This window comes from Oncorhynchus masou, unplaced genomic scaffold, assembly GCF_036934945.1.
Source record: "Oncorhynchus masou masou isolate Uvic2021 unplaced genomic scaffold, UVic_Omas_1.1 unplaced_scaffold_2055, whole genome shotgun sequence".
Lineage (NCBI taxonomy): Eukaryota > Metazoa > Chordata > Actinopteri > Salmoniformes > Salmonidae > Oncorhynchus > Oncorhynchus masou.
The window spans coordinates 6,137-77,610 of record NW_027008542.1 but is presented as its reverse complement, the minus strand read 5'-3'; the positions used below and the strand labels follow the sequence as shown (position 1 = coordinate 77,610).

At 47.8% G+C, this 71,474-nt stretch overlaps 3 protein-coding genes and 1 long non-coding RNA gene across 4 annotated transcripts in view; 2 read left to right on the top strand and 2 right to left on the bottom strand.

Annotated features, from left to right (window-relative positions):
- Positions 1-4,482, bottom strand: part of LOC135532837 (Na(+)/H(+) exchange regulatory cofactor NHE-RF2-like) — a 7,533-nt gene extending 3,051 nt beyond the window's left edge. The window contains exons 1-2 of the mRNA XM_064960273.1: positions 3,487-4,482; positions 2,206-2,487 (exon numbers count right to left, since the gene is read on the bottom strand). Of these exons, the coding sequence (XP_064816345.1) occupies positions 2,206-2,487; positions 3,487-3,759 (555 nt within the window). The 5' untranslated portion in view covers positions 3,760-4,482. The remainder of the gene's footprint in view (positions 1-2,205; positions 2,488-3,486) is intronic.
- Positions 4,483-16,412: 11,930 nt separating this feature from the next.
- LOC135532838 (uncharacterized) lies at positions 16,413-18,454 on the bottom strand. The gene is made up of 3 exons (XR_010454407.1): positions 17,935-18,454; positions 16,808-17,090; positions 16,413-16,731 (listed from the first exon to the last, which is right to left on the bottom strand). It is a non-coding gene; the product is annotated as an uncharacterized LOC135532838 (long non-coding RNA).
- Positions 18,455-32,627: 14,173 nt separating this feature from the next.
- On the top strand, positions 32,628-34,940 carry LOC135532836 (myeloid-associated differentiation marker-like). The gene is made up of 2 exons (XM_064960272.1): positions 32,628-33,334; positions 34,343-34,940. The coding sequence occupies exons 1-2, from the start codon at positions 33,068-33,070 to the stop codon at positions 34,928-34,930; spliced, it is 855 nt and encodes a 284-aa protein (XP_064816344.1). The 5' UTR covers positions 32,628-33,067; the 3' UTR covers positions 34,931-34,940.
- A 3,188-nt stretch (positions 34,941-38,128) lies between these two features.
- LOC135532835 (myeloid-associated differentiation marker homolog) lies at positions 38,129-42,013 on the top strand. Its single transcript, XM_064960270.1, has 2 exons — positions 38,129-38,804; positions 39,032-42,013. Exons 1-2 carry the CDS (start codon positions 38,595-38,597, stop codon positions 39,674-39,676), a joined length of 855 nt encoding a protein of 284 aa, XP_064816342.1. The 5' UTR covers positions 38,129-38,594; the 3' UTR covers positions 39,677-42,013.
- Positions 42,014-71,474: the final 29,461 nt, after the last annotated feature.

Sequence of the window (71,474 nt, the reverse complement as noted above, 5' to 3'; positions counted from 1 at the left end):
ACACACACACACACACACACACACACACACACACACACACACACACACACACACACACACACACACACACACACACACACACACTATTACTACTACTGTGTGTTGACAGGTCTTGGACAGGGCTCCCTTCAAATAGAGGACAGGTCTAATCTAATCTAGGCCATCAGATCAGGTTGGAGCTCAGTCAGCCAGCTCAAAAAACAAGACCCAGGTAATCAGATCTCAGCGGGTATAGGATGGAGTCACCCTTAGACACGGATCTCAGGTCAATTTGTATGTCTCCCCCTAATAGTGTAGGTTATGATTTGGGGAAGATAGTCACAGATCTAGGGTCAGTCTAAAGGCAATCAGGTGTTATACATCGGCTTCTCTGGCTGCTACAGCGAGAGAATGCTGACCCACATTCAAATACCAGCACACGGTGACAGCATGGTACTGTGCAGATAGCAGATAGCAGTTTGGGTTTAGCTACCCTTGAGCTACCCTTGAACTCAATCTAACCTGGAACCCACAGGGTGAAAACAAGAGAGGAAGACCCAAGAACACCTTGAGTGGTGACACAGAACAAGACATGAAGAAGGTGGGGGTGACGTATCAACACCGTGAAGGTGCAGGACAGAAGGGTTTGGAAGAGATAGGAAGCGTGTCATTCCAGAAGGAATGGTGCAAGACAGAAGGGTTTGGAAGAGATAGGAAGCGTGTCATTCCAGAAGGAATGGTGCAGGACAGAAGGGTTTGGAAGAGATAGGAAGCGTGTCATTCCAGAAGGAATGGTGCAGGACAGAAGGGTTTGGAAGAGATAGGAAGCGTGTCATTCCAGAAGGAATGGTGCAAGACAGAAGGGTTTGGAAGAGATAGGAAGCATGTCATTCCAGAAGGAATGGTGCAGGACAGAAGGGTTTGGAAGAGATAGGAAGCGTGTCATTCCAGAAGGAATGGTGCAGGACAGAAGGGTTTGGAAGAGATAGGAAGCGTGTCATTCCAGAAGGAATGGTGCAGGACAGAAGGGTTTGGAAGAGATAGGAAGCGTGTCATACCAGAAGGAATGCTGCAGGACAGAAGGGTTTGGAAGAGATAGGAAGCGTGTCATTCCAGAAGGAATGCTGCAGGACAGAAGGGTTTGGAAGAGACAGGAAGCGTGTCATTCCAGAAGGAATGGTGCAGGACAGAAGGGTTTGGAAGAGATAGGAAGCGTGTCATTCCAGAAGGAATGGTGCAGGACAGAAGAGTTTGGAAGAGATAGGAAGCGTGTCATTCCAGAAGGAATTTGGAAGAGATAGGAAGCGTGTCATTCCAGAAGAATGCAGAAGGGTTTGGAAGAGATAGGAAGCGTGTCATTCAGGAAGGAATGTTGCAGGACAGAAGGGTTTGGAAGAGATAGGAAGTGTGTCATTCCGGAAGGAATGGTGCAGGACAGAAGGGTTTGGAAGAGATAGGAAGCGTGTCATTCAGGAAGGAATGCTGCAGGACAGAAGGGTTTGGAAGAGATAGGAAGCGTGTCATTCCGGAAGGAATGGTGCAGGACAGAAGGGTTTGGAAGAGATAGGAAGCGTGTCATTCCAGAAGGAATGTTGCAGGACAGAAGGGTTTGGAAGAGACAGGAAGCGTGTCATTCCAGAAGGAATGGTGCAGGACAGAAGGGTTTGGAAGAGATAGGAAGCGTGTCATTCCGGAAGGAATGCTGCAGGACAGAAGGGTTTGGAAGAGATAGGAAGCGTGTCATTCCGGAAGGAATGGTGCAGGACAGAAGGGTTTGGAAGAGATAGGAAGCGTGTCATTCCAGAAGGAATGTTGCAGGACAGAAGGGTTTGGAAGAGATAGGAAGCGTGTCATTCCAGAAGGAATGGTGCAGGACAGAAGGGTTTGGAAGAGATAGGAAGCGTGTCATTCCAGAAGGAATTCAAAGGCCTAAGTAAGTACTGTATGTTCTCTCGAACATCCCCTAACTTCAGCCATAATCCCCGAAATACCATCCCCTGATCCAGGAGCCTTCAGTCTCATATCTGATGTGCAGATATGAGTGCAGGATTTTGTTCCAGCCAAGAACACAAGAACACAGCCCTGTAAAAAGCATCTATGTCGGCTGGTGGCCTCTGGTGTGTGTTTGTGCATGTGGAAGCTTTTGTTCCAGTCCAGCACTCACCCACCACCACAACACCCCCACAAAGTAAACATCCATAGAGTCTCAACCGAGGGGGTACGCACCTTCTTGGCGGCCCGCGACGGAGACCTTCGCGTGGGCTTGGGTACCTCTCTGGTCAGGGTAGTGGGCAGCTTGGACACGGAGCCGTTCTCTCTCTTGGCGGTGGGCGAGGAGGCCGGGGGCGAGGAGGGGTGGTGAGGCAGGGGACACAGAGGTGGGTCCCCCAGACGGACAGCCATCTCCTCGGTGCAGACGAGGCGCAGGCTGCGGAGGTACTCGTCCGTCTCCCGGTCTACCACCAGCAGCCTGGTCTCATGCTCCACAGCCTTGATCCTCTGCACCACCTGTGGGGAGAGGGAGATCATTATTGCACATCATTATAACACTGTACATAGCCATAATATGACATTTGAAATGTGTATATTTGAAACTTGTGAGTGTTACTGTTCATTTTTTAAATTGTATATATTACTCGGTTGTTTATTATCTAGTTCACTTGCTTTGGCAATATAAACATATGTTTCCCATGCCAATAATGCCCTTTTAATGGAATGGAACAAAGGAGAGGATGAAAGCGTAAGATAGGGAGAGAAAGAGAATGAGAGTAATAACATGATAATTGACATGATAATGAAGTAGTGAACTACAGGGAATAGGGGGTGATGGGAGACAGAAACACCAACACTCTACAGTATCTGGACAATACATCATGTCAGCCTCTTTGTTGAAGTGTCTAAAGTGGGTCTCCCTTGTCCCAGTAGACGTCTGTCTCCGCCAGTGATGACTTACTGCTGAGCGGCACGGGGTAAGGGACTAGGGAGGAAGGGTTTGGGAACACATTCTCATTTACAGCAACGACCTGGGGAACAGTTACAGGGCAGAGGAGGGGGGGATGAACGAGACAATTGTAAACTGGGGATGGTTAGGTAGCCATGATGGTATGAGGGTCAGATTGGGAATGTAGCCAGGACACCAGGATTAACATCTCTACTCTGACAATAAGTGTCATGGGATCTTTAGTGACCACAGAGAGTCAGGACACCCGTTTAACGTCCCATCCAAAAGACAGCACCCTACACAGGGCAATGTCCCCAATGACTGCCCTGGGGCATTATTTTTAGACCAGAGGAAAGGGTGCCTCCTACTGGCCCTCCAACACCACTTCCAGCAGCATCTGGTCTCCCATCCAGGGACTGACCAGGACCAACACTGCTTAGATTCAGAAGCAAGCCAGCAGTGGCATGCAGGGTGGTGTGCTGCTGGCGCATATTAAACATGTCGATGTAGACCACTGACAGAGAAAACCGGATGGAGTTGGACAGTTCGTGATGTGCTATACTCACTTGATGGTGCGTATCTTTCTCCACATTTCCCCCGTTCACCTCAATGACACGGTCCCCCGGGCGCAGCCCCGAAGCTTCGGCTGACGACGCGGGCTCAACTTTGCGAATGAACTGGCCGTTCTTCCACTTCTCACCGTGCAAGTGAAACCCATACCCGTTCTCACTCTTTGTCATGATACAAAGCCGTGGTTTCAGTTCGCTGGCCATTTCTCCTGCAGTCCAGGACTTTAAACCTATTTTGTTCTTGAATATAGTTAGCAAAGCAGAAAACATACAAAAATGTAATACAATAATGACCCAACAGAGCGTAGAGCGAAACTTTCACTCTACATGTAACACACCATCCTCTGCGTATGCGTAATTTGTTCCAAAAGTTGCTCTGCAGGTTCTTCACACACAAAAACGCTCCAAACAAAAGAAAACACTCCGTATTAAAAATTATATTCCAGCATTGAACTTCACATGTAATAAAGGCAAACTCCTCCTAAAAATAGCGTAAATTATCGACCCAGGCGAACGTATTGCATGGTGTAACCAATATATCCGCTAGTCGTATCGTCTCTCTGAAAACGAGTGAATTATTCTTGTTGGCGGCGCAGCGTCCTCAATCCCTCCAACTTGCCCATCCTGAGGACTGATAAAGCGAGAGACCCCCCGTGCAACATGCTGCACCAGGAAAGAGCAACAGGCACTAACTAACCCCTCTCTCGACCTCCATCCATAACAACCGGTTGGGGAATAAGGATTCAATTACAACACATGCCGGGTTTCCAGATAATTGGATAGGACACTCGTTTGGTGCGTAATAGCACCTCCCTCGCTAGAACTCAACGAGTTTTTCTGGGGCTGTCATTATAAGAGCGCGGCTCTTGAAGAGTGGTCTAAGAAGGGGTCCTTTCTCACTGAGTAGCCTAATCAAGCGCATCCTGTGGAAATGCTGCCGTTAAGCACGGCATGGGGATCCAGGTATGAGGACTCCGCATGTAATCGACCAATCAGTGTGCTCGCTGGGTGTCTCAAGTGTCCAAAATGGCGACCTCACCAAAAATAGTTAGGTGGTTGTTTTGTTGTGTCGGAAAGGACTCAATTGTATAATGTTGACAACACAATGATTAATTGTCATTAAATTCAGGTAAATAACGATTTATTTGTAACATGACCCTCTAGCACCATTACGCATGGCATACAATACGCATACCGTTCATGTTACAATGGTGCCCCTATGTGGTCAAAACACGAAATACATACAAGTGATAGTAGTATCAATTTTTTGTGTGTGGTGGTGGTGGGGGGGATTTGTGGGAACTAGTGAACAAGTGTACACTTCAGGAGAAGGGAGATGTTATTGGAACGCACCCTATCCTACACTTAGTAGCACAAGCTGAACTGCAACAGAAGGGGAGCACGTCTGGCCTGCATGGTCACAGTCAAACTAGTGAGAGGAGCACTAATACATGAACACAGAGGGGGCAGCAGAGTCTTTACAGCTCTGGGGAAGTTTCCCCTAGACACTGATCTTGGGTCAGTTTTGCATTTTCCCCACTATGGTTAAGGTTAGGATTGGGGTAGGGTCAGCTGATACCCTACTCTGTCTTTTCTCAGGCCAAGGAGGTTGTATATATGGATTTAATATGCTGTTGCTGTCTATACATAGAAACAGCAGGTGGCAGCAGAGGAATGTATTTGCAGAGGCCACGAAGACTGTACATGTACCGACCACATGTTATTACTCTACAATACAGGTATGATACATAGAAATATAATTCCTGATTCTATGTCCAGTGCACCAGTATGTCTCATTGACTTGAATGGGGATGCCGGTTCTAGCAATTCTATTTATATTTAGCCTACTTTATTTTGTTTGTGTTTGATTTATTTATTTATTATTTATTTAACACAATACAACCACAAATGTGGATACAATGCATTTAACAACTGTCGAGAATAACACAAAATGTAAAAAAAAACACATTCTGATATAGTATATTCACATACTGTATTTACAGTATATGCTTACGTTATTGTCTCTCTGTAACTTGCAAATAAAGAGCGTTGCACACTCCATATATAAACTCCCAGTCATTTATTGGGTAAATCACCAACGTTTCGGCATCTCTGTGTCCTGAAGCCGAAACGTTGGTGATAGTCAGCTCCTCCACACAAAATAATTTTTCTGGGTGTGCGCCAGCTCATATTTAAAAATATTATTTGTAACTTGCAGACAGCACTATTTCTCATACTTTTCAAACTGTGGATTAAACACAACAACAGAGAGAAACTGAGGAGGAGCAGTCCTGTCTTTAGTGTCATCCCAGGATATTAGTGTCTCTTCTTGGAGGAGCAGTCCTGTCTTTAGTATCATCCCAGGATATTAGTGTCTCTTCTTGGAGGAGCAGTCCTTCTTGTCCTTTAGTGTCATCCCAGGATATTAGTGTCTCTTCTTGGAGGAGCAGTCCTGTCGTTAGTGTCATCCCAGGATATTAGTTCTCTTCTTGGAGGAGCAGTCCTGTCTTTAGTATCATCCCAGGATATTAGTGTCTCTTCTTGGAGGAGCAGTCCTGTCTTTAGTATCATCCCAGGATATTAGTGTCTCTTCTTGGAGGAGCAGTCTGTCTTCTCTTCTTGGAGGAGCAGTCCTGTCTTTAGTGTCATCCCAGGATATTAGTGTCTCTTCTTGGAGGAGCAGTCCTGTCTTTAGTGTCATCCCAGGATATTAGTGTCTCTTCTTGGAGGAGCAGTCCTGTCTTTAGTATCATCCCAGGATATTAGTGTCTCTTCTTGGAGGAGCAGTCCTGTCTTTAGTGTCATCCCAGGATATTAGTGTCTCTTCTTGGAGGAGCAGTCCTGTCGTTAGTGTCATCCCAGGATATTAGTGTCTCTTCTAGGAGGAGCAGTCCTGTCTTTAGTGTCATCCCAGGATATTAGTGTCTCTTCAAGGAGGAGCTGTACGTCAGTCAGGGAACCAATCACATTCTGCAAGACGCTACTCTGACAGAAAGAACACAATCCATCCATCCAGGCTCTACAGTCGTGGCCAAAAGTTTTGAGAATGACACAAATATTCATTTTCACCAAGTCTGCTGCCTCAGTTTGTATGATGGCAATTTGTATATACTCCAGAATGTTATGAAGAGTGATCAGATGAATTGCAATTAACTGCAAAGTCCCTCTTTGCCATGCAAATGAACTGAATCCCCCCAAAACATTTCCACTGCATTTCAGCCCTGCCACAAAAGGACCAGCTGACATCATGTCAGTGATTCTCTCATTAACCCAGGTGTGAGTGTTGATGAGGACAAGGCTGGAGATCACTCTGTCATGCTGATTGAGTTCGAACAACAGACTGGAAGCTTCAAAAGGAGGGTGGTGCTTGGAATCATTGTTCTTCCTCTGTCAACCATGGTTGCATGCAAGGAAACACGTGCCGTCATCATTGTTTTGCACAAAAAGGGCTTCACAGGCAAGGATATTGCTGCCAGTAAGATTGCACCTAAATCAACCATTTATCAGATCATCAAGAACTTCAAGGAGAGCGGTTCAATTGTTGTGAAGAAGGCTTCAGGTCGCCCAAGAAAGTCAAGCAAGTGCCAGGACCGTCTCCTAAAGTTGATTCAGCTGCGGGATTGGGGCACCACCAGTACAGAGCTTGCTCAGGAATGACAGCAGGCAGGTGTGAGTGCATCTGCACGCACAGTGAGGTGAAGACCTTTGGAGGATGGCCTGGTGTCAAGAAAGGCAGCAAAGAAGCCACTTCTCTCCAGGAAAAACATCAGGGTCAGACTGATATTCTGCAAAAGGTACAGGGATTGGACTGCTGAGGACTGGGGTTTTTTCTCTGATGAATCCCCTTTCCGATTGTTTGGGGCATCCTGAGACCACTCATGTGTGGGGTTGCTTCTCAGCCAAGGGAGTGGGCTCACTCACAATTTTTCCTAAGAACACAGCCATAAATAAAGCATGGTACAAACTCATCCTCCAAGAGCAACTTCTCCCAACCATCCAGGAACAGTTTGGTGACGAAAAATGCATTTTCCAGCATGATGGAGCACCTTGCCATAAGGCAAAAGTGATAACTAAGTGGCTCGGGTAACAAAACATCTATATTTTGGGTCCATGGCCAGGAAACTCCCCAGACCTGAACCTCATTGAGAACGTGTGGTTAATCCTCAAGAGGCGGGTGGACAAACAAAACCCCACAAATTCTGACAAACTCCAAGCATTGATTATGCAAGAATGGGCTGCCATCAGTCAGGATGTGGCCCAGAAGTTAATTGACAGCATGCCAGGGCGGATTGCAGAGGTCTTGAAAGAGAAGTGTCAACACTGCAAATATTGACTCTTTGCATCAGCTTCATGTAAATTTCAATAAAAGCCTTTGACACTTATGAAATGCTTGTAATTATACTTCAGTATTCCATAGTAACATCTGACAAAAATATCTGAAGACACTGAAGCAGCAAACTTTGTGGAAATTAATATTTGTGTCATTCTCAAAACCTTTGGCCACGACTGTACAGTATGAATGGCTCTATGTCACTGCTCCTCTGCTCTTCTCCTACTCCTCTCTCTCTCTCTCTCTCTCTCTGTCTCTCTCTCCCTCTCTCTCTCTCTCTCTCTCCCTCTGTATCTCTGTCTCTCTCTCCCTCTCTGTATCTGTCTGTCTCTCTTTCTCTCTATATATCTGTCTGTCTCTCTTTCTCTCTCTGTATCTGTCTCTCTCTTTCTCTCTCTGTATCTGTCTGTCTCTCTCTTTCTCTTTCTGTCTGTCTCTTTCTTTCTCTTTCTCTCTCTGTATCTGTCTCTCTCTTTCTCTCTCTGTATCTCTGTTTCTCTCTCTGTATCTGTCTGTCTCTCTCTTTCTCTCTCTATCTGTCTGTTTCCCTCTCTCTCTCTCTCTGTATCTGTTTCTCTCTCTTTTCTCTCTCTGTATCTGTCTGTCTGTCTCTGTCTTTCTCTGTATCTTTGTCTCTCTCTTTCTCTGTATCTGTCTGTCTCTTTTTCTCTCTCTGTATCTGTCTGTCTCTCAATTCAATTCAATTCAATTCAAGGGCTTTATTGGCATGGGAAACATGGGTTAAGTGAGGTAGATAATATATAAAGTGAATATATCAAGTTAAATAAACAATACAAATTAACAGTAAACATCACACATACAGAAGTTTCAAAACAATAAAGACATTACAAATGTAATATTATATATATATATATATATACAGTGTTTTAACAATGTACAAATGGTAAAGGACACAAGATAAAATAAACAAGCACTCTCTCTTTCTCTCTTTCTCTCTCTGTATTTGTCTGTTTCTCTCTTTCTCTCTGTATCTGTCTGTCTTTCTCTTTCTCTCTCGGTATCTTTCTGTCTCTCTCTGTATCTGTCTGTCTCTCTCTTTCTCTCTTGGTATCTGTCTCTCGCTCTCTGTATCTGTCTGTCTTTCTCTTTCTCTCTCGGTATCTTTCTGTGTCTCTCTTTATCTATCTGTCTTTCTCTCTCTCTCCATCAATCATTTAACATTTTAATCTAAACTCCATTTACTTTCTCTGAATTGTTCAGTTCCTCCTAAAAGAAAAGGGAAGTAAAAAAGAAAGGAAAGAGAGGAGAGAAACAGGCTTTTCGGCGATGCATTGAGTCGTATATCTCTCCCTCTTTCATTTTCTCACTCCTCTCATCTATCATTCTCTGCCGTTAGTTATTCTGCTTTAGTTGCAGTCCTGGGGGTGGATAAGGGAGAGAGAATGGAAGAAAGAGGAGAGGGGGAGTAAGAGGTGAATCAAAGTTTTAAGCTAACAAAACCTTTAATGAGTGCTGTCAGTGTTAAGTTGTAAGTAGCAGGAAGTTGTGAAGTGAAATGTAATGATGGTTGTTTCTGCATTCCTTTTGGATCTACTGGCTGCACATGAGATTATGATTCTAAAGGCCTGGTCCAAATCAAACCCTTTTCCCTGTGTACTGCACTAGTCCCTGTGTACTGCACTAGTCCATGTGTACTGCACTAGTCCCTGTGTACTGCACTAGTCCATGTGGACTTGAAGGTATATATACATACCATATACACTGTGTTTGTAGTTGGTATAAAGTTGATATAAATCAGTTATATCTAGCTAACTAAGTAACAAACTAAGCAACAAATGAACAAACTAACTAACTAACTAACTAACTGGTTTATCCACCTTTTCCTCAAATGGAATTATTCACTAAACAGGAAATGACCACTTCCTGTCCCAGTTTTCCACCTCATCCCTCTTCCTACATTAACCATAATGGATGTCCCAGTTTTCCACCTCATCCCTCTTCCTACATTAACCATAATGGATGTCCCAGTTTGCCACCTCAACCCTCTTCCTACATTAACCATAATGGATGTCCCAGTTTGCCACCTCATCCCTCTTCCTACATTAACCATAATGGATGTCCCAGTTTTCCACCTCATCCCTCTTCCTACATTTACCATAATGGATGTTCCAGTTTGCCACCTCATCCCTCTTCCTACATTAACCATAATGGATGTCCCAGTTTGCCACCTCATCCCTTTCCTACATCAACCATAATGGAGTCCCAGTTTGCCACCTCATCCCTCTTCCTACATTAACCATAATGGATGTCCCAGTTTTCCACCTCATCCCTCTTCCTACATTAACCATAATGGATGTTCCAGTTTGCCACCTCATCCCTCTTCCTACATTAACCATAATGGATGTCCCAGTTTGCCACCTCATCCCTCTTCCTACATTAACCATAATGGATGTCCCAGTTTGCCACCTCATCCCTCTTCCTACATTAACCATAATGGATGTCCCAGTTTGCCACCTCATCCCTCTTCCTACATTAACCATAATGGATGTTCCAGTCTAAAAAGGGCACATAAATCAAATCCACTTTATTTCAATCTGGCCATCGGAACAATAAACCATTACACCCAGAGAATTGTTCCGGCAGACCTTTCAAATAAAATAGCAATTTCCAGGCAATTGCCACTCAGTCCAGCGTGGTGGTGAGGGCGAAAATAGATACGTCTGCAATTCCACCATTGTTTTCATTTCTGTCTTATTCATGATTAAATTACTTTTTTCGTCTTCTCACAATGCAAACACACCTTTGGCGAGAATCCTTCTGTTCTGTTCCGTTTTACATTTTGTATCATCATTTCCTCTGAGCTGAGGTCATGCACATTGTGTGTAACAGGTAGAGAGTTCTATGCCTAATGCACTAGACAGCTGATGACTAAGACCCTATAAACGAAGTGCAGAGCTCAAGGGCTGCAGACAAGACCAAAACACATTAATGAATTCAGCTGGGAAACACTGAGGATCCGTAGACACTGCAGCTTTAGAGGACTGGAGGGAGGGAGGGAGGGAGAAAGGTGGGAGGGAGAAAGAAAGATGAGAGAGGGAGCCAAGGAGGATGAAAACGAGAGAAAGGTGAGATAGAGTGAGGAAAAAAAAGGGAGAGCAAGAGAGAAGGGAGTGATGAGTCGGCTCTAATCACCCTTTATTTATCTCTTAACCTTTTATCTCTCCCTTTCTCTTTTACTCTCTTGTCTGTTCCTCATACCTGACTTTCTGCTTTCTCTGTCTACAGTGCCTTGCGAAAGTATTTGGCCCCCTTGAACTTTGCGGCCTTTTGCCACATTTCAGGCTTCAAACATAAAGATATAAAACTGTATTTTTTTGTGAAGAATCAACAACAAGTGGGACACAATCATGAAGTGGAACGACATTTATTGGATATTTCAAACTTTTTTAACAAATCAAAAACTGAAAAATTGGGCGTGCAAAATTATTCAGCCCCTTTACTTTCAGTGCAGCAAACTCTCTCCAGAAGTTCAGTGAGGATCTCTGAATGATCCAATGTTGACCTAAATGACTAATGATGATAAATACAATCCACCTGTGTGTAATCAAGTCTCCGTATAAATGCACCTGCACTGTGATAGTCTCAGAGGTCGGTTAAAAGCGCAGAGAGCATCATGAAGAACAAGGAACACACCAGGCAGGTCCGAGATACTGTTGTGAAGAAGTTTAAAGCCGGATTTGGATACAAAAAGATTTCCCAAGCTTTAAACATCCCAAGGAGCACTGTGCAAGCGATAATATTGAAATGGAAGGAGTATCAGACCACTGCAAATCTACCAAGACCTGGCCGTCCCTCTAAACTTTCAGCTCATACAAGGAAAGACTGATCAGAGATGCAGCCAAGAGGCCCATGATCACTCTGGATGAACTGCAGAGATCTACAGCTGAGGTGAGAGACTCTGTCCATAGGACAACAATCAGTCGTATATTGCACAAATCTGGCCTTTATGGAAGAGTGGCAAGAAGAAAGCCATTTCTTAAAGATATCCATAAAAAGTGTCGTTTAAAGTTTGCCACAAGCCACCTGGGAGACACACCAAACATGTGGAAGAAGGTGCTCTGGTCAGATGAAACCAAAATGGAACATTTTGGCAACAATGCAAAACGTTATGTTTGGTGTAAAAGCAACACAGCTCATCACCCTGAACACACCATACCCACTGTCAAACATGGTGCTGGCAGCATCATGGTTTGGGCCTGCTTTTCTTCAGCAGGGACAGGGAAGATGGTTAAAATTGATGGGAAGATGGATGGAGCCAAATACAGGACCATTCTGGAAGAAAACCTGAAGGAGTCTGCAAAAGACTTGAGACTGGGACGGAGATTTGTCTTCCAACAAGACAATGATCCAAAACATAAAGCAAAATCTACAATGGAATGGTCCAAAAATAAACATATCCAGGTGTTAGAATGGCCAAGTCAAAGTCCAGACCTGAATCCAATCGAGAATCTGTGGAAAGAACTGAAAACTGCTGTTCACAAATGCTCTCCATCCAACCTCACTGAGCTCGAGCTGTTTTGCAAGGAGGAATGGGAAAAAAATTCAGTCTCTCGATGTGAAAAACTGATAGAGACATACCCCAAGCGACTTACAGCTGTAATCGCAGCAAAAGGTGGCTCTACAAAGTATTAACTTAAGGGGGCTGAATAATTTTGCACGCCCAATTTTTCAGTTTTTGATTTGTTAAAAAAGTTTCAAATATCCAATAAATGTCGTTCCACTTCATGATTGTGTCCCACTTGTTGATTCTTCACAAAAAATACAGTTTTATATCTTTATGTTTGAAGCCTGAAATGTGGCAAAAGGTCACAAAGTTCAAGGGGGCCGAATACTTTCGCAAGGCACTGTACATCTCCTCCACTCATCTCCTAATCTCTGTCTCTCTGTCTCTCTGTCTCTCTGTCACTCTCACTCACTCTTACTCTCGCTTTCTGCTTCTGTCTCAATTCAATTTCAATGTAAGGGCTTTATTGGCATGGGAAAAACATGTTAACATTGCCAATGTAAGTGAAGTAGATAATAAGCAAAAGTGAAATAAACAATACAAATGAACAGTAAACATTACACTCACAGAAGTTCCAAAAGAATAAAGACAATTCAAATGTCATATTATGTCTGAATAAAGTGTTGTAAAGATGTGCAAATGGTTAAAGTACAAAAAAATAAATAAACATAAATATGTATTTACAATTGTAACGGCGTTCTTCGTTTGTCGAAAGAGAGTCGGACCGAAATGCAGCGTGTTGGTTACTCATGTTTTTAATAGAACAAATGACGATACATGAAATAACAAAAACAACAAACGGAACATGAAAAACCTATACAGCCTGTCTGATGAACACTAACACAGAGACAGGAACAATCACCCACGAAATACAAAGTGAAAACCAGGCTACCTAAATACGGTTCCCAATCAGAGACAACGAGAATCACCTGACTCTGATTGAGAACCGCCTCAGGCAGCCAAACCTATGCAACACACACCCCTAATCAGCCACAACCCCAATAACTAAAAACCCCACTAAGAAATACAACAAACATAAACCCATGTCACACCCTGGCCTGACCAACTAATTAACTAAAACACAAAATACTAAGACCAAGGCGTGACAACAATGGTGTTTGTTCTTCACTGGTTGCCCTTTTCTTGTGGCAACAGGTGGGCACGTCCCCGTTCACATCGACGGGGCTGTAGCTTCAAGTTCCTCGGTGTCAATGTCACCAAGGACTTGAAAAGGTCCACACACGCACAGTTGTGAAGAAGGTGCGACAGCACCTCTTCCCTCTCAGGAGGCTGAAAAGTTCTTCAGCTGCACTATTTGAGAGCATCTTGACTGGCTACATCACTGCTTGTTATGGCAACAGCAGCGCCCTCGATCGCATGGCGCTACAGACAGTGGTGCGGACAGGCCAGTGCATCACTGGGGCAGAGCTCCCTGCCATCCAGGACCTCTATACCAGGCGGTGTGAAAGGAAGACTCCAGCCACCCAGGCCACAGACTGCTCTCTCTGCTTCCTCACGACAAGCGGTACCGATACATCAAGTCTGAGAAGCCGTAAACCCTCTCATGACAAATAAAGATTGAGAGAGCGAGCAACAGTAAACCTTACCTTTATTATTAGTGGATATGAAATGGAGCTTTCAGTTTTACCACACCATTGAAAATATGTTTTCCTGAAGACCTCTGCCTTTTTTAGTGACGTTGGTGGACTTTTCTAGAGGCAAGCAGGTCGATAGGGATGGTAGAAGAGAAGTGATGGTGGGAGTAAAGCAGTCTGGGAATTGTGCTCCTGGGAATTGACAGGATAGGAATTACCATGTGCTGTAAATCACTGTCAGTCACTTGGCTAGTGGAGGATCTACGCCCCTCGCCACAATGTAGCAATTCCATTGAGTTAAAACCAATAGCAGCTGATATCCATATACTGTACCATGATTTGGGCCATGACTTTATCCTGACCACACAAAAAAACCAGCTGTGGTTTGCTCTGTAAAATATGATCTGCATCTCTGTGAACACATGGTAATTCCCTCTGGCTATACAGAGCCAGCAGAGTATTCCTGCATCATGCATATTCACATGCTGGAAACACTGCCTTCTCACTCTCCAAATGGAAAAGTATAGGCCTAGTATAGCTCTACTGGGGATGGTGAGAACAGCTTGTTGGACACACACACACACACATTTATAGTGACTCTACACACAAGCACACACACTCATATTTACATATCTACCTCTTTCACTCCAGTATCTCTGCACAATGTAAATATGGGATTGGAACTGACCCTGTATATAACTTCTTACTATCTTGTGTTCTTATTTTCATTTCTTGTGTGTATTTGTTCTACCTTATGTTATTTGTAGTGTTAAATTGTTATTGATTACTGCATTGTTGGGTTTGGAGCTTGCAAGACAGGCATTTCCTTGTACTTGTGCACGTGATATTCAAAACTTGAAACTAGAAACATATGATAAGCAAAAGGTTTGTGAGAATCAATAATAACTATCATTTAGTCTCAGTTGTCTTTTACCAACCTACAAACAAGACAGCCTGTCTAAGATAACTCTTCTTGCTTATTGATACATTTTTTACATAATTCTGAAATAAATAAACACATTATTTGCAGTGGAGGCGGCAGGAACAGTCTATACACCTCTGCGTGACCAAGGAAAATCAGAGAGGCAGCTTGACATTTTGGAAAGCGGCCTGTAATTCTGAAAGCAGGGCATCGGAACAATAAATCTTTACACCCAGAGAATTTTTCCGGCAGACCTTTCAAATAAAATAGCAATTTCCAGGCAATTGCCACTCAGGCCAGTGTGGTGGTGAGGGCATAAATAGATACGTCTGCAATTCCACCATTGTTTTCATTTCTGTCTTATTCATGATTAAATTACTTTTTTCGTCTTCTCACAATGCATACACACCTTTGGCGAGAATCCTTCTGTTCTGTTCCATTTTACATTTTGTATCTTCATTTCCTCTGAGCTGAGGTCATGCAAATTGTGTGTAACAGGTAGAGAGTTCTATGCCTAATGCACTAGACAACAAGACAGCTTGTCTAAGATAAAATTATTTACTTTCTCCTTTTTTCAAAACTCTACACACAATTCCCAAATCTGCACACACAAAATGCAAAATGCCTCACATCTCCTTCAAAATGTAACACTGCATTCAAAATGCCATGACCACATGTCAGAATGAAGAATTTGCATCAAATAGCAAACACTGCTTTCATAATAGTACATTTCTGGATATACCATGTAAACACTGTTGTTCTAAATCTAAAGCTCTTTGGTCTTTCATAGGCTTATATCTACATTTCAATACAATGTTCTAGAGTGAAAGTAATCTGCTGAGAGGGGTAACAAGTACACTGTAAACACCAATGCAATGTAGAAACAGAACATATTTATTAGGCCAAACATTACTGTTGTATACAGTAGCATACAGCAAAACCATACTTTAGAATACAGTAAAGAACACAATTGTGTGTGTGGGGTCCCGGGGGGGCAGTCCAGGAATTCACCAGTGCTAAGCTACGCTTCATCTCTTCTCCGGCCTGGGTCTGTCCACAATACTTTGTCCACACCACAAGATACGTTTTTTCTTGCCAAACATGGAGGGAAGTATCTCCTAGCGTCCTGGCGTATCCAACCTTGGACAGAGGCAACCTCTATGTCCCCACATGGAGGGAAGTATCTCCTAGCATGGCGTATCCAACCTTAGACAGAGGCAACCTCTATGTCCCCACATGGAGGGAAGTATCTCCTAGCATGGTGTATCCAACCTTGGACAGAGGCAACCTCTATGTCCCCACATGGAGGAAGTATCTCCTAGCATGGCGTATCCAACCTTGGACAGAGGCAACCTCTATGTCCCCACATGTGTCCTCCATTGCCTGGAGAAGCGGCATGCGGGCATAGGGTTGGCGATCATACACTTTCCAGCGCCAGGCTAAGAAGAATTCCTCTATGGGATTTAGAAAATGTGAATATGGGGGTAGGTACAAAACTACAAATTGTGGATGGGTGGCAAACCAGTTTTGGACCAGAACAGCCCAGTGAAAACTAACATTGTCCCATAAAACCACAAATCTAGCAGGCTCCTGATCTGGATCAGGGACAAGCATTGTGTAAATTGCATCCAGAAAAGTGAGCATATGGCCGGTGTTGTACGGACCCAGTGTGGCATTGTGATGGAGGACCCCGTTTTGAGTGATGGCAGCACACATAGTTATATTACCCCCACGCTGTCCAGGGACATTGGTAATTGCCCTCTGTCCTATTACATTTCTTCCGCGGTGCCTGGTTGGTGAGGTTGAAGCCAACCTCATCCACATAAATAAATTAATGGTGAATTACATGGGCATCCGGCTCCAATACTCTCTGTAACAGACAAAAGGATATACAGATGAGTAAATATGGTATGTCTGAAGAACTGGAAGTAGTGTTGCATACATACCTCTACAAAGTCATGTCGCATATTCTTGACTCTGTCAGAGTTTCTCTCAAATGGCACCTTGTAAAGTTGTTTCATCGTTACTCGGTGCCGTTGGAGGATGCGTTGTGTGGTCGACAGGCTTACAGCATTGATGTTGTTAAATATGGTGTCATTATTCAAGATATGCTCTCTTATCTCTCGAATCCTAATTGCATTGTTGGCCAAAACCATATTTATAATTGCAGTCTCTTGTACATCTGTAAACAAGCGTCCTCGTCCTCCATGATGTCTTTGCTTTTCCACTCTGTACAGAATTCAAACACAGTATGTGTTCAGCATAGGAACTGTAAACAATGTACAAAACAATGTAGTACAGCATGATAACCAACCTCATTCATTCAATGTAGTACAGCATGATAACCAACCTCATTCATTCAATGTAGTACAGCATGATAACCAACCTCATTCATTCAATGTAGTACAGCATGATAACCAACCTCATTCATTCAATGTAGTACAGCATGATAACCAACCTCATTCATTCAATGTAGTACAGCATGATAACCAACCTCATTCATTCAATGTAGTACAGCATGATAACCAACCTCATTCATTCAATGTAGTACAGCATGATAACCAATTCATTCAATCATGATAACCAACATTCATTCAATGTAGTACAGCATGATAACCATCCTTATTCATTCAATGTAGTACAGCATGATAACCAACCTCATTCATTCAATGTAGTACAGCATGATAACCAACCTCATTCATTCAATGTAGTACAGCATGATAACCAACCTCATTCATTCAATGTAGTACAGCATAACCAACCTCATTCATTCAATGTAGTACAGCATGATAACCAACCTCATTCATTCAATGTAGTACAGCATGATAACCAACCTCATTCATTCAATGTAGTACATTCAATGTAGCATGATAACCAACCTCATTCATTCAATGTACTGTACAGCATGATAACTATTCATTCAATGTATAGCATGATAACCAACCTCATTCATTCAATGCAGTGTAGTCAATGGATGGCTTAGAGTTACAAATGTTTATGCAATACTATGAAGTCATACGTATTTTACAGTACATTACTGTAATGCTAAAATAGTCATTAGATAGTTGCATACCTGTTCTCATTTCTGAAGGTTCGAATTATGGACGCCACTGTAAATCGACTCAATTTGGGCTGGACTCTCAGTCCAGCCTCTCTCATGGTCAAATCGTGGTTGATCACATGATCAACAAGTGTTGCCCTAATCTCATCAGAGATGTCTCTCGTTCCTTCTCTTCTTTGCCCTCGTCCTCTTCTTCCTCTTCCTCTCCCTCCTACTCCTCTTGCTCTCTGTCCATTGTTGGCATCCATTGTTCAAAACAGGTAATCTGACCTTTGACCTATTTATAGGCCTATACTACAGTAAAGCAGTGGTTGGTTAGTGATCAGTTAAGCTATTAGTGTTTGCACATGTAAGGAGTGTGTTTGTGACCTGGTGAATAAGTGTAGCATTTTGATTGGTTGTGTTTGGAAAAGGAAAGCAAGTCACTTCCTGTTAGATTTTTGTGTTTTAGGTAGAGAATTATGTGTAGTGTTTTGAAAAAAGTGTTTTATGCAATTGACAACTGAGTCAAAGGCTGAGAAATAGCTTATGGTTTTGGATATTTGGTGTGTAGTTTTGCACTTTGAATGAAAGATTTTGTGTGCAAGCAGTTGGAAAAAACTGTAATAAGCATTTCTGAGTTTTTACATAATTCTGAAAGAAATATTATTTGCATTGGGTGCAGCAGGAACAGTCTATACACCTCTACGTGACCAAGGAAAATCAGAGAGGCAGCTTGACATTTTGGAAAGCAGCCTGTAATTCTGAAAGCAGGGCATCCATGAAATTTTCTTTTTGGTTTAAGATTCTGACTGGTGAGATGCTAGGTTTTTGGAAAGGACTCTATCAAATGATTATTCCATCCTGTCTCCTGTAATCTTCTGGTTGAAGAGAGATGAGTACATATTATTGTAGAGTCTAGTGAAACTCTGTAGGTATTGCATGTGGCTCAGTTACAGTATTTACACACACACACATGTCAAAACATGCATCCCGGTAGAAAGGTCTCTAGTTCGAATCCTGAGCTGAGAAGGTGAACAATCTGTTGATGTGCCCTTGAGAAAAGCACTTCACCTTCATTTCTCCAGATAATGGCAGACCTTGGCCGTGACCCCACTCTCCGAGGGTGTCTCAGAGAGAGTTGGGATATGCAAAGTAGCAGTGCGTGTGTCACGCCCTGACCATAGAGAGCCCTTGGATTCTCTATAGTGGTTTAGGTCAGGGTGTGTCTAGGGGGGTGTTCTAGAATGTGTATTTCTATGTTGGTGGTTTTATATGGTTCCCAATTAGAGGCAGCTGGTAATCGTTGCCTCTAATTGGGGATCATATTTAGGAAGCCTATTGTTCCCACCTGGGTTGTGAGATATTGTTTAGGTTAGTGCTTTGTTGTGCTCCGTGACTGCACGATTGTTAGTCTTTGTTGTTTTGTTGTAAGTTTCACTATTAAAGGTAATGTGGAACTCTACACACGCTACGCCTTGGTCCACTCATTTCAACAAACATGACAGAATATCCCACCAAACCAGGACCAAGCAGCATGCCCAAAAGGGAAAGGTGTTTTGGACATGGGAAGAAGTGATGGGTGGATGCGAAACCCTTCCTTCGCGGCTCAACATTCGACCAGAGGATCCGTTTAGCAGTCTGGTGAAACCTGTGCCGGCTCCACGCATCAGGCCTCCAGTGCGCCTCCCCAGCCCGGTACGTCATGTGCCTGCTTCCCTCACTCTCCCTGAAGTGCGTGTCACCAGTCCGGTACCACCTGTGCCGGCTCCACACCCAGGCCTCCAGTGCGCCTCCCCAGTCCCGCTCCATGGCAGGAGCCGTCTACTGTGCCGATGCCCAGTCCGGGTACGGTGTCCATCCCAGCTCCATGGCAGGAGCCGTCTACTGCGCCGATGCCCAGTCCGGGTACGGTGTCCATCCCAGCTCCATGGCAGGAGCCGTCTACTGTGCCGGTGCCCAGTCCGGGTACGGTGTCCATCCCAGCTCCATGGCAGGAGCCGTCTACTGCGCCGATGCCCAGTCCGGGTACGGTGTCCATCCCAGCTCCATGGCAGGAGCCGTCTACTGCGCCGATGCCCAGTCCGGGTACGGTGTCCATCCCAGCTCCATGGCAGGAGCCGTCTACTGCGCCGATGCCCAGTCCGGGTACGGTGTCCATCCCAGCTCCATGGCAGGAGCCTTCCTCTGCGCCGGTGCCCAGTCCGGGTACGTTGTCCATCCCAGCTCCATGGCAGGAGCCGTCTAGCGCCGATGCCCAGTCCATGTCCATCCCAGCTCCATGGCAGGAGCCGTCTACTGTGCCGATGCCCAGTCCGGGTACGGTGTCCATCCCAGCTCCATGGCAGGAGCCGTCTACTGCGCCTGTGCCCAGTCCGGGTACGGTGTCCATCCCAGCTCCATGGCAGGATCCGTCTACTGTGCCCAGTCCGGGTATGTCCATCCCAGCTCCATGGCAGGAGCCATCTACTGTGCCGATGCCCAGTCCAGGTCCCATCCCAGCTCCATGGCAGGAGCCGTCTACTGCGCCGATGCCCAGTCCGGGTACGGTGTCCATCCCAGCTCCATGGCAGGATCCGTCTACTGCGCCGATGCCCAGTCCGGGTACGGTGTCCATCCCAGCTCCATGGCCGGAGCCTTACTCTGTGCCGGTGCCCAGTCCGGCAGGAGCCGTACGGTGTCCAACCCCCAGCTCCATGGCCGGAGCCTTCCTCTGTGCCGGTGCCCAGTCCGGGTACGGTGTCCATCCCAGCTCCACGGCCGGTGCCTTCCTCTGTGCCGGTGCCCAGTCCGGGCACGGCATCCAACTCAGTTCCATAGCCGGAGGTCTCCTCTGTACCGGTGCCCAGTCCAGGTACGGTGTCCAACCCAGCTCCATGGCCGGAGCCTTACTCTGTGCCGGTGCCCAGTCCGGGTACGGTGTCCAACCCAGCTCCATGGCCGGATCCGTGGTCGGGGGCTACGACCTGCACCGGAGCCACCACCGAAACTATTCACCCCCCCCTATCCTCCCCATTTTGTTTCAGGTTTTGTGTCCGGAGTCCGCACCATTAGGGGGGGAGTACTGTCACGCCCTGACCATAGAGAGCCCTTGGATTCTCTATAGTGGTTTAGGTCAGGGTGTGACTAGGGGGGGTGTTCTAAAATGTGTATTTCTATGTTGGTGGTTTTGTATGGTTCCCAATTAGAGGCAGCTGGTAATTGTTGCCTCTAATTGGGGATCATATTTAGGAAACCCCATCTCCCACCTGCTTTGTGGGATATTGTTTGTGTTAGTGTGTTTGGGCACTACGTCTTCACGTTCTTTGTAAGTTTTGTGGTTTTGTTTCTAGTTTCACTCTGTATTAAAAAAATGTGGAACTTAATGCACGCTGCGCCTTGGTCCGCTCATTTTGAAGAATGTGACAGTGTGGGGAAAATCCCTGGGGAAGCCAAGCCCCCAAAACATGCCACGTTACAACATGTGTTGTGATTGCGTTGTTTGCTCTATAACCTGTGTCCTTGACACTGTGATCTAGAGGCCGAGACTATAAGAAGACACAGTGGCAGAAGAAATTTAACCACACATTTGTTTCATCACAAAACCGGAGAGCAACCTCTGTCCTCCACCTCCACAGCATCATCCCTCGTTCCCTCCCTTCACCTCCACAGTATCATCCCTCGTTCCCTCCCTTCACCTCCACAGCATCATCCCTCGTTCCCACCCTCCACCTCCACAGCATCATCCCTCGTTCCCTCCCACCCTCCACCATCCACAGCATCATCCCTCGTTCATCCTCCCTTCACCTCCACAGCATCCTCCCTCCTTCACCTCTACAGCATCATCCCTCTTCCCCCTTCACCTCCACAGCATCATCCCTCGTCCCTCCCTTCACCTCCACAGCATCATCCCTCGTTCCCTCCCTTCACCTCCACAGCATCATCCCTCGTCCCTCCCTTCACCTCCACAGCATCATCCCTCATCCCTCCCTTCCTTCACCTCCACAGTATCATCCCTCGTTCCCACCCTCCACCTCCACAGTATCATCACTCATCCCTCCCTTCACCTCCACGGTGTCATCCCTCGTTCCCTCCCTTCACCTCCACAGCATCATCCCTCCACAGTATCATCCTCCCCTCCCTTCACCTCCACAGTATCATCCCTCGTCCCTCCCTTCACCTCCACAGCATCATCCCTCGTCCCTCCCTTTCACCTCCACAGCATCATCCCTCATCCCTCCCTTCACCTCCACAGCATCATCCCTCGTCCCTCCCTTCACCTCCACAGCATCATCCCTCGTTCCCACCCTCCACCTCCACAGTATCATCCCTCGTCCCTCCCTTCACCTCCACAGCATCATCCCTCGTCCCTCCCTTCACCTCCACAGCATCATCCCTCGTCCCTCCCTTCACCTCCACAGCATCATCCCTCGTCCCTCCTTCACCTCCACAGCATCATCCCTCGTTCCCTCCCTTCACCACCTCCACAGTATCATCCCTCGTTCCCACCTCCACCTCCACAGTATCATCACTCATCCCTCCCTTCACCTCCACAGTATCATCCCTCGTCCCTCCCTTCACCTCCACAGCATCATCCCTCGTCACCTCCCTTCACCTCCACAGCATCATCCCTCGTCCTCCCTTCACCTCCACAGCATCATCCCTCGTCCCTCCCTTCACCTCCACAGCATCATCCCTCGTTCCCTCCCTTCACCTCCACAGCATCATCCCTCGTCCCTCCCTTCACCTCCACAGTATCATCCCTCGTCCCTCCCTTCACCTCCACAGCATCATCCCTCGTCCATCCCTTCACCTCCACAGTATCCACAGCCCTCCCTCACCTCCACAGTTCCCATCCCTCTCTTCACCTCCACAGCATCATCCCTCGTCCCACCCTTCACCTCCACAGCATCATCCCTCCCTTCACCTCCACAGTATCATCACTCATCCCTCCCTTCACCTCCACAGTATCATCCCTCATCCCTCCCTTCACCTCCACAGCATCATCCCTCGTCCCTCCCTCCACCTCCACAGCATCATCCCTCGTTCCCTCCCTTCACCTCCACAGCATCATCCCTCGTCCCTCCCTTCACCTCCACAGCATCATCCCTCGTCCCTCCCTTCACCTCCACAGCATCATCCCTCGTTCCCTCCCTTCACCTCCACAGCATCATCCCTCGTTCCCTCCCTTCACCTCCACAGCATCATCCCTCGTTCCTCCCTTCACCTCCACAGCATCATCCCTCGTTCCCTACCTCCACTTCCACAGCATCATCCCTCGTTCCCACCCTCTACCTCCACAGCATCATCCCTCGTTCCCACCCTCCACCTCCACAGCGTCATCCCTCGTTCCCACCCTCCACCTCCACAGTGTCATCCCTTGTTCCCTCCCTTCACCTCCACAGCATCATCCCTCGTTCCCACCCTCCACCTCCACAGTATCATCCCTGTTCCCCACCCATCCACCTCCACAGCATCATCCCTCGTTCCCACCCTCACCTCCACAGCATCATCCCTCGTTCCCACCCTCCACCTCCACAGTATCATCCCTCGTTCCCACCCTCCACCTCCACAGCATCATCCCTCGTTCCCACCCTCCACCTCCACAGTGTCATCCCTCGTTCCCTCCCTTCACCTCCACAGCATCATCCCTCGTTCCCACCCTCCACCTCCACAGTATCATCCCTCGTTCCCACCCTCCACCTCCACAGCATCATCCCTCGTTCCCACCATCCACCTCCACGGTGTCATCCCTCGTTCCCTCCCTTCACCTCCGCAGTATCATCCCATTACAGGAGGAAGAGAAGTGGAGATGTTTTGGCTTCCAGGGGTGGGAAAAAGGAGTGTTGAGAATGGAGATAATTCCTGATAATCCCGACGCTCCTTGGTTCTGGCTGGGTTCTTGTTATTGTAGGGGCAGACTGTAACAGAGGGTGACATTATCAGTGATTGGAACAAGGAGTGTAACAGCAATCTGATGTTATGAATACATGTATGATTATCCAGTATTTTTTGTGTTCATTCTTTGCTCCTCTATGGGAATGGTGACATTGGTCATTTGTCAACATGACAGCAGATTTCACATCAGATGTGAATAATTAAAACCCTCCACAACGTCCCCTTCTCAGCCCTACACTCTTCTGAGCATGTTCTCAAATTAACAGTACATCTGACCTTGATTGATGGAGAGAGAAAAAGCGGGGGGGGGGAGAAATGATGGAGAGAGAAAGAGAAAGAGAGAGAGAGAGAGGGGGAGAGACAGTGAGAGAGACAGTGATGGAGAGAGATGCTGTAACTGATTGATGGATAAATATAAATATCTAAGCAGCCTAATTGATGGTGATTTTACTTTAAGGTATACATGAGAGGGGGGAGACAGGGGGGGGGGGAGTGTGTGTGCTCTGTTTCCCTGACAGAGAGAAAGAATGACATGTTATCAGGTCACAGCAGACCAGCAGTGTGCTGTTCTATGACTCTCTTCCTCCCTCGTTCCCTACCTCCACCTCCACAGCATCATCCCACATTCCCTACCTTCACCTCCACTGCATCATCCCTCGTTCCCTACCTCCACCTCCACAGCATCATCCCTTGTTCCCTCATTCCCTACCTCCATCTCCACAGCATCATCCCTCGTTCCCTACCTCCACCTCCACAGCATCATCCCTCATTCCCTACCTCCACCTCCACAGCATCATCCCTCGTTCCCTACCTCCACCTCCACAGCATCATCCCTCATTCCCTACCTCCACCTCCACAGCATCATCCCTCATTCCCTACATCCACCTCCACAGCATCATCCCTCATTCCCTACCTCCACCTCCACAGCATCATCCCTCATTCCCTACCTCCACCTCCACAGCATCATCCACCTCCACCAGCACAGTCATCCCTCATTGCCTTCCACCCCACCTCCACAGCATCATCCCTCGTTCCCTACCTCCACCTCCACAGCATCATCCCTCGTTCCCTACCTCCACCTCCACAGTCTCATCCCTCGTTCCCACCCTCCACCTCCACATAATCATTCCTCATTCTCACCCTCCACCTCCAGTGTCATCCCTCGTTCCCTACCTCCACCTCCACAGCATCATCCCTCATTCCCACCCTCCACCTCCACAGATTCCTTCCTCATTAGCTCCCTCCACCTGCACATAGTCCTTTCTCGTTCCCTTCCTCCACCTCCACATAGTCCTTCCTCATTCCCTCCCTCCACCTCCACATAGTCCTTCCTCATTCCCTCCCTCCACCTCCACATAGTCCTTCCTCATTCCCTCCCTCCACCTCCACATGGTCCTTCCATGTTCCCTCCCTCCACGTCCGCAGAGTCCTTCCACGTTCCTTCCCTCCACCTTCACAGAGTCTTTCCTCGTTCCCTCCCTCCACCTCCACAGCCTCCTTGTCATCCCTCACCTTATCCTCCTCACAGTCTGTGGGAGACAAGTTTCCCTCCCCTTCCCTCCTCTCACAGTTGTTATCAAATCTGTCCATTTCTAAAATCTTTGATATCCAAGACCGTCAAGAAGGGAGGAGAAGCACTGTCAAAGTTTACAATGGAGGTGCCATCTCCCAACTGCAGTATGAAAAATATACATTTTAAAAGACAGAGAGAGAGAGAGAACTGGTAACAAGAAGAATGTGCTCCAATTATTTCACAAATACAGAGGTGTCTTGGAGTCAGGGGGCCAAAATAGAGAAACTGCTATGTTTAATGCAAAACCCCATTCAAACAGATAACCCACTAACATATTCTACAAACCCAGCCAGTGTGCCTGCATGACTCTATAACATAATCTACAAACCCAGCCAGTATGCCTGCATGACTCTATAACATAATCTACAAACCCAGCCAGTATGCCTGCATGACTCTATAACATAATCTACAAATCCAGCCAGTATGCCTGCATGACTCTATAACATAATCTACAAATCCAGCCAGTATGCCTGCATGACTCTATAACATAGCATACAAACCCAGCTAGTATGCCTGCAGAACTCTATAACATAGCATACAAACCCAGCCAGTATGCCTGCAGACTCTATAACATAGTATGCAAACCCAGCCAGTATGCCTGCAGGACTCTATAACTATAAACATATGCCTGCAGAACTCTATAACAAACAAACCCAGCCAGTATGCCTGCATGACTCTATAACATAATCTACAAATCCAGCCAGTATGCCTGCATGACTCTATAACATAGTCTACAAATCCAGCCAGTATGCCTGCAGGACTCTATAACATAGTCTACAAACCCAGCCAGTATGCCTGCAGGACTCTATAACATAGTATGCAAACCCAGCCAGTATGCCTGCAGGACTCTACAACATAGTATGCAAACCCAGCCAGTATGCCTGCAGGACTCTATAACATAGTATACAAACCCAGCCAGTATGCCTGCAGGTCTCTGTAACATAGTCTACAAACCAAGCCAGTATGCCTGCAGGACTCTATAACATAGCCTACAAACCCAGCCAGTATGCCTGTAGAACTCTTTAGAGGTGTGTGGGATGAATGGACGTCACTACAGTCAGTATTGAGGTCAGAACTACAGGAAACAAGCATATTTAATAGATGAGAGCTGTCATATACCTGATGAGTGCTGCTGACGTCATTCCTGACTGCTGCTGTGTGTGTCCTGTCTGGACACTGTATGTGGCTGTGTGGGACACAGTGTGTAGGAGATAGTGTGGGGTAAAGTGGAGAGTACTGCGTCACGTGTGTGTGTGTGTGTGTGTGTGTGTGTCTGTGTTAGCGCTTCAGTGACCAAATACATTTTCATGTGTGTATGTGAATGTTTATGTTGTGTATGTTGTTCAGTTTGTTTATCAGTTATGACTGTTTCAGTGTATGTATGTTGTGCAGTTTGTGCATCAGTATTGACTGTTTCAGTGTGTGTATGTTGTTCAGTTTGTTTATCAGTTATGACTGTTTCAGTGTATGTATGTTGTTCAGTTTGTTTATCAGTTATGACTGTTTCAGTGTATGTATGTTGTTCAGTTTGTTTATCAGTTATGACTGTTTCAGTGTATGTATGTTGTTCAGTTTGTTTATCAGTTATGACTGTTTCAGTGTATGTATGTTGTGCAGTTTGTGCATCAATTATGACTGTTTCAGTGTGTGTATGTTGTTCAGTTTGTTTATCAGTTATGACTGTTTCAGTGTATGTATGTTGTGCAGTTTGTGCATCAGTTATGACTGTTTCAGTGTGTGTATGTTGTTCAGTTTGTTTATCAGTTATGACTGTTTCAGTGTATGTATGTTGTGCAGTTTGTGCATCAGTTATGACTGTTTCAGTGTATGTATGTTGTGCAGTTTGTGCATCAGTTATGACTGTTTCAGTGTGTATGTTGTGCAGTTTGTGCATCAGTTATGACTGTTTCAGTGTATGTATGTTGTGCAGTTTGTGCATCAGTTATGACTGTTTCAGTGTGTATGTTGTGCAGTTTGTGCATCAGTTATGACTGTTTCAGTGTGTGTATGTTGTGCAGTTTGTGCATCAGTTATGACTGTTTCAGTGTATGTATGTTGTGCAGTTTGTGCATCAGTTATGACTGTTTCAGTGTGTGTATGTTGTGCAGTTTGTGCATCAGTTATGACTGTTTCAGTGTATGTATGTTGTGCAGTTTGTGCATCAGTTATGACTGTTTCAGTGTGTGTATGTTGTGCAGTTTGTGCATCAGTTATGACTGTTTCAGTGTATGTATGTTGTGCAGTTTGTGCATCAGTTATGACTGTTTCAGTGTGTGTATGTTGTGCAGTTTGTGCATCAGTTATGACTGTTTCAGTGTATGTATGTTGTGCAGTTTGTGCATCAGTTATGACTGTTTCAGTGTATGTATGTTGTGCAGTTTGTGCACAATGACTGTTTCAGTGTATGTATGTTTGTGTGTTTGTATCAGTTATGACTGTTTCAGTGTATGTATGTTGTGCAGTTTGTGCATCAGTTATGACTGTTTCAGTGTGTATATGTTGTGCAGTTTGTGCATCAGTTATGACTGTTTCAGTGTATGTATGTTGTGCAGTTTGTGCATCAGTTCTGACTGTTTCAGTGTATGTATGTTGTGCAGTTTGTGCATCAGTTATGACTGTTTCAGTGTGTGTATGTTGTGCGGTTTGTGCATCAGTTATGACTGTTTCAGTGTATGTATGTTGTGCAGTTTGTGCATCAGTTATGACTGTTTCAGTGTCATGTTGTGCAGTTTGTGCATCAGTTATGACTGTTTCAGTGTATGTATGTTGTGCAGTTTGTGCATCAGTTATGACTGTTTCAGTGTGTGTATGTTGTGCAGTTTGTGCATCAGTTATGACTGTTTCAGTGTGTGTATGTTGTGCGGTTTGTGCATCAGTTATGACTGTTTCAGTGTGTGTATGTTGTGCAGTTTGTGCATCAGTTATGACTTTCAGTGTATGTATGTTGTGCAGTTTGTGCATCAGTTATGACTGTTTCAGTGTATGTATGTTGTGCAGTTTGTGCATCAGTTATGACTTTCAGTGTATGTATGTTGTGCAGTTTGTGCATCAGTTATGACTCTTTCAGTGTATGTATGTTGTGCAGTTTGTGCATCAGTTATGACTTTCAGTGTATGTATGTTGTGCAGTTTGTGCATCAGTTATGACTTTCAGTGTGTGTATGTTGTGCAGTTTGTGCATCAGTTATGACTGTTTCAGTGTATGTATGTTGTGCAGTTTGTGCATCAGTTATGACTGTTTCAGTGTATGTATGTTGTGCAGTTTGTGCATCAGTTATGACTCTTTCAGTGTATGTATGTTGTGCAGTTTGTGCATCAGTTATGACTTTCAGTGTATGTATGTTGTGCAGTTTGTGCATCAGTTATGACTTTCAGTGTATGTATGTTGTGCAGTTTGTGCATCAGTTATGACTGTTTCAGTGTGTGTATGTTGTGCAGTTTGTGCATCAGTTATGACTGTTTCAGTGTATGTATGTTGTGCAGTTTGTGCATCAGTTATGACTTTCAGTGTATGTATATGTTGTGCAGTTTGTGCATCAGTTATGACTGTTTCAGTGTGTATGTGTTGTGCAGTTTGTGCATCAGTTATGACTGTTTCAGTGTATGTATGTTGTGCAGTTTGTGCATCAGTTATGACTGTTTCAGTGTATGTATGTTGTGCAGTTTGTGCATCAGTTATGACTGTTTCAGTGTGTATGTGTTGTGCAGTTTGTGCATCAGTTATGACTGTTTCAGTGTATGTATGTTGTGCAGTTTGTGCATCAGTTATGACTGTTTCAGTGTGTGTATGTTGTGCAGTTTGTGCATCAGTTCTGACTGTTTCAGTGTATATGTGTTGTGCAGTTTGTGCATCAGTTATGACTGTTTCAGTGTATGTATGTTGTGCAGTTTGTGCATCAGTTATGACTGTTTCAGTGTATGTATGTTGTGCAGTTTGTGCATCAGTTATGACTGTTTCAGTGTGTATGTGTTGTGCAGTTTGTGCATCAGTTATGACTGTTTCAGTGTATGTATGTTGTGCAGTTTGTGCATCAGTTATGACTGTTTCAGTGTGTGTATGTTGTGCAGTTTGTGCATCAGTTCTGACTGTTTCAGTGTATATGTGTTGTGCAGTTTGTGCATCAGTTATGACTTTCAGTGTGTGTATGTTGTGCAGTTTGTGCATCAGTTCTGACTGTTTCAGTGTATATGTGTTGTGCAGTTTGTGCATCAGTTATGGCTGTTTCAGTGTGTGTATGCAACAATGAGTGTCTGCAGAATATGTAAGTTTGTGTGTTTCTATCAATCATACATTATGCATTGAAGTTTATACCCATCTTTATAGCCATCTCTCCTTCCCTCATCCTCTCCCACTGCTCTCCCTCACCCACACACTCTTCTCTTTCCCTCTCTCTCTTCCAATCATCCTCTCCCTCCTGCTCTCCTCACCCACACACTCTTCTCTTTCCCTCTCTCTCTTCCAATCATCCTCTCCCTCCTGCTCTCCCTCACCCACACACTCTTCTCTTTCCCTCTCTCTCTTCCAATCATCCTCTCCCTCCTGCTCTCCTCACCCACACACTCTTCTCTTTCCCTCTCTCTTCCAATCATCCTCTCCCTCCTGCTCTCCCTCACCCACACACTCTTCTCTTTCCCTCTCTCTCTTCCAATCATCCTCTCCCTCCTGCTCTCCCTCACCCACACACTCTTCTCTTTCCCTCTCTCTTCCAATCATCCTCTCCCTCCTGCTCTCCCTCACCCACACACTCTTCTCTTTCCCTCTCTCTCTTCCAATCATCCTCTCCCTCCTGCTCTCCCTCACCCACACACTCTTCTCTTTCCCTCTCTCTCTTCCAATCATCCTCTCCCTCCTGCTCTCCCTCACCCACACACTCTTCTCTTTCCCTCTCTCTCTTCCAATCATCCTCTCCCTCCTGCTCTCCCTCACCCACACACTCTTCTCTTTCCTCTCTCTCTTCCAATCATCCTCTCCTCCTGCTCTCCCTCCCTCACCCACACACTCTTCTCTTTCCCTCTCTCTCTTCCAATCATCCTCTCCCTCCTGCTCTCCCTCCCTCACCCACACACTTCTCTTTCCCTCTCTCTCTTCCAATCATCCTCTCCCTCCTGCTCTCCCTCACCCACACACTCTTCTCTTTCCCTCTCTCTCTTCCAATCATCCTCTCCCTCCTGCTCTCCCTCACCCACACACTCTTCTCTTTCCCTCTCTCTCTTCCAATCATCCTCTCCCTCCTGCTCTCCCTCACCCACACACTCTTCTCTTTCCCTCTCTCTCTTCCAATCATCCTCTCCCTCCTGCTCTCCCTCACCCACACACTCTTCTCTTTCCCTCTCTCTCACTCTCTCACTCTTCTCTCTTCCTCCCCCATTCTTCCTCTCTCTCCCCTCATCTCTCCCTCTCTCCCTCTCTCGCTCTCTTTCACACACACACACACTTACACCATCCCCATCTCTATCCAAAATGTCCTAGCATAACTTACACCAACCCTATCCCCAATGTCATTGATTTCTGGTGGAAGGCAGACCCAGTGAGCCACCTAGTCCTGGGTGGTGAACAGGAAGAGAGAGTGGGGAGTTTGAAGTACCTGGGAATCATCAAGGACAACACACTATATTTTAATGCCAACACCCAGAACATGAATAAAAAACACCAACAACATCTGTCATGTAGAGAGAGGTATCCTCAGGAGTACTGCATAACTGGGGTCCAAGCTCTGTGGATTGCAGTGCAGGGGGCTTCAGGGCCTCTATGATAGACAAGCACATCATAAAAGACCCTACACACAACCCTACCCAATGTTCTGAGCTGCTGGCCTCTGGAAGGAGATTAGGGGTCCCACTGTTCAGCAAGAATAGGAACAGGACAAGTTTAATTCCATCAGCCATCAGGCTGCTGAACAGTGAGACATAGGACATATGTAGGATGCTGAACAGTGGGACATAGGACAGATGTAGAATGCTGAACAGTGAGACATAGGTCAGATGTAGGATGTTGAACAGTGAGACATAGGACAGAGGTAGGATGCTGAACAGTGAGACATAGGACAGATGTAGGATGTTGAACAGTGAGACATAGGACAGAGGTAGGATGCTGAACAGTGAGACATAGGACAGATGTAGAATGCTGAACAGTGAGACATAGGACAGATGTAGAATGCTGAACAGTGGGACATAGGACAGATGTAGAATGCTGAACAGTGAGACATAGGTCAGATGTAGGATGTTGAACAGTGAGACATAGGACAGAGGTAGGATGCTGAACAGTGAGACATAGGACAGATGTAGGATGTTGAACAGTGAGACATAGGACAGATGTAGGAGGTTGAACAGTGAGACATAGGACAGATGTAGGAGGTTGAACAGTGAGACATAGGACAGATGTAGGATGCTGAACAGTGAGACATAGGTCAGATGTAGGATGTTGAACAGTGAGACATAGGACAGAGGTAGGATGCTGAACAGTGAGACATAGGACAGATGTAGGAGGTTGAACAGTGAGACATAGGACAGATGTAGGATGCTGAACATAGGACAGATGTAGGCTGCTGAACAGTGAGACATAGGACATATGTAGGATGCTGCACAGTGAGGCATAGGACAGATGTAGGATGTTGAACAGTGAGACATAGGACAGATGTAGGATGCTGAACAGTGAGACATAGGACAGATGTAGGATGCTGAACAGTGAGACATAGGACAGACGTAGGCACAATACATGGTCGGACAGTTGACGGCAGAGACTGAATATGTGAAAATGTAAATGTGTGACTTGTGTGCTTTCCAGTCTTTCTGTACTGCATGTAATATATTGTGTTGTGTTAGTGTATTTGTATGCTGACGTCATGAAATGAATGTAACTGGACAATGAAGTATTTCGTATCGTATACATTATACAGTAGGCTATGGTATATAATACACAGCAAGATCAGCTCAGTATATGTACTACTTAAATAACTGAGGTATTATTCAATTTTACTGATAAGAAAAGGGTGACCAACTACACCCTATTTCATAATCACACAGCATTGACATCCGGGGCATGACACACACACACACACGCATGCACAAACACACGCATACACACACACACACACACACACACACACACACACACACACACACACACACACACACACACACACACACACACACACACACACACACACACACACACACACACACACACACACACACACACACACACACACACACACACACACACACACAACAAAGCCTATAATCAAACATTCACCTGAGTACCATTTGAGGAAGGCCTGATAAGGTAGCAGAGGAAGTGGCAAACAGTCTACACCCTTCTCTGCATTCCTACACTACCGTGGCCCTGTCAGAGCAGTCCAGACTTTACAGGGGATCACATACAGGAGTATCAGATACAGGAGGATCGCATACAGGAAGAGGAGAGGAAGAGAAGAAGACAGAGGCCTGAAGAGACTGACAGAGAGTGTCAGAGAGAGGTGTGACAAGTAGAGAAAAACTAGTTTTTGAGTCAAGTCAGGGAGAGGAGGCAGGGGGAGCTCAGAGAGAGAGAGCTGTCCAAAGAAGTGAAAGAGAGATTAAAGTGCAAAGAGATCAACAGTGAAAAAACTCGGTGAGAAAACAAAAATAGACATCTACAATCGGTTTGAGTAGGTTAAAAGGTACAACCGCCGTACAGTACTGTACTCGACAGCCGGATTTGACCAGAGCTAGCATCGCCATGGTGACCCTGGACACGCGGACCTTGACGGTGCCCGTGGGCATCGTGAGGATGCTGGAGGTGGTCCTCACCTGTATCTCCTTCAGCCTGGTGGCCTCGGTGGGTCACTTCGGCTCATCCTACTGGGCCTGGTGCATGTTCACCTGGGTCTTCTGTTGCTTCGTCACCCTCCTCATCCTCATCATGGAGTTCACCACCCTCCATGCCCGGGTGCCCATCTCCTGGGACGACTTCACCACCGCCTTTGCCATGCTGTCCACGCTCATGGTGGGTAACGTCCACGGCGTCTTTTGTCTTTGGGTTAGACTATAAGGGGTAGAATCCAGATAACATACCTACATATTAGTGTCAATGTGTGACAGTTACATTTGAGACAATATAAGCATTGAAAATTAGAGTAGAGATGGATGTGTGTAGTTTACTTTTGTGTAATTGTAAATCAATTAAAAGGCGATTTTTGGGAAATTACACATCAATCTTCCCTGCCATAGACTAGACTTCTGTTGGAGGAGGTGTACTTGTACATCACACTGCTTCATACTTCAGAAACAGGAATTAGGTTCCTGTTCTGGCCCAGATTACTTACTTTTTTATAAATATATTTTGCCCTTATATAGTGAGTATCAGCCCTGGACCTTGATCAGACAGTTGTTGTTATCATACGGTACATGAACAAAGTGGTTAAATGAAACATGCAATATTTTAGTACCACTTAGAGTTGTTGGTTGATCCAATAATGGCAACTATCGCTAGTCGTGTGCGTACATTTACTCTCACACTAATTGCGAATGAACTTATACTGAGACATAGACGCCAGCAGATACTGATTACTGTAGTAATAGTCATTTCTAATTGCTAGTTCCACTGAACTAGAACAAGTTATTGATCAAAGTGATGATCTCATCTTCAGTATGTCACAACAGCAAGGCAGCTAATCTATCTTTTTCTCTAGTGTAGTCCATATATCACCTCTAGTCAGATCAGTGAGAAAATTGGCTAAATGCAATTAAAGGAAAGGCTTTAACCATTAATAAGGTGTGCGTTGGACTTCCTGTAGCTTTGCCAATATTTTGGAATGGTTTATTGAGTAGGAGCTACATTGGTAGTAGATTAAGTAGAAGTATCAGGTGATACGCATAGAACTTTGACAACTTTAATGAGTCAATTAAGTCCACTGACATTCCATGTTATTGTCTTCAAACTCTGATGTTGTTTATTAAATTCCATTGCTGTTATTCATCCACCATCATCATCTATTGTCTTGCGCTTTAACAGGTGCTGGCTGCCTCCATCATCTACCCCACCTTCTTCACGTGTGTCTCCTGCGGGAAGCAGATTGCCGCCACCGTCATTTCCTGTCTGGCCTTCCTCTTGTACGGCACGGAGGTGGGCCTGATCCGGGCCAAACCCGGCGAGATCAGCGGCTTCCTCTCCACCATCCCGGGCCTCCTCAAGGTCCTCGAGGCCTTCGTGGCCTGCATCATCTTCATCTCTCTGGACCATGGCTCCTACTCGCGGTTCCCAGGGCTCCAGTGGTGCGTGGCGGTCTATTCGCTATGTTTCATCTTCGCCCTCATCATCATCCTCTTTACTATCTGCCGCCTGCTGTCGCTCTTCCCGTTCCCGTTCGACAAGGTGCTGACGGGCTACAACGTGCTGGCCGTGCTGATGTACATGACGTGCGTGGTGATATGGCCTCTTTATAGCTTCCAGAACAACCACAGCAGACCCAGCGGGTGTGGCCGCAACTGCTACTGGGATAACCAGGTTGTAGTGGCGTTCATGACCTGTTTCAACCTTGTGGTTTACATTGTGGACACGGTCTACTCTTTCAGGCTGGTGTTCTTCGTCACCCCGGCTTAGGACAAAGGTCAAAGGTGAACTGGCCCCGAAACACAGTGCCGGATCTTAAACAATAGACTGAACTTTGCTTTTGTATAAATACAGCAAACTGTAACCATGCTGTTTTTTTGGAACACTAATTCGTATTGGGAGAATGTCTCTGTATGGTGGATAATAATTCACAATTCACAAACCATGAGGTGGATAAGAATGTTCTGAATGCTTGGATCCGTACGTAGATTCAATGTATATTTTGTCTTCCCGTTTTTAAAATACAGAAGGAACTATGCAGTGCGCCCTACGCAGTCCACATGGGCTGTAATCAAAGTGAATAGAAAGATCAAAGAGCTGTTCTTGATATGTTCATTTTATTCTCATATTCTGTTCTCCATTTCATCTCTGTCTCTCTGGCCTTGATTCAATCAGTTCAGCGTTAACCCCCGATAACCCACAACTGCATAGCAGATCATTGGTTTTACTGATTTGACAGCTCCAACGATGTTACATCTTTGTCATGGCCCAAATAAAAACAGATCTGCTATGCAGTTGTCGGCTATCACATCTCTCTCTCTCTCTCTCTCTCTCTCTCTGTCTACTGTACCTACTCTAATCCTAACAAACATGCAATCCAGACAGATATGACAGAATTCAGCTCAAACATGAATCTGAATAAGTAAAACATAACTATTGACATTTAGCTGACGTGACCAAATTGTTTTAATAATGTTATATAACAATAAAATAAAGAAAACATTTGCTTAACACCTATTCTCTTTCTACAACACTGTTAAAGGACATTCAGCAACGCTCCCTCCCTCTCTATTTGCTAGGGTATGTCTGCTATGAGAGGCCTATTGGATGAAATGGCATGGGATGTCGAGGTCCAGCCCAGGGCTTTGCTTTCATGTCTCTTTCTGTGTTTGCTGAGTGCGGCGGGGAATCCGACAGCGAGACAAGTCTCAATCACACTCCGCTCCGTCCCACCTGGATGACATCACTCTCTTACACAGGCAGCATCTGAATCCCTCACGGACCGTGGCTTACCACAGATTCGATTTGATAGGGAACATATTGGGCCATTCTGAGGCTGCTAAACTAATTATAATTTCTAAAAAGACAGCAGAATAATTGTGGTTGGTGATCTGTTTATGGTAATGATGTCAAGGTCTCTCATGCCCACACTTTGCTTTGTGATACATATGGCAGGGGTTATTCCTTTCTTCATGAGAGAAATTAAGTTAAGTGACGAATGAAGAATCATTGTCCCAAAACAGAAGCCAACAGAATGATGGAGGTTCCTGATCTGATTATGGTAATGAAGTCAAGGTCTTTTATGGCCACATCTTTTCTTCTGTCTTGCAACCTTTGACAGGGATTATTGATTTGTTCAAAAGAGAAATGAAGTTATGTTGCTGCTGTCTCCTTGGCACAGATCAAGAGGGAGGTAAAAGTGAAAAATGGATGAGGCAGATATAGAGAGAGGGAGAAGTGAGAGTGGGAGAGAAAGAGAGAGAAATAGAGAAAGAGAAGAGGGAGAGTGAGATAGAAGGAGAAGTATATAGAGAGAGGAGAAGGAGGAAGAATATGAGGGTATATAACAGTGAGAGGGAGTTAGGCAATGCACTGACAATATTTAAAGGGATCCTTCAGCTGAGACAGCTGCTGCTGTTGACACAACCATGCATTCTCCATAGACAAACATTGGCAGTAGAGTCATTTTTCATTATTATGTTAAACTGCCCTAGTGGCACCAGTGAATCCAAATGCAATACATTTTGTAAATGATTCCAAAAATCTAGAGTGTTACATTCAAAGTTGGTATGGTACACTCTGAACTGGGTCAGTAGTATGCATATAAGTAAGTAAGCATTTCAGGTCTACACTTGTTGTATTCGGCTCATGTGACAAACAAAGTTTGATTTGATATCATATTATCTTTATCAACCAGAACATTATTCGATTTCCATTTTCAGTGGAAACAGAATAGTTCCTCTACAAATCCTTTGCCTACCACTCCCCCCCTTCCCCCCATCTCTTTCTCTCCCTTTCTCAAGAACATGGATGAGGATATTAGTCAATAGCCATCAAGTGTCAAAAAAGAGCTTAAGTCAAGTTAGGAACATTAAACTGAACAAATGTGAGATCACTTCAAAAGCCAAGGGTTCCCTGGTTGGGGGATGTGCACTTGGACCAGAGCTGGGTGCAAATAGTATCAGACATCTTTCAAATGCTGTAGTTGTGCTTGATTGAGCTTACCTGACACAATGGATCCAATAGAATAGTCTCAAAGGTGCAAACTCCACTGTCTTTCCAAGTAGACTCAATCAAATGCTCAAAGTATTTTAAAGATTTCAAATCTTACTTGAACCCAGGTCTGATATGGTCCCACTCCCAGGGATTGGGTCAGTGTTGAAGTTTACCTTTGACAGAGACCAGAGTCCATCATGTGTGGCGTGGGCGAGCCAGATAAGACTGGACCGGCTTCCAATGAGTGCCTTGAGTCTGGGTCGTAAAACGTGCAATTAAGCCAAAAGAAGGCAGGATACACGATAGAAATAGAATGAGCAGAACGGGCTTGGAACCTCTAAACTCATGGGTGCACTCGCAAAGGCTGCCTGGTATTGTGATGCAATTATTTCCAAGGTAATTATTTCCAAGAATGTTTATTGAAATGTTTTTTAATTTAACCTTTATTTAACTAGGCAAGTCAGTTAAGAACAAATTCACAATGACGGCCTAGGAACAGTGGGTTAACTGCCTTGTTCAGGGGCAGAACAACAGATTTTTACCTTGTCACCTCGGGAATTTGATCTACCAACCTATCGGTTATAGGATTAGCATTGAAAACATGACCAGCGGCTGTAGACAACTTTAAAAATGGTTAAATGAATAAAATGACAGTAAAACAGTTAATCTATTTGTTTGCTGAGTAATAGTCTGAAATTCACCTCCGTTTTATTTATTTTCCCCTTTGATGGTGAACTTTCTGTACTTCTACCATTCTCTCCCCAGTCATTTTCATTCAGGCGCTGGTGCAATGAATTTGTTTATTTTAGAATGCTTTTGCATTTAATTATTAAGCTATCCTAACCTCTGTTATCTTCAACCTAGCCTATGGGTACACTCGCAATGGCTGCAATCATTGACATGAAGGAGGAGGCCCGTTCTATTCACTCTATTTCTATGGGCTTACACACCATCATAAACACAGGAGGAGTTTGGCTCGACACAGGCATGCTCTGGTCTCCACAACATGGGGAAGGAGACTTGGATAAGGCAGGAATGAGAGAAGGTCTTACCTCCCTTGGAATTGTAGTGCTTTACTGGAAGGTCCTTAGTCGGCAGGGGGATGCACAGAGAGACAAAGACGGTAGGAGAGGGAGGAGGAGTGAAGATGTCAATGTGACACAGCGGAGAAAAGAAAGTGACAGCAGAAAATTACTGGGTGAGCTTCCATGAAGAGGAGAATGTAAGTCTTTAAGAGGCAACAGGAAATGAACACAGTTCATTGAATCAGTGATTCATTCAAATGTGAAATATGTGCATTTGGTAAAAGAGAGCAAAGGAGAGAGACAGAAAGAAGAACATTAGCCAGAAGAAAGAGAGAAAAAACAAAAAGTCAAGGAACCCTTGGTGAGTGAACAGTCACCCAGTCCCTAGATAGATCCTTCAACAGTATCTCAACATGGTGAACGTGGACCTGAGGTCTCTCACCCTGCCGGTGGGCATCATCCGTATGTTGGAGGTGGTCCTCACCTGTATCTCCTTCAGTCTGGTGGCCTCGGCAGGCCATGTGTTCTCCACACACTGGGACTGGTGCATGTTCACCTGGTGCTTCTGCTGCTTCTTCTCCCTCTTCATCCTCATCATGGAGTTCACCCGCTTCAGCGCCAAGGTGGGGGATGTTTACTGTCTGGATTTGATGGAATAGATTGGTGGGAGGGGAATTTGTGGCTCACGTGTATCGTAGCTTATGTGTATCTGTCTTATATATTTCAAATGTCTATTTCTATTGTAAAGCAGTAGTAGCAGTTGCATGTTTTTCAGGAAAACATATTTTTCAGGAAAACTCTTGGCCCTAGACATAACCTTTCCTCACATCTCCCTCCTCATCATCTCAAGGTGCCCATCTCCTGGGATGACTTCACCACGTCCTTCGCCGTGCTGGCCGCACTAATGTGTTTCACCTCCTCCATCATCTACCCTACCTTCTTCACCTGCCCCACCTGCTACCGCCAGATTGCCGCCACCGTCAGCTCCCTACTCTGTCTCGGAGTGTATGTCGGCGAGGTGGTGTTGGCCCGCCTCCGGCCCGGTGGTGAGATCAGTGGCTTCCTGTCCACTGTCCCGGGCCTCCTCAAGATCCTGGAGACTCTGCTGGCCTGTATTATCTTTACGTCGCTGGATCCGGCAAGGTTTTTGTTTCATCCGGGACTGCAGTGGTGCGTGGCGGTTTATTCCCTCTGCTTCATCTTCGCACTCGTCATCATCTTCCTCACCGTCGGTCAGCTGCTGTCGCTCTTCCCCTTCTCGTTTGACAAACTGCTCACGGTCTATAACATTCTGGCCACCATGATGTACATGACTGCCACGGTCATCTGGCCGCTGTATAGTTTCGAGAACAACCCCCGGCCCGTTCCGTGTTCCCCCTGTCCCTGGGACAATCTGGTTGTGGTGACGTTCATGACCGTGATCAACCTGGTGATCTATATTTTGGATACGATCTACTCGATAAAGGTGGTCTTCTTCACATTGGATGAGGAATAGGCCACATTCTCAGGAACCTTCACTCCCACTTTTCCAGAACCGGTCAATGACTGACACACTATCATATTGCATGGAGAAAATACTGTTTACTGAATAAGAAACTCCAGCACGTTGGTAATCTTGATTCTCCACATATGGTTGAAAAGATCCATTTCATTTCTAGAGAATGAAGAGTTTATTTTCAAATCAATGACTGAGAGCTTGGAAGAAGAACAATTGCAGAACGTTGGCAGAACATTTGCTGATGTCTTTTGCTTCAGACATGTGGAAGATATGTAGTTATTCCTATAACACTGTAAATCAACTCTTATTGCAGATGAGGATTCTACAGGCAAGGACACACAGTTTATCACTTGTAGCTATTAAAGTGTGCAGTGGGAAGCTGAGTTAATGATTGATCGTGTCGATTTCGTAGAAATAAAAAATACAGATTTTTGGATTCTGATGCAAATACAATATGAATGTCTAATCTGGCAACATGGTATGTATAACCATTCCTTTGGGCCAAAGGCACAATAGCAACAATATAGATTCTGCCAATTGCAAAGGATTTGTGATCTTATATTCATGTTGACCACTTCTTTCTTGGTTGTTCGACATGTTCTCTTGTTGTACTGCTAGTTGGCTCACTAACTGCCAGATGGTTGATGACCTGCTGAAGTGCTATGTGGACTGCACACTAAAAACAAACGGTTCTACAGTATATAGAGTCAAATAACAGTTGTTTGGCTCATAACGATAGTGTATCCTATTTTGGTACTATATAGATCCCTTTTTTGAAGGTTCTATAAAGAACCATGTTCACAAGGTTATAAATGGAACTATTATGGTGCTATAAAGAAACCTTTCCTAAGGTTCTAAAAATAACTTTTTTTAAAGTTCTACATAGCACCAAAAGGGATTCCGCTATCATTACAACATTTTTTGGTGCTATGAAGAACCCTTTTTAATGGTTATTTATAGAGCCTTTATGGAGAATGGTTATATTAAATTAAGAACCTTTCTCAATCTCAAAGGTTCTACAAAGAACCCTTTGAAGAACCAGAGAGAGATATTTATTCTGGTTAGACATCTACTGTTAAAATTCCATAGGTGTTGTTGAATCAGGTGTGGTAGCTCTGGAACAGCTGGGGTTCTCTGAGGAGAGAATTGAGAACTGCTGGTTTAGGTATTTTTTAAAAGACTGGAGTTGGAAGGGGACTCAACTCAAGAACTGATCTTTCATTATGATGTTGACCTTTTCTTAGAAGCCCATAGAATAGGGAGAGGTAATCAGAGAAAGTTTGTGTACAGGACAGGGGACCTTCTCCATTGAAGTGTACCATCTTTCAGGTGCAGACATAGGGTGCATTCAAAATGTCCAGTAGTGCACTATATAGGGAATAGGGTGCCATTTCGGAAGCATCCATAGACACTTCATTCTGTCTGCTTTTGAATGGGCTTGACGATTATATCCTCAAATTCATGAAAACACATTCATTTAAGATATATAAAAACTGATATTCGTGTTTGTGGATTAATTTACTTCTGTTAGATGCCTTTCATTAAAACCTCTATGGGATCGGTGACCCACCCTCAGGATGGTTGAGTTAACGTGCGCTAATGTGATTAGCATGACATTGTAAGTAACAAGAACATTTCCCAGGACATAGACATATCTTATATGGGCTGAAAGCTTAAATTATTGTTAATCTAACTGCAGTGTCCAATTTACAGTAGCTATTACAGTGAAATAATACCATGCTATTGTTTGAGTGCACAGTTATGTACTTAAAATGTATCAATAAACCAGTAAGGCACATTTGGGCAGACTTGACACAACATTTTGAACAGTAATGCAATGGTTCATTGGATCAGTCTAAAACTTTGCACATACACTGCTGCCGTCTAGTGGCCAAAATCTAAAGGGTGCCTGGACTCCTAAGTGATATGATGGCCTTTCTATTGCATTTCAAAGTTGATGGGACAAAAAATAATAATTGAAAACTCATGTTTTTCTTTGTATTATCTTTTACCAGATCTAATGTGTTATATTCTCCTAAATTAATTTCACATTTCTACAAACTTCAAAGTGTTTCCTTTCAAATATGCATATCCTTGCTTCAGGTCCTGAGCTACAGGCAGTTAGATTTGGGTATGGCCTTTGTATGCAAAAATGTAAAACAATTTGCCTACAACAAACTTGCATAGCGTATAGAAATGATTGACAACCAAAATCTACGGCAACATGCTAACAATAGAGATGTGTGAATGATTAATGACACACATGAACCTTTGTTCCCTCTCAGCTCACTGTATGATTGAACCAGAGAGTGTTGGACAAGGGCTGTGCAACTCAAACAAATGTTCAGAAAAGGGAATCGTGTCAGTTCTTGTCACTGTCTATCCGCAACAGTCCTACTGATTCCCGTCATTCGTTACACTCCTGGTGTGATCATATTGTCATTACCCAAAGGTTGTGCTGATGTGGGTTGCTAGGCTGTGTTGCCATTTGCAGTTTATGACTCAATAACAATAGACCTACTGATCAACGTAACCAACTTGAAAATAGCAGAAAGTGATACTGTATTTTGCTCAATAAAAGAAGTGACAGATTTCACAGTTGTAACTTCTGTCTGCTGAAGCGTGAGCTAAATAGTGACTCAATCACACGACTGAGAATAAAAAAATCAGACTCTCGTTGTACTTCTGAAAAGTTTCATTAAGTTTGATGTATAAACCAGTCTGGAGCGAAGATAGATTTGGAATATATGTCATTAGAGAGAAGGGCTTGTCCTTGCAGCATTGTCTATTGTCAAATAAAAAATGATTTGTCATATGCAGGATTCAGTGAAATGTAAACAGTACAGTGAAATGCTTGCAAGCTCTCCTGTCAGCTATTGTTTGTTCTTCTGAATCGACAAAGACTGAGTTTGTTTCTGTTGTTGCTCTGTTTGAGCGCTACAGTTAGTTTACATGCAAAATATTGGGGGAAGTGAGGTTTTGTGGTTTGTGCATAATGTGGCTGACCGGACTCTACCTTGGATAATTTCTACAGAAGGCTACTCCGAATGACAAGAGCAGGTAATAGTCCGAGGAAGTAAAAGAGTAGCAAAACTATGAGGTAATTAAGTTGGGACTAAAGACTTATGATTTATGGATACACTTCATTTCTCATAACTATGGACACACTTTCAAGGTGCATACTTGGACATCAGATGTGCAAACAAAGTTGAACGTTTTTCAAAGAAAATGTTCACAGAATCCTTCTGTCTGGCCGGAAAAAGTAATTTTTTCAGATCTATTTCTTTAGAAATGCGATCAAGTTCACAATACGTGACAGTCAAACAACTGTGCCTGCAGCCAAGGACCAAGGGTCAGTGGCAGCCAATAAATGATGATATCATATATAATCAGACCTGCCTGCAGGCTATTTCAAGAGAGAAATTGAAACTAAATGTGGTGCCATATTTCCTCTGGCCTCTCTTTCTCTCCTCTTTGGTCTGTCCTTTCTCTCCTCTTTGGTCTATCCTTTCTCTCCTCTTTGGTCTATCCTTTCTCTCCTCTTTGGTCTGTCCTTTCTCTCCTCTTTGGTCTGTCTTTCTCTCCTCTTTGGTCTGTCTTTCTCTCCTCTTTGGTCTGTCCTTTCTCTCCTCTTTGGTCTATCCTTTCTCTCTTCTTTGGTCTGTCCTTTCTCTCCTCTTTGGTCTGTCCTTTCTCTCCTCTTTGGTCTGTCCTTTCTCTCCTCTTTGGTCTGTCCTTTCTCTCCTCTTTGGTCTGTCCTTTCTCTCCTCTTTGGTCTGTCCTTTCTCTCCTATTTGGTCTATCCTTTCTCTCCTCTTTGGTCTGTCTTTCTCTCCTCTTTGGTCTATCCTTTCTCTCCTCTTTGGTCTGTGTTTTCTCTCCTCTTTGGCCTGTCCTTTCTCTCCTCTTTGGTCTGTCCTTTCTCTCCTCTTTGGTCTATCCTTTCTCTCCTCTTTGGTCTATCCTTTCTCTCCTCTTTGGTCTGTCCTTTCTCTCCTCTGGTCTGTCTGTTCTCTCCTCTTTGGTCTGTCCTTTCTCTCCTCTTTGGTCTGTCCTTTCTGTCCTCTTTGGTCTATCCTTTCTCTCCTCTTTGGTCTGTCCTTTCTCTCCTCTTTGGTCTGTCCTTTCTCTCCTCTTTGGTCTGTCCTTTCTCTCCTCTTTGGTCTGTCCTTTCTCTCCTCTTTGGTCTGTCCTTTCTCTCCTCTTTGGTCTGTCCTTTCTCTCCTCTTTGGTCTGTCCTTTCTCTCCTCTTTGGTCTGTCCTTTCTCTTCTCTTCGGTCTGTCCTTTCTCTCCTCTTTGGTCTGTCCTTTCTCTCCTCTTCGGTCTGTCCTTTCTCTCCTCTTTGGTCTGTCCTTTCTCTCCTCTTTGGTCTGTCCTTTCTCTTCCTTTGGTCTTTTTCTCTCCTCTTTGGTCTGTCCTTTCTCTCCTCTTCGGTCTGCCCTTCTCTCCTCTTTGGTCTGTCCTTTCTCTCCTCTTTGGTCTGTCCTTTCTCTCCTCTTTGGTCTATCCTTTCTCTCCATTACATTTAAGTCATTTAGCAGACGCTCTTATCCTTCTCTTCGGTCTGTCCTTTCTCTCCTCTTTGGTCTGTCCTTTCTCTCCTCTTTGGTCTATCCTTTCTCTTCTCTTTGGTCTATCCTTTCTCTCCTCTTTGGTCTGTCCTTTCTCTCCTCTTTGGTCTATCCTTTCTCTCCTCTTTGGTCTGTCCTTTCTCTCCTCTTTGGTCTATCCTTTCTCTTCTCTTTGGTCTATCCTTTCTCTCCTCTTTTGGTCTGTCCTTTCTCTCCTCTTTGGTCTGTCATTTCACTCCTCTTTGGTTCGTCATTTCGCTCCTCTTTGGTCCTAAGCAAACTTGTCAATGGAAACTTTGATTTGTGTATACATTACACTGTGAACAGCAGCTCTGATACCTCCATGGGACCAGGTTGATGCGAATAAATCAGCTTTGTGTCAGGAATTCTCTTTGCCTGTCTGGGACGTTGGGTGTGGGGGAGCAGGTGTGCAAAGAAAAAACCTAGTATCTCCAAAAGTCCATTTTTGCAGTTGTTTTCAGATCTAATACCATTGTGTCTTGGAAGTTGACACGGTGTTTCGGATGTTTTTAATTGATCCTTGAGCCATAAAACATTTACAACATATGCATGGCAATGACTACTTTCAATTTATGTAAAATGATCAAAATTGACAAAAATGTAGATAGAAGGGTTTTCAGGGCAGCCCTTGGTGTGTAGAGATAGACTTATGCTGGGGCATTTTACATTGCTAAGGGAGTTGCCTGAAACTTTGGACACAAAGGAGGTCATAGGTTGAGAGAAACTGACTGTCCCTTGCTGCCTGTGTGTTCTGAGTGAACCTGTCCAGCATAATCAAGGTTGGGGAGGAATGCATTACATGTAATCTGTTACATATAATCCATATGCACATACAGTGCAGGAAAGTATTCACTTTTCCACATTTTTTTGTTACGTTACAGCCTTATTCTAAAATTGATTCAATTGTTTCCCCCTCATCAATCTACACACAATACTCCATAATGACAAAGCAAAAACAGGTAAAATATTTTTTTGCAACATTATATATGTATAAAAAAACGTAAATATCACTGTTATCTTAAGTATTCAGACCTTTTACTCAGTACTTTGTTGAAGCACCTTTAACAGCGATTACAGCCTCAATGCTTTTTGGGTATGACACTACAAGCTTGGCACATCTGTATCTGGCAAGCTTCTCCCATTCTTCTCTGCAGATCCTCTTGGCTGTGTGGGTCATTGTCCTGTTGGAAGGGGAACCTTTGCCCCAGTCTGAGGTCCTGAGCTCTGGAGCAGGTTTTCATCCAAGGATCTCTCTGTACTTTGCTCCATTCATCTTTCCCTCGATCCTGACTATTTTCCCAGTCCCCACACCATGATGCTGCCACCACCATGCTTTACCGTAGGGATGGTGCCAGGTTTCTCCAAGCGTGACGCTTGACATTCAGGCCAAAGAGTTCAATCTTGGTTTCATCAGACCAGAGAATCTTGTTTCTCATCGTCTTAGAGTCCTTTAGGTGCCTTTTGGCAAACTTCAAGCGGGCTGACATTTGCCTTTTACTGAGGAGTGGCTTCCGTTTGGCCACTCTACCATTAAGGCCTCATTGGTGGAATGCTGCAGAGATGGTTGTCCTTCTGGAACGTTCTCCCATCACCACAGAGGAACTCTGGAGCTCTGTCAGAGAGACCATCGGGTTCTTGGTCACCTCCCTGACCAAGGCCCTTCTTCCCCGATTGCTCAGTTTGGCCGGGTGACCAGTTCTAGGAAGAGTTTTGGTGGTTCCAAACTTCTTCCATTTAAGAATGATGGAGGCCACAGTGTTCTTGGGGACCATCAATGCTGCATAAATGTTTTCATACCCTTCCCCAGATCTCGACACAATCCTGTCTCGGAGCTCTACGAATAATTCCTTTGGCCTCACGGCTTGTGTTTTGCTCTGACATGCACAGTCAACTGTGGGACCTTATACAGACAGTGTGCCTTTCTAAATCATGTCCAATCAATTGAATTTACCACAGGTGTACTCCAATCAAGTTGTAGAAACATCTCAAGAATGATCATTGGAAACAGGATGCACCTGAGCTCAATTTCAAGTCTCATAGCAAAGGGTCTGAATGATTATGTATATAAGGTATTTCTAAAAACCTGTTTTCGTTTGTCATTATGGGTTATTGTGTGTAGATTGATGAGGAAATGTTTTTATTTAATCTATTTTAGAAAAAGGCTATAATGTAACAAAATGTGGAAAAAGTCAAAGGGTCTGAATATTTTCGGAATGCACTGTATGCACATAAAGTGAGGCAAAAGTATTTAGTCAGCCACCAATTGTGAAGGTTCTCCCACTTAAAAAGATGAGAGGGCCTGTAATTTTCATCATATGTACACTTCAACTATGACAGACAAAATTAGAAAAAATCCAGAAAATCACATTGTAGGATTTTTAATGAATTTATTTGCAAATTATGGTGGAAAATAAGTATTTGGTCAATAACAAAAGTTTATCTCAATACTTTGTTAAATACCCTTTGTTGGCAATGAGGTCAAATGTTTTCACAAGGTTTTCACACACTGTTGCTGGTATTTCTCCATGCAGATCTCCTCTAGAGCAGTGATGTTTTGCGGCTGTTCCTGGGCAAACACGGACTTTCAACTCCCTCCAAGATTTTCTATGGGGTTGAGATCTGGAGACTGGCTAGGCCCTCCAGGACCTTGAAATGCTTCACGAAGCCACTCCTTCGTTGCCCGGGTGGTGTGTTTGGGATCATTGTCATGCTGAAAGACCCAGCCACGTTTCATCTTCAATGCCCTTGCTGATGGAAGGAGGTTTTTCACTCAATCTCACGATACATGGCCCTATTCATTCTTCCCTTTACACGGATCAGTCGTCCTGGTCCCTTGCAGAAAAACAGCCCCAAAGTATGTTGTTTCCACCCCCATGCTTCACAGTATGTATGGTGTTCTTTGGATGCGACTCAATATTCTTTGTCCTCCAAACACGACGAGTTGAGTTTTTACCAAAAAGTTATATTTTGGTTTCAGCTGACCATATGACATTCTCCCAATCTTCTTCTGGATCATCCAAATGCTCTCAGCAAACTTCAGATGGGCCTGGACATGTACTGGCTTAAGCAGGGGGACACGTCTGGCACTGCAGGATTTGAGTCCCTGGCAGCGTAGTGTGTTACTGATGGTAGGCTTTGTTACTTTGGTCCCAGCTCTCTGCAGGTCATTCACTAGCTCCCCCGTGTGGTTCTGGGATTTTTGCTCATTCTTCTTGTGATCATTTTGACCCCACGGGGTGAGATCTTCCGTGTAGCCCCAGATCGAGGGAGATTATCAGTGGTCTTGTATGTCTTCCATTTCCTAATTGCTCCCACAGTTGATTTATTCAAACCAAGCTGCTTACCTATTGCAGATTCAGTCTTCCCAGCCTGGTGCAGGTCTACAATTTGTTTCTGGTGTCTTTGGTCTTGGCCATAGTGGAGTTTAGAGTGTGACTGTTTGAGGCTGTGGACAGGTGTCTGTTATACTGATAACAAGTTCAAACAGGTGCCATTAATACAGGTAACGAGTGGAGGACAGAGGAGCCTCTTAAAGAAGAAGTTACAGGTCTGTGAAAGCCAGAAATCTTGCTTGTTTGTAGGTGACCAAATACTTATTTTCCACCATAATTTGCAAATAAATTCATAAAAAATCCTACAATGTGATTTTCTGGATTTTTTTTCTCATTTTGTCTGTCATAGTTGAAGTGTACCTATGATGAAAATTACAGGCCTCTCTCATCTTTTAAGTGGGAGAACTTGCACAATTGGTGGCTGACTAAATACTTTTTTGCCCCACTGTATTACATGTAACAGATTACAGAAAAACTGTAACTGTAATCTGTCACGTTATCAGCTAAATTATTGTAATCAGATTACAAATACTTTTGAAAAACTAGAAGATTTCTTCTAGGATTACTTTAAAATTCAGAAACGATGTCTCTGAAAACATACATTATGACACCTTTCTGTTTTCTCGATGATACTCAAATCAGCATTGAAAAAAGGTGCAAAATTAAGTTTGGTTCCGCCTGAGCGAGTCTGACCACAAGTCAGAGACCACTATGATGACTCACCAAATGCATTTTATAGATTGTGGGAAAAGAGCAGGAATAGGCTTTGTAGGCTACAGTCCAAGCTATGTCTTCTAATGGTGTGACTGTTGTTGTCATGCAAAGATTATACATCCAATTTGACTATAGCTCAGCTTTCAACACCATTGTGCCCACCATCACTATGCTAAGGACACTGGGATTAAAAACCTCCCTCTGCAACTGGATCCTGGACTTCCTGACCAGCTGCCCCCAGGTGGTGAGGGTAGGCAACAAAACATCCGCCATGCTGATTCTCAACACGGGGCTGATCGTGGTCTACAGGAAGGCCAGATCCACATCGATGGGGCTGTTGTGGAGCAGGTTGTGAGCTTCAAGTTCCTCGGTGTCCACAACACTAAGGAACTATCATGGTCCACACACTTCAACACAGTCGTGAAGAGGGCACGACCACGCCTCTTCCCCCTCATAAGGCTGAAAAGATTCAGCATGGGCCCTCAGATCCTCAAAAAGTTCTATAGCTGCGCCATTGACAGCATCTCGACTGGCTCCATCACCGCTTGGTATGGCAACTGCTTGGCATCCGATCGCAAGACACTACAGAGGGTAGTGCGTAGGGCCCAGTACATCACTGGGGCCGATATCCCTGCCACCCAGGACCGCTTACCAAGCGGTGTCAGATGAAGGTCCTAAAATTGTCAAAGACTCCTGCCACCGAAGTTATAGACTTTTCTCTCTGCTACTGCATGGCAAGCGGTACAATGCACCAGGTCTGGAACCAACAGGAATCCTCTGTATATAGCCAAGTTATCGTTACTCATTGTGTATTCATTCCTTGTGTTATTATTTGTACATTTTTCTACTATGTGTTTTTTCTTTCTCTCTGCATTGTTGGGAAGGACCCGTAAGTAAACATTTCACTGTTAGTCTATACCTGTGGTGTCACGTCCTGACCTTAGTTCCTTTTTTTATGTCTCTATTTTAGGTTGGTCAGGCCGTGAGTTGGGGTGGGCATTCTGTTTTATTCTATGTTTGTATTTCTATGTGTTTGGCCTAGTATGGTTCCCAATCAGAGGCAGCTGTCAATCGTTGTCTCTGATTGAGGAACCATACTTAGGCAGCCTGTTTCGCCCTTGAGTGGTGGGTAGTTGTTTTCTGTCTCTGTACCAGACAGGACTGTTTTGTTTGTGACGTTTTGTTATTTTTGTTCTAGTGTTCAGTGTAATTAAAAGATCATGAACACGTACCACGCTGCACCTTGGTCCTCTCCTTCTTCCACCTACGACAGCCGTTACATGTGGTTTACAAAGCATGTGACAAATAACATTTTATTTTATTCATTTAGCTATTTGTGCCTTAAAGATTTTGGTTGTTTTGTATGGCTGTTCACAAATGTACAGTATATGTGTATTTTAACCTAATAATGCTTGAATTGAAGCACATTAAGCTGCCTATCAATCATTGCTTTTGTGACCAGTGGACAGCCAGTGAAAACAGTGCAACAACTTCATAGTGCGGATCCCAGCCTATGGAATACAAGGTTGAGTCAATTCCTCCCTTCTAAACTCCTCCATATTATTGTGCTCCACATACTATCAGAAACAAGTTTCATTTACAAAGACCACAAGTGTGGCTTTTATTGCTCAATCTAATTAATGCTGATTCAAAAATAATGTCCCTAGGCCTAATGGACACATGCTCAAACTCACACATGCACTTTTGATAGATTTAAAGTGTCATCAACAAAAATGTAAACAACAGGCCGATAACAAATGTGGGATTCATTTTTCACAAGCAAATATAACTTTTTGGTAGTTCTCAAAGCATGCCATTCCATGAGAGTAGAATTTATTTTTCAACTCAAAGCAATTAGCCAAATCAGTCAATCAAGGGGTATTAAATAATTGTAATGACTGTAAATCTGACAGGCTTTATTTTCTATTGTAAAGATAAACCCTAATATACCCTACATAACCCGTAAGGAAAAATGCAACATCAATTTAAGTTCAGCTATGTAAACTCTAACATTGATTTATCCTGCAAAATGTTGTTCAATTCATAATATTCATGTTTCTCTTCTTCAAATATCTCTTAAGGGGAAAGTAATCTAAAAGTAACTGAAAGTAATCAGATTACATTACTGAGTTTGGGTAATCCAAAAGTTACGTTACTGATTACAATTTTGGACAGGTAACTAGTAACTGTAACGGATAACATTTATATAGTAACCTACCCAACCCTGAGCATAATCAAATAGGTGTTGACTTTACCTCCCTGGAATTATAGTGGAAGAGGCTGTGTTGGTGTTTGAGAACCAGCTATGCAGCAGAGAGGTGGTCTTGCTTTGCAAGAAGAATGATTTTAATCCTGTTTACATGGACACATCTGAAATCAGCCTACCTGATGGAACTTAAATAAATGCACAAAATGATTTCCAAGATGCATATTTTCAGTTTTTCTGAACTCACTTCACTCACCCATAAGAGTGGGGCTTGTGCTGCTGGAACACCACTTACGCTGTTTACATGTCCAACTAAATGGAATGACTGCTTAGAAAACCAGATATTTTAATCAGAGAATGCTTACTTTCATTTGACCTGACTATTGCCATACGCTTCCTATTGCCATAATCAGTTTCATTCAAATTGAATTATTATTGTGCCTGTAAACATGCTCATTGCTACATTATTAATGTCTCAGAGCACCATGGAATTCTAATTAGTCATGACATTTTTTTAAACAATCGGCACATCAAATCACTTGCCCTCTCGTGGATGAACGATCACTTCTGCTCCGTACTTGAAACTACCTTGGACAAATGTCCAATAATGCAGCCAGCAGCTTGCTACAAGACTGGTTGTGAGTGTTCACTCAGCCTTACCCATTCTGTGGTGATTCACCCACCAAGCCAAGAATAGTGTTTTATTCCAGCCCCGCCTGCAGGGACAGGGAGGAGGATCTATCATGGCTCCTGAGATCCTAAATTCACCACTAATGAGAGAAAGTACTTTTATAGAACTAATGACCAACAGAGGGACGAGGAGTGACTCACACTGTGCTGTATTGAGACAGACTTGTTACTGAGTTATTATTTGGTTGTGCGTTCATGGTTGCATGGTTGGGTTTTGGTCAGGACTTAATAACCGTCCTTGGATTGGTTTTGATGTGATGACTGATGGCTGGTCATGTGGTCCTTTGTGTTTTGCGAGAGAGGCAATTATTTTCTCCATCCCACCTCCATCTGTCTGGTAGTTATAAGAGGTGGTGACAGTGTGGTCTCTCACACTGTGTGTGTTCACCCATGTTTATCTGTGACTGTGTTTTTCCTGCACGCGCTTGTGTGTGCGTGTGCACAACAGTGTGTGTGCGTGTGCACAACAGTGTGTGAGTGTGTGTGTGTGCATTTATATGATAGAAGTCAGTAATTATTGTTTATATATTGTATTATTGTTTATATATTATATATTGTTTATATATTATATTGTATATATATGACTGAAGAACAAACCTGTTATTTTCGATGGACACATAGTTCAAGTGATTATCCTAATTATTGTATAAATATATATTAAAATGTTACCGATTCCATGATTTGTATTACAATTTCAGATGACTTCACACAGTTAAGATAGAGGTCAGTTATACACAGAGGTTTGCTGTACAGACGTGCTTTGTTCTAGAGGTCTGAGTGGGTCCTGCAGTCATCCCTTAACTCTGTCCTTCTGCAGGTAGTTGATGGGCTCCAGACATATCATTGCCAGCTGTCTGCTTCCCCAGGACCTACTTGTGTGCACACACACACACACACACACATGCACACACATACGCACATATACGCACACATACGCACACAGAGCAGTGGTTCCCAGGAAATGCTTTTCCTTAGTGACGAAGGTGAACCACAAACGCTAACATCTGTTAACATTCATCCCCGGACCCGAGCCCCCATATGGTACGACACCAGTAACTAGCCCAATGATTTTATTTTGCTGCACTCGTCTGGGGGTCTTAGGCCTTGCTACATGGTATGTAACCTGATGTGATGTGTGCATAAATGTGTGAGGTAAGCGTATGCGACCAGGTGTTGAATGCATGTACCCAGGAGACAACAACCTTGCCTCAGGTCCAGAGCCAGCTCCTTCTTGACCTCTTGGTTGGCCAGTCCAAGTGGATTATTATTTGTTCGGATGGTGACAAAAATAAACATACACAAAGGAAAACTACAAACATGCATTCCCCATACTAAAGTCTCAAAGCCAACGAAAGGCCTTATGGCCACCAAACCAACCAGCAGCCTCATGGCCACCAAACCAACCAGCATTCTCATGGCCACCAAACCAACCAGCATCCTCATGGCCACCAAACCAGCCAGCAGCCTCATGGCCACCAAACCAGCCAGCAGCCTCATGGCCACCAAACCAGCCAGCAGCCTCATGGCCACCAAACCAACCAGCATTCTCATGGCCACCAAACCAACCAGCATCATCATGGCCACCAAACCAACCAGCATCCTCATGGCCACCAAACAAACCAGCATCCTCATGGCCACCAAACAAACCAGCATCCTCATGGCCACCAAACAAACCAGTATCCTCATGGCCACCAAACAAACCTGCAGCCTCATGGCCACCAAACAAACCAGCATCCTCATGGCCACCAAACAAACCAGCATCCTCATGGCCACCAAACAAACCAGCAGCCTCATGGCCACCAAACAAACCTGCAGCCTCATGGCCACCAAACAAACCAGCATCCTCATGGCCACCAAACAAACCAGCATCCTCATGGCCACCAAACAAACCAGCAGCCTTATGGCCACCAAACAGACCTGCAGCCTCATGGCCACCAAACAGACCTGCAGCCTCATGGCCACCAAACAAACCAGCAGCCTTATGGCCACCAAACAGACCTGCAGCCTCATGGCCACCAAACAGACCTGCAGCCTCATGGCCACCAAACAAACCAGCAGCCTTATGGCCACCAAACAGACCTGCAGCCTCATGGCCACCAAACAGACCTGCAGCCTCATGGCCACCAAACAAACCTGCAGCCTGGGGATGCAGTGTGGAAGTGGTAGTCATGGATCTCCTAACATGAACCTTAGTTAGTATCATAACAATCAGGGACAACCAGGGCTACGGGTGAGTGTCCCTCCTCTCTTCCTCTCTCCTCTCTGTCTCTATGCATGCCACATTATGCCGGAAGATAAGTGGAGGCAAGGGACCAAAATCCAAGCTGACGCTGCTACTTCTGAAGTGTTAATTAATAATGAGAAGTCTTTTTTTGGGTAACCCTGTCACACTAATCTTGGCACCACAAACCAAATGTCATGTGGCCAGCTAGACCACTGTCATACCCACCCAATATCAACATAAACCACTGACACATTTCAAAATGTAACTGATAATCACATTGAGTAATTATTCTAAAACAATAGATCATTATTTCCTAGATAGTTTTCCTTGAAGGCTGAAGAACAAACCTGTTATTTTCGATGGACACATAGTTCAAGGGATTATCCTAATTACGGTTCAATTACAAAGCTGTCACTCAAATGTCTAAGGATGAAGGTGCAGAACATTCTAATAGAGAATATAGGCAGTATTAATATTTTAATAATGTGTATATTCTAACCATAATTGGGTTTATAAAAAGCCTTTAGATGACTATTTTGAACAAGTTCATAGCTAATAGTGCTTAACTGACAGCTAATGTAATTTACATGACAGATGATGACTGATTGATTAAAATAACCAATTAATGATCAATTCATGAATTAATTTGTCTCTCCAAGAAAGGAGGAAAACACTCTGTAAAGCAGCCAGTAAAATCAAAGTAATTATCTCATTAATTCATTGTTAAGGGCTTGCCTGGGCTCTCTGATTGAATCTCCACTCTGTGAAAAGTCCATCTTTTAAATTGGAAACTTGTGAGAAGTACCACTCCACATAATGAAAACAATGAAATATGGCCTGAAGGACTACAGTAGTACCATTACTTATAAGTGATGAAAAAAGGAGATCTTCAGTACCCAAGATGTACCATGGAAGAGTAAGGAAAAACGAGCCTCACACGAGTGTAGCTGAAAGTCTGAACATATTGGATTCTGTATGTCTGCATGAGCCACTAGACACATCTATACACTGCAGAGACAACAGAGCCTACCACAACCAGCTACATAAAGACTATGAGGAAAGCGTTCCTTTTTCAAAACAGCCACATCCTCGCCAGTTGCTTCCTTCATGTTTAATCAGTCAGCTCTTTGTCTTTGGGTATAGAGCTTAGAGGTTGGTGCAGCACTATGGAAGCCTGCAAGGTTAGAGAAAAACAATCCTCATCTACTCTTAGAAAAAAGGTTCCAAAAGGGTTCTTGGTTATCTTCACAGGAGAACCTTTTTTGGTTCCAGGTAGAACCTTTCTGGGTTCCATGTAGAAACCCTTCACAGAGGGTTCTACCTGGAACCAATAAGGGTTCTTCAAAGGGTTGTGCAATGGGGACAGCCAAAGAACTCTTTAGGTTCTACAGTCGTGGCCAAAAGTTTTGAGAATGACACAAATATTCATTTTCACAGTCTGCTGCATCAGTTTGTATGATGGCAATTTGCATATACTCCATAATGTTATGAAGAGTGATCAGATGAATTGCAATTAATTGCAAAGTCCCTCTTTGCCATGCAAATGAACTGAATCCCCAAAAAAACGTTTCCGCTGCATTTCAGCAGTGCCACAAAAGGACCAGCTGACATCAAGTCAGTGATTTTCTCGTTAACACAGGTGTGAGTGTTGACGAAGACAAGGCTGGAGATCACTCCGTCATGCTGATTGAGTTCGAACAACAGATTGGAAGCTTCAAAATGAGTGTGGTGCTTGGAATCATTGTTCTTCCTCTGTCAACCATGGTTGCCTGCAAGGAAACATGTTCCGTCATCATTGTTTTGCACAAAAAGGGCTTCACAGGCAAGGATATTGCTACCAGTAAGATTGCACCTAAATCAACCATTTATCAGATCATCAAGAACTTCAAGAAGAGCGATTCAATTGTTGTGAAGAAGGCTTCAGGGCACGTCCAGCAAGAGCCAGGATCGTCTCCTAAAGTTGATTCAGCTGCGGGATCGGAGCACCACCACTACAGAGCTTGCTCAGGAATGGCAGCAGGCAGGTGTGAGTGCATCTGCACGCACAGTGAGCGAAGACTTTTGCAGCAAAGAAGCCACTTCTCTCCAGGAAAAACATCAGGGACAGACTGATATTCTGTAAAAGGTACAGGGATTGGACTGCTGAAGACTGGTGTAAAGTAATTTTCTCTGATGAATCTCCTTTTCCAATTGTTTGGGGCATCCGGAAAAAAGCTTGTCCGGAGAAGACAAGGTGAGCGCTACCATCAGTCCTGTGTCATGCCAACAGTAAAGCATCCTGAGACCATTCATGTGTGTGTTGTTTCCCAGCCAAGGGAGTGGGCTCACTCACAGTTTTGCCGAAGAACACAGCCATGAATAAAGAATGGTACCACCACATCCTCTGAGAGCAACTTCTCCCAACAATCCAGGAACAGTTTGGTGATGAACAATGCCTTTTCCAGCATGATTGAGCACATTGCCATAAGGCAAAAGTGATAACTAAGTGGCTCGGGAAACAAAACATTGATATTTTGGGTCTATGGCAAGGAAACTCCACCGACCTAATCCCATTGAGAACTTGTGGTCAAACCTCAAGAGGTGGGTGGACAAACAAAACCCCACAATTTCTGACAAACTCCAAGCATTGATTATGCAAGAATGGGCAGCCATCATTCAGGATGTGGCCCAGAAGTTAATTGACAGCATGCCAGGGCAGATTGCAGAGGTCTTGAAAAAGAAGGGTCAACACAGCAAATATTGACTCTTTGCACTTCATGTAATTGTCAATTAAAGCCGTTGACACGTATGAACTGCTTGTAATTATACTTCACATTTCCGTAGCAACATCTGACAACAATATCTAAAGACACTGAAGCAGAAAACTTTGTGGAAATTAATATTTGTGTCATTCTCAAAATTTGGCCACGACTGTAAATAGCACCTTTGTGTATTCTCTCTGGCAATTCAATTTATCCAATGAGTTTTTCACAGCTAATCTCCAACAACCGCTACCCAGCCCAGCTTCATCTTCATCCATAGGCGCTGGCATTGGACATGTATTCCTAATATGGACACCCATATCAGTGGATGTTTAGGAGGGCTTTGTCAATCAGAAAGAATGCAACTCATTTTCTGTCTTTATTTACTCCTTCCCAGAGGAGTAGAGAGCCAGGACAGCACTGACCCTGCCCAAACCCTCTTCTTGTCCTCCTATCCTCGTCTCCTTTCCTAGTGGGTCCATTGTCGTCACTGGTCTGCTTCGTGCTCCAACCAATTGGCTGCTGTTTCTGTGAATAACAAGCACAGAGATGTATTATTGTTCTATCTTTCGTTCTTGCGTTCCAACTTGCAGACTGTCTGAAATTGAATAGAACACCAAATAGGCGTCTTACTTTTCCATATCAAATCCACCAACAGTAGCAAAGGAGAATACTATTATTTCTGTATCTGTATTCTTCAGAGTTATGACTAGTAGTGGAGGGCTTCACTGAACATCCATAAGCCAACGAAGATAGAAGACATTGGTTAAAATACTATTTGAAATCCGTTCAAATACTATAGCTGTGCTTGATTGAACTTGACTGGAGCAATATAATAGTCTCAAAATTGTAAGTAGTATTTGAACCCAGGTCTGGAAGATCGTATCTGTTCTGAGTTTCTGCTGTGTGTTTATTGGTCACAGAGGGATTAGACTAGCCTTGTAATTACCAGACTGATTACCGCTGGGTAGGGGAAAGCCATGTAAGTTCACGAGACCAGGCGGCTTGCGAGGCTGGGATTAGACAACATGGCTGAGAGAACACAGTTGATCAGGGGGAACCAGGAAGGACAGAGCTCAGAGGACAGATTGCAGGAACAGAATGTTGTGATGAAGAGAGGAAGGCTAGGGGAGAACAGCTGATAGTGATGTGGCACACTTTGAAACAAAGATGATGAACTGCTATTTTACAGCATCTGGTGGATGGAGAGGAAAGTGGGTGTTGTGGAAGCAATATTACACAGAGATAGATAGAGAGGGAGAATGACAGAGAGAAGGAAACAGACAGAGAGAGAAGGGCAAAGAAAAAGAAACCCAGAGATAGGGAGATAACCATTATAGAAAGAGAAAAATGGAAGACAGAGAAAACAATGGGAGAGAGAGGGAGAGAGCGAGAGAGATTGAGAGGGAAAGAGCAAAAGAAAGAGATATGATTAAAGGTACTACGTGTAACAATGTAACACACAAACTGTCTCTATTGTCAAATTGACTGGGGCCAGCAAATCTCTTGTTGTCAAATTGACTGGGGCCAGCAAATCTCTTGTTGTCAAATTGACTGGGGCCAGCAAATCTCTTGTTGTCAAATTGACTGGGGCTAGCAAATCTCTTGTGGTCAAATTGACGGGAGCCAGCAAATCTCTTGTGGTCAAATTGACTGGGGCCAGCAAATCTCTTGTGGTCAAATTGACTGGGGCCAGCAAATCTCTTGTTGTCAAATTGACTGGGGCCAGCAAATCTCTTGTTTTCAAATTGACTTGGGCCAGCAAATCTCTTGTGGTCAAAGTGACTGGGGCCAGCAAATATCTTGTTGTCAAATTGACTGGGGCCAGCAAATAGCTTGTTGTCAAAGTGACTGGGGCCAGCAAATCTCTTGTTGTCAAATTGACTGGTCCGTTGTTGATTGAACTCATAGCTTCTTTAAGTTCGGACAGGTCATCATACTCTCATCTCTTTGAGTGACGCATGTTCAGAGAGTGGATATAGACAATGTCGTCACATTAAGTCAAGCGAGGTGCCATGCGTCATAGGAGTCATCAACCCCAGAGGTCTTTCCTCACCCTGCTAACGGGCTTTAGAATAGTGCTATTTCTCTGTCTTTTTATGGAGTTTTTAGCTCTACCCCTCCTTCCCTGCCTCTGTCCTCTATATGTCTCTTCCTCTATTTTATGATTTTTGCTCCCTCTCTGCTTACATTCCTCACTCTCCTCTCCTTGTCTCTAGGGAGCCAACAATTCAGATGCTGTTGAACACTTCTCCATCTCCATCTATCTTTCAATTCAATTTCATTTCATTGCCAAAGCAAGTGAAATAAACAAGAATTCAAACTGAGAAGAAACAAATTTAACAACATCAACAAAAAACTATTAACAGTGAACATTGCAGTCAAAAAAGGTTTAAAAAAGATAGACATTTCAAGTGTTATATCATCAGTTATGTACAGTATTTTAGCAATGTGCAAATAGTTGTAGTATGAATAGTAGTACAAATAGTACTACAAATACCACCAATACTTATAAACAGATAAAAATTGGTGATATTTACAATGTTGTTTGTACTCCACTTGTTGCCCTTTTCCCATGGCAACAAGCCACACATCTTGCCACTGTGATTGCACATGGTGGTATTTTGCCTAACAGATGTGGGAGTTTATCAACGCTGGATTTGTTTTCAAATTCCTTGTGGGTCTGTGAAATCTGTGGGAAGTATGTGTCTCTAATGTGGTCATACATTGGCAGGAGGTCAGGAAGTACCGCTCAGTTTCCACCTAATTTTGTGGACAGTGGAGTCATATCCTGTCTCTCTTGAGAGCCAGGTCTGCCTATGGCGACGTCTCTCAATAGCAAGGCTATGCTCACTGAGTCTGTACATAGTCAATGATTTTCTTAATTTGTGGTCAGTCACAGTGGTCAGATATTTTGCCACTGTGTAGTCACTGCTCAGGGTCAAATAGCTTGGCTGATTCTTTCCAGTGTGTCATTTAGTTATCTTTTTGCCTTCTCACAGTTTGGTTGGGTCTGTTTGTGTTTATGAACAGAACCCCAGAACCAGCTGGCTGAGGGGACTCTAGGTTCATCTCTCTGTAGGTGAGGGCTTTGTGGTGGAATGTGTGGACATTGCTTCCTTTTAGGAGGTTGTAGAGTTGAACAGGTCTTTTCTGGATGCTGATAACTAGCAGGTATAGTCATCATTCTGCTCTGCATACATTGTTTGGGGTTTTGCGTTGAAAGCAAATTTGTCTGAATTCTGCATGCATATTCTCAATTGGGTTTTTGTCCCATTTTGTTCATTCTTGGTTGGTGAGTGGACCCAGACAATCTTTGCTCTAGGGCAATAGTCTCTCTCTCTCTATCTCTCTATGTGTCTCTCACTGAGTGCGTCAAGAGATTTATGTCAAATATATCAAGAGATTTCCTTTGCCCACGAACACAACTCAGAGGAGTTACTTCAGCCTCAACTTACCCAGGAAAACTGTCTATTGTTAGCGACCCGTCTCAGGGCTACGGGAGGCTGCCCTGGGGCACTGGGTAATCTCATGGTGGATAGCGGCCCATCTCAGGGCTACTGGAGGCTGCCCCGGGGCACTGGGTAATCTCATGGTGGTTAGCGGCCCGTCTCAGGGCTACGGGAGGCTGCCCCAGGGCACTGGGTAATCTCATGGTGGATAGCGGCCCATCTCAGGGCTACTGGAGGCTGCCCCGGGGCACTGGGTAATCTCATGGTGGATAGCGGCCCATCTCAGGGATACTGGAGGCTGCCCCGGGGCACTGGGTAATCTCATGGTGGATAGCGGCCCATCTCAGGGCTACGGGAGGCTGCCCCGGGGCACTGGGTAATCTCATGGTGGTTAGCGGCCCGTGTCAGGGCTACGGGAGGCTGCCCCGGGGCACTGGGTAATCTCATGGTGGTTAGCGGCCCGTCTCAGGGCTACGGGAGGCTGCCCCGGGGCACTGGGTAATCTCATGGTGGTTAGCGGCCGTCTCAGGGCTACGGGAGGCTGCCCCGGGGCACTGGGTAATCTCATGGTGGTTAGCGGCCCATCTCAGGGCTACTGGAGGCTGCCCCGGGGCACTGGGTAATCTCATGGTGGTTAGCGGCCCGTCTCAGGGCTACGGGAGGCTGCCCCGGGGCACTGGGTAATCTCATGGTGGTTAGCGGCCCGTCTCAGGGCTACGGGAGGCTGCCCCGGGGCACTGGGTAATCTCATGGTGGTTAGCGGCCCGTCTCAGGGCTACGGGAGGCTGCCCCGGGGCACTGGGTAATCTCATGGTGTTAGCGGCCCGTCTCAGGGCTACTGGAGGCTGCCCCGGGGCACTGGGTAATCTCATGGTGGTTAGCGGCCCGTCTCAGGGCTACTGGAGGCTGCCACGGGGCACTGGGTAATCTCATGGTGGTTAGCGGCCCGTCTCAGGGCTACGGGAGGCTGCCCGGGGCACTGGGTAATCTCATGGTGGTTAGCGGCCCATCACAGGGCTACTGGAGGCTGCCCCCGGGGCACTGGGTAATCTCATGGTGGTTAGCGGCCCGTCTCAGGGCTACGGGGAGGCTGCCCCAGGGCACTGGGTAATCTCATGGTGGTTAGCGGCCCGTCTCAGGGCTACGGGAGGCTGCCCCAGGGCACTGGGTAATCTCATGGTGGTTAGCGGCCCGTCTCAGGGCTACTGGAGGCTGCCCCGGGAGGCACCCAGGGCACTGGGTAATCTCATGGTGGTTGCGGCCCGTCTCAGGGCTACTGGAGGCTGCACCAGGGCACTGGGTAATCTCATGGTGGTTAGCGGCCCGTCTCAGGGCTACTGGAGGCTGCCCGGGGCACTGGGTAATCTCATGGTGGTTAGCGGCCCGTCTCAGGGCTACTGGAGGCTGCCCCGGGGCACTGGGTAATCTCATGGTGGTTAGCGGCCCCGTCTCAGGGCTACTGAGGCTGCCACGGGGCACTGGGTAATCTCATGGTGGTTAGCCGTCTCAGGGCTACGGGGAGGCTGCCCCGGGGCACTGGGTAATCTCATGGTGGTTAGGCGGCCCGTCTCAGGGCTACGGGAGGCTGCCCCGGGGCACTGGGTAATCTCATGGTGGTTAGCGGCCCGTCTCAGGGCTACGGGAGGCTGCCCCGGGCACTGGGTAATCTCATGGTGGTTAGCGGGGCCCGTCTCAGGGCTACGGGAGGCTGCCCCGGGCACTGGGTAATCTCATGGTGGTTAGCGGCCCGTCTCAGGGCTACGGAGGCTGCCCGGGGCACTGGGTAATCTCATGGTGGTTAGCGGCCCGTCTCAGGGCTACGGGAGGCTGCCCCGGGGCACTGGGTAATCTCATGGTGGTTAGCGGCCCGTCTCAGGGCTACGGGAGGCTGCCCCAGGGCACTGGGTAATCTCATGGTGGTTAGCGCCCGTCTCAGGGCTACGGGAGGCTGCCCCGGGGCACTGGGTAATCTCATGGTGGTTAGCGGCCCGTCTCAGGGCTACGGGAGGCTGCACCGGGGCACTGGGTAATCTCATGGTGGTTAGCGGCCCGTCTCAGGGCTACTGGAGGCTGCCCCGGGGCACTGGGTAATCTCATGGTGGTTAGCGGCCCGTCTCAGGGCTACTGAGGCTGCCCGGGGCACTGGGTAATCTCATGTTGGTTAGCGGCCCGTCTCAGGGCTACTGGAGGCTGCCCCGGGGCACTGGGTAATCTCATGGTGGTTAGCGGCCCGTCTCAGGGCTACTGGAGGCTGCCCCGGGGCACTGGGTAATCTCATGGCGGTTAGCGGCCCGTCTCAGGGCTACTGGAGGCTGCTCAGGGGCACTGAGTAATCTCATGGTGGTTAGCGGCCGTCTCAGGGCTACGGGAGGCTGCCCCGGGGCACTGGGTAATCTCATGGTGGTTAGCGGCCCGTCTCAGGGCTACGGGAGGCTGCCCGGGGCACTGGGTAATCTCATGGTGGTTAGCGGCCCGTCTCAGGGCTACGGGAGGCTGCCCCAGGGCACTGGGTAATCTCATGGTGGTTAGCGGCCCGTCTCAGGGCTACGGGAGGCTGCCCCGGGGCACTGGGTAATCTCATGGTGGGGGCACTGGGTTAGCGGCCCGTCTCAGGGCTACGGGAGGCTGCCCCAGGGCACTGGGTAATCTCATGGTGGTTAGCGGCCCGTCTCAGGGCTACGGGAGGCTGCCCCGGGGCACTGGGTAATCTCATGGTGGTTAGCGGCCCGTCTCAGGGCTACTGGAGGCTGCCCCGGGGCACTGGGTAATCTCATGGTGGTTAGCGGCCCGTCTCAGGGCTACTGGAGGCTGCCCAGGGGCACTGGGCACTCATGGTGGTTAGCGGCCCGTCTCAGGGCTACTGGAGGCTGCCCAGGGGCACTGAGTAATCTCATGGTGGTTAGCGGCCCGTCTCAGGGCTACTGGAGGCTGCCCCGGGGCACTGGGTAATCTCATGGTGGTTAGCGGCCCGTCTCAGGGCTACTGGAGGCTGCCCGGGGCACTGGGTAATCTCATGGCGGTTAGCGGCCCGTCTCAGGGCTACTGGAGGCTGCTCCGGGGCACTGAGTAATCTCATGGTGGTTAGCGGCCGTCTCAGGGCTACGGGAGGCTGCCCCGGGGCACTGGGTAATCTCATGGTGGTTAGCGGCCCATCTCAGGGCTACTGGAGGCTGCCCCGGGGCACTGGGTAATCTCATGGTGGTTAGCGGCCCGTCTCAGGGCTACGGAGGCTGCCCCGGGGCACTGGGTAATCTCATGGTGGTTAGCGGCCCGTCTCAGGGCTAATCTCATGGAGGCTGGCTACCTGCCCTGGGGCACTGGGTAATCTCATGGTGGTTAGCGGCCGTCTCAGGGCTACGGAGGCTGCCCAGGGGCACTGGGTAATCTCATGGTGGTTAGCGGCCCGTCTCAGGGCTACGGGAGGCTGCCCGGGGCACTGGGTAATCTCATGGTGGTTAGCGGCCCGTCTCAGGGCTACTGGAGGCTGCCCCGGGGCACTGGGTAATCTCATGGTGGTTAGCGGCCCGTCTCAGGGCTACGGGAGGCTGCCCCGGGGCACTGGGTAATCTCATGGTGGTTAGCGGCCCGTCTCAGGGCTACGGGAGGCTGCCCCGGGGCACTGGGTAATCTCATGGTGGTTAGCGGCCCGTCTCAGGGCTACTGGAGGCTGCCCCGGGGCACTGGGTAATCTCATGGTGGTTAGCGGCCCGTCTCAGGGCTACGGAGGCTGCCCGGGGCACTGGGTAATCTCATGGTGGTTAGCGGCCCGTCTCAGGGCTACTGGAGGCTGCCCCGGGGTACTGGGTAATCTCATGGTGGTTAGCGGCCGTCTCAGGGCTACGGGAGGCTGCCCGGGGCACTGGGTAATCTCATGGTGGTTAGCGGCCCGTCTCAGGGCTACTGGAGGCTGCCCCGGGGCACTGGGTAATCTCATGGTGGTTAGCGGCCCGTCTCAGGGCTACGGGAGGCTGCCCCGGGGCACTGGGTAATCTCATGGTGGTTAGCGGCCCGTCTCAGGGCTACTGGAGGCTGCCCGGGGCACTGGGTAATCTCATGGTGGTTAGCGGCCCGTCTCAGGGCTACGGGAGGCTGCCCCGGGGCACTGGGTAATCTCATGGTGGTTAGCGGCCCATCTCAGGGCTACTGGAGGCTGCCCGGGGCACTGGGTAATCTCATGGTGGTTAGCGGCCCGTCTCAGGGCTACGGGAGGCTGCCCCGGGGCACTGGGTAATCTCATGGTGGTTAGCGGCCCGTCTCAGGGCTACGGGAGGCTGCCCGGGCACTGGGTAATCTCATGGTGGTTAGCGGCCCATCTCAGGGCTACTGGAGGCTGCCCCGGGCACTGGGTAATCTCATGGTGGTTAGCGGCCCGTCTCAGGGCTACGGGAGGCTGCCCCGGGGCACTGGGTAATCTCATGGTGGTTAGCGGCCCGTCTCAGGGCTACGGAGGCTGCCCCGGGCACTGGGTAATCTCATGGTGGTTAGCGGCCCGTCTCAGGGCTACGGGAGGCTGCCCCGGGGCACTGGGTAATCTCATGGTGGTTAGCGGCCCGTCTCAGGGCTACTGGAGGCTGCCCCGGGGCACTGGGTAATCTCATGGTGGTTAGCGGCCCGTCTCAGGGCTACTGGAGGCTGCCCCGGGGCACTGGGTAATCTCATGGTGGTTAGCGGCCCATCTCAGGGCTACTGGAGGCTGCCCCGGGGCACTGGGTAATCTCATGGTGGTTAGCGGCCCGTCTCAGGGCTACGGGAGGCTGCCCCGGGGCACTGGGTAATCTCATGGTGGTTAGCGGCCCGTCTCAGGGCTACGGGAGGCTGCCCCGGGGCACTGGGTAATCTCATGGTGGTTAGCGGCCCGTCTCAGGGCTACGGGAGGCTGCCCCAGGGCACTGGGTAATCTCATGGTGGTTAGCGGCCCGTCTCAGGGCTACGGGAGGCTGCCCCGGGGCACTGGGTAATCTCATGGTGGTTAGCGGCCCGTCTCAGGGCTACGGGAGGCTGCCCCGGGGCACTGGGTAATCTCATGGTGGTTAGCGGCCCGTCTCAGGGCTACGGGAGGCTGCCCCGGGGCACTGGGTAATCTCATGGTGGTTAGCGGCCCGTCTCAGGGCTACGGGAGGCTGCCCCGGGCACTGGGTAATCTCATGGTGGTTAGCGGCCCGTCTCAGGGCTACGGGAGGCTGCCCCGGGGCACTGGGTAATCTCATGGTGGTTAGCGGCCCGTCTCAGGGCTACTGGGAGGCTGCCCCGGGCACTGGGTAATCTCATGGTGGTTAGCGGCCCGTCTCAGGGCTACGGGAGGCTGCCCCGGGGCACTGGGTAATCTCATGGTGGTTAGCGGCCCGTCTCAGGGCTACTGGAGGCTGCCCCGGGGCACTGGGTAATCTCATGGTGGTTAGCGGCCCGTCTCAGGGCTACTGGAGGCTGCCCCGGGGCACTGGGTAATCTCATGGTGGTTAGCGGCCCGTCTCAGGGCTACTGGAGGCTGCCCCGGGGCACTGGGTAATCTCATGGTGGTTAGCGGCCCGTCTCAGGGCTACTGGAGGCTGCCCCGGGGCACTGGGTAATCTCATGGTGGTTAGCGGCCCATCTCAGGGCTACGGGAGGCTGCCCCGGGGCACTGGGTAATCTCATGGTGGTTAGCGGCCCGTCTCAGGGCTACTGGAGGCTGCCCCGGGGCACTGGGTAATCTCATGGTGGTTAGCGGCCCATCTCAGGGCTACGGGAGGCTGCCCCGGGGCACTGGGTAATCTCATGGTGTTAGCGGCCCGTCTCAGGGCTACTGGAGGCTGCCCCGGGGCACTGGGTAATCTCATGGTGGTTAGCGGCCCGTCTCAGGGCTACTGGAGGCTGCCACGGGGCACTGGGTAATCTCATGGTGGTTAGCGGCCCGTCTCAGGGCTACGGGAGGCTGCCCCGGGGCACTGGGTAATCTCATGGTGGTTAGCGGCCCGTCTCAGGGCTACGGGAGGCTGCCCCGGGGCACTGGGTAATCTCATGGTGGTTAGCGGCCCATCTCAGGGCTACTGGAGGCTGCCCTGGGGCACTGGGTAATCTCATGGTGGTTAGCGGCCCGTCTCAGGGCTACTGGAGGCTGCCCTGGGGCACTGGGTAATCTCATGGTGGTTAGCGGCCCGTCTCAGGGCTACTGGAGGCTGCCCCGGGCACTGGGTAATCTCATGGTGGTTAGCGGCCCGCTCAGGGCTACGGGAGGCTGCCCCGGGCACTGGGTAATCTCATGGTGGTTAGCGCCGTCTCAGGGCTACTGGGAGGCTGCCCCGGGGCACTGGGTAATCTCATGGTGGTTAGCGGCCCATCTCAGGGCTACGGGAGGCTGCCCCGGGGCACTGGGTAATCTCATGGTGGTTAGCGGCCCGTCTCAGGGCTACGGGAGGCTGCCCCGGGGCACTGGGTAATCTCATGGTGGTTAGCGGCCCGTCTCAGGGCTACTGGAGGCTGCCCCGGGCACTGGGTAATCTCATGGTGGTTAGCGGCCCGTCTCAGGGCTACGGGAGGCTGCCCCGGGGCACTGGGTAATCTCATGGTGGTTAGCGGCCCGTCCCAGGGCTACCCGGGGCACTGGGTAATCTCATGGTGGTTAGGGCCCGTAGGGGCTGGGAGGCTGCCCCGGGGCACTGGGTAATCTCATGGTGGTTAGCGTGTCTCAGGGCTACGGGAGGCTTACTGGGTAATCTCAATCTCATGGTGGGGGCACTTAATCTCATGGTGGTTAGCGTCTCAGGGCTACTGGAGGCTGCCCGGGGCACTGGGTAATCTCATGGTGGTTAGCGGCCCGTCTCAGGGCTACGGGAGGCTGCCCCGGGGCACTGGGTAATCTCATGGTGGTTAGCGGCCCGTCCTCAGGGCTACTGGAGGCTGCCCGGGGCACTGAGTAATCTCATGGTGGTTAGCGGCCCGTCTCAGGGCTGGGAGGCTGCCCCGGGGCAAATCTCATGGTGGTTAGCGGCCCATCTCAGGGCTACTGGAGGCTGCCCCGGGGCACTGGGTAATCTCATGGTGGTTAGCGGCCCGTCTCAGGGCTACGGGAGGCTGCCCCGGGCACTGGGTAATCTCATGGTGGTTAGCGGCCCGTCTCAGGGCTACTGGAGGCTGCCCCGGGGCACTGGGTAATCTCATGGTGGTTAGCGGCCCGTCTCAGGGCTACGGAGGCTGCCCCGGGCACTGGGTAATCTCATGGCGGTTAGCGGCCCGTCCCAGGGCTACGGGAGGCTGCTCATGGTGGTTAGCGGGTCTCTACACTGGGTAATCTCATGGTGGTTAGCGGCCCAGCCTCAGGGCTACGGGAGGCTGCCCCGGGCACTGGGTAATCTCATGGTGGTTAGCGGCCCATCTCAGGGCTACTGGAGGCTGCCCCGGGGCACTGGGTAATCTCATGGTGGTTAGCGGCCCGTCTCAGGGCTACGGGAGGCTGCCCCGGGCACTGGGTAATCTCATGGTGGTTAGCGGCCCGTCCCAGGGCTACGGGAGGCTGCCCCGGGGCACTGGGTAATCTCATGGTGGTTAGCGGCCCGTCTCAGGGCTACGGGAGGCTGCCCCGGGCACTGGGTAATCTCATGGTGGTTAGCGGCCCATCTCAGGGCTACGGGGAGGGCTAATCTCATGGTGGCTAGCGCCCGTCTCAGGGCTACGGAGGCTGCCCCGGGCACTGGGTAATCTCATGGTGGTTAGCGGCCCGTCTCAGGGCTACGGAGGCTGCCCCGGGGCACTGGGTAATCTCATGGTGGTTAGCGGCCCGTCTCAGGGCTACTGGAGGCTGCCCGGGGCACTGGGTAATCTCATGGTGGTTAGCGGCCCGTCTCAGGGCTACTGGAGGCTACTGGGTATCTCATGGTGGTTAGCGGCCCATCTCAGGGCTACTGGAGGCTGCCCCGGGGCACTGGGTAATCTCATGGTGGTTAGCGGCCCGTCTCAGGGCTACGGGAGGCTGCCCCGGGGCACTGGGTAATCTCATGGTGGTTAGCGGCCCGTCTCAGGGCTACGGGAGGCTGCCCCGGGGCACTGGGTAATCTCATGGCTGCCCAGCTCAGGGCTACTGGGGCTGCCCTGGGGCACTGGGTAATCTCATGGTGGTTAGCGGCCCGTCTCAGGGCTACGGGAGGCCCGGGGCACTCAGGGCTACTACTTCGGAGGCTGCCCCACTGGGTAATCTCATGGCACTGGGCTAATCTCACTGGGTGGTTAGCGGCCCGTCTCAGGGCTACTGGAGGCTGCCCCGGGGCACTGGGTAATCTCATGGTGGTTAGCGGCCCGTCTCAGGGCTACGGGAGGCTGCCCCGGGGCACTGGGTAATCTCATGGTGGTTAGCGGCCCGTCTCAGGGCTACGGAGGCTGCCCCGGGCACTGGGTAATCTCATGGCGGCCCGTGGGCTACGTGCCGCCTCAGGGCTACTGGAGGCTGCCCCGGGGCGGGCTACGGGAGGCTGCCCTGGGGCACTGGGTAATCTCATGGTGGTTAGCGGCCCGTCTCAGGGCTACTGGAGGCTGCCCCAGGGCACTGGGTAATCTCATGGTGGTTAGCGGCCTGTCCAGGGCTACGGGAGGCTGCCCCGGGCACTGGGTAATCTCATGGTGTTAGCGGCCCGTCTCAGGGCTACGGGAGGCTGCCCCAGGGCACTGGGTAATCTCATGGTGGTTAGCGGCCCAGCCCAGGGCTACTGGAGGCTGCCCCGGGGCACTGGGTAATCTCATGGTGGTTAGCGGCCCGTCTCAGGGCTACTGGAGGCTGCCCCGGGGCACTGGGTAATCTCATGGTGGTTAGCGGCCCGTCTCAGGGCTACGGGAGGCTGCCCCGTGGGTAATCTCATGGTGTTAGCGGCCCGTCTCAGGGCTACTGGAGGCTGCCCCGGGGCACTGGGTAATCTCATGGTGGTTAGCGGCCGTCTCAGGGCTACTGGAGGCTGCCCCGGGCACTGGGTAATCTCATGGTGGTTAGCGGCCCGTCTCAGGGCTACGGGAGGCTGCCCCGGGGCACTGGGTAATCTCATGGTGGTTAGCGGCCCGTCTCAGGGCTACTGGAGGCTGCCCTGGGGCACTGGGTAATCTCATGGTGGTTAGCGGCCCGTCTCAGGGCTACTGGAGGCTGCCACGGGGCACTGGGTAATCTCATGGTGGTTAGCGGCCCGTCTCAGGGCTACGGGGAGGCTGCCCCGGGGCACTGGGTAATCTCATGGTGGTTAGCGTCTTCTCAGGGCTACGGGAGGCTGCCCCAGGGCACTGGGTAATCTCATGGTGGTTAGCGGCCCATCTCAGGGCTACTGGGCTGTAATCTCATGGTGGTTAGCGGCCCGTCTCAGGGCTACGGGAGGCTGCCCCGGGGCACTGGGTAATCTCATGGTGGTTAGCGGCCCATCTCAGGGCTACTGGAGGCTGCCCCGGGCACTGGGTAATCTCATGGTGGTTAGCGGCCCGTCTCAGGGCTACGGGAGGCTGCCCCGGGCACTGGGTAATCTCATGGTGGTTAGCGGCCCGTCTCAGGGCTACGGGAGGCTGCCCCGGGGCACTGGGTAATCTCATGGTGGTTAGCGGCCCCGTCCAGGGCTACTGGGAGGCTGCCCCGGGCACTGGGTAATCTCATGGTGGTTAGCGGCCCGGCCTCAGGGCTACGGGAGGCGGCCCGTCTCAGGGCTACGGAGGCTGCCCGGGCACTGGGTAATCTCATGGTGGTTGCGGCCCGTCTCAGGGCTACTGGAGGCTGCCCCGGGGCACTGGGTAATCTCATGGTGGTTAGCGGCCCGTCTCAGGGCTACGGGAGGCTGCCCCGGGGGCACTGGGTAATCTCATGGTGGTTAGCGGCCCGTCTCAGGGCTACTGGAGGCTGCCCCGGGGCACTGGGTAATCTCATGGTGGTTAGCGGCCCGTCTCAGGGCTACTGGAGGCTGCCCCGGGCACTGGGTAATCTCATGGTGGTTAGCGGCCCGGCCACAGGGCTACTGGGAGGCTGGGGCACTGGGTAATCTCATGGTGGTTAGCGGCCCGTCTCAGGGCTACTGGAGGCTGCCCCGGGGCACTGGGTAATCTCATGGTGGTTAGCGGGAGGGCTACGGGAGGCTGCCCGGGCACTGGGTAATCTCATGGTGGTTAGCGGCCCATCTCAGGGCTACTGGGAGGCTGCCCCGGGGCACTGGGTAATCTCATGGTGGTTAGCGGCCCGTCTCAGGGCTACGGGAGGCTGCCCCGGGGCACTGGGTAATCTCATGGTGGTTAGCGGCCCGTCTCAGGGCTACGGGAGGCTGCCCCGGGCACTGGGTAATCTCATGGTGGTTAGGAGGCGGCCCATCTCAGGGCTACGGAGGCTGCCCGGGGCACTGGGTAATCTCATGGTGGTTAGCGGCCCGTCTCAGGGCTACTGGAGGCTGCCCCGGGGCACTGGGTAATCTCATGGTGGTTAGCGGCCCGTCTCAGGGCTACGGGAGGCTGCCCCGGGCACTGGGTAATCTCATGGTGGTTAGCGCTGCCTCAGGGCTACTGGAGGCTGCCCCGGGGCACTGGGTAATCTCATGGTGGTTAGCGGCCCATCTCAGGGCTACTGGAGGCTGCCCCGGGGCACTGGGTAATCTCATGGTGGTTAGCGGCCCGTCTCAGGGCTACTGGAGGCTGCCCTGGGGCACTGGGTAATCTCATGGTGGTTAGCGGCCCGCCTCAGGGCTACTGGAGGCTGCCCCGGGGCACTGGGTAATCTCATGGTGGTTAGCGGCTGCCTCAGGGCTACTGGAGGCTGCCCCGGGGCACTGGGTAATCTCATGGTGGTTAGCGGCCCGTCTCAGGGCTACTGGAGGCTGCCCCGGGGCACTGGGTAATCTCATGGTGGTTAGCGGCCCGTCTCAGGGCTACTGGAGGCTGCCCTGGGGCACTGGGTAATCTCATGGTGGTTAGCGGCCCGCCTCAGGGCTACTGGAGGCTGCCCGGGGCACTGGGTAATCTCATGGTGGGGCTTAGCGGCCGTCTCAGGGCTACTGGAGGCTGCCCCGGGGCACTGGGTAATCTCATGGTGGTTAGCGGCCCGTCTCAGGGCTACTGGGAGGCTGCCCCGGGCACTGGGTAATCTCATGGTGGTTAGCGGCCCGTCTCAGGGCTACGGGAGGCTGCCCCGGGGCACTGGGTAATCTCATGGTGGTTAGCGGCCCGTCTCAGGGCTACTGGGAGGCTGCCCCGGGCACTGGGTAACTCATGGTGGTTAGCGGCCCGTCTCAGGCTACGGGAGGCTGCCCCGGGCACTGGGTAATCTCATGGTGGTTAGCGGCCCGTCTCAGGGCTACGGGAGGCTGCCCCGGGCACTGGGTAATCTCATGGTGGTTAGCGGCCCGTCTCAGGGCTACGGGAGGCTGCCCCGGGGCACTGGGTAATCTCATGGTGGTTAGCGGCCCGTCTCAGGGCTACGGGAGGCTGCCCCGGGGCACTGGGTAATCTCATGGTGGTTAGCGGCCCGTCCAGGGCTACAGGCTGCCCCGGGCACTGGAATCTCATGGTGGTTAGCGGCCCGTCTCAGGGCTACTGGAGGCACTGGGTAATCTCATGGTGGTTAGCGGCCCGTCTCAGGGCTACTGCAACTTGCGGAGGCTGCCCCCAGGGCACTGGGTAATCTCATGGTGGTTAGCGGCCCGTCTCAGGGCTACGGGAGGCTGCCCCGGGGCACTGGGTAATCTCATGGTGGTTAGCGGCCCGTCTCAGGGCTACTGGAGGCTGCCCGGGCACTGGGTAATCTCATGGTGGTTAGCGGCCCGTCTCAGGGCTACTGGAGGCTGCCCCGGGGCACTGGGTAATCTCATGGTGGTTAGCGGCCCATCTCCTAGGGCTACTGGGTAATCTGCCCCGGGGCTACTGGA

What these genes read in the sequence shown, in the direction of transcription:
- LOC135532836 (XM_064960272.1), top strand. Translation starts at nt 33,068, where the DNA reads ATGGTGACCCTGGACACGCGGACCTTGACGGTGCCCGTGGGCATCGTG. An exon ending in CCATGCTGTCCACGCTCATG is followed by an intron (nt 33,335 to 34,342) that starts GTGGGTAACGTC and finishes GCGCTTTAACAG; the next exon opens with GTGCTGGCTGCCTCCATCAT.
- LOC135532835 (XM_064960270.1), top strand. Translation starts at nt 38,595, where the DNA reads ATGGTGAACGTGGACCTGAGGTCTCTCACCCTGCCGGTGGGCATCATC. An exon ending in TCACCCGCTTCAGCGCCAAG is followed by an intron (nt 38,805 to 39,031) that starts GTGGGGGATGTT and finishes CATCATCTCAAG; the next exon opens with GTGCCCATCTCCTGGGATGA.